Below are 72,089 nucleotides of genomic sequence, written 5' to 3'. Positions count from 1 at the left end.
AGTAACATTCATACAAATAATTCAGGGGCTTTATTTTGTGATCCAGATTTAATTATATTTCAAACCAATGATCAATCCATCCCTAAGCCTGTCATTATGACATTAACATTCTGAACAAAGACAGCAGGTAAAATCCTGTTTAAACACTCTTATTGTGAAGGCCAGATGAGGGTAGCGGAGGTGGTGCTAGTGTTTCCGGGTCTCGGCTAACACAGTTAGCTTGTGTGGATGAAGCTGCTCTCCTGCTGCTTAAACTCTGGTTCTCTGTGGAAATGTCCAGGTTTCAGGAGCTCAAAAGCTCCGGGTCTGAAGCGGAGCTGGAGCAACAGGAGGTGCTTTCAATACCGGAGATGAAGCTGCAGAGAGCGGGTAGGTTTGTGGCTACTAGCCATGCTAACACCCACACTAAACCACGTAGCCTATTTCTAGCCTCTCTTACACAGCTAATGAAAAGTTTAATGATGCATTTAGCTAAACTACTCTTACAAATAAATGTGTCTGAAAAGGCCACGCTGCAACACGGACAAACCTCGTTATGTTTACGTGTTGTTTGGTCGCGAAGTGCTTTGATTTTTGTTTCAGTGTGTAGGTTTAATCAATTCAATCACAACAGGGCGCTCGTCCACGCATGTGTATGTATGTATCCCCATGTAGATCTTTACTGCAACAGATTTAGGTCAGCATGCAATTTCCACAAAGCACCAACAGGCGTCACCAAACAACAGGCATTAAACAGATGCCTGTATTTGTAACATCTCATTTAATTAATAACATCAGCATGATTCTTTTAACGCTCGTTGACACGAGAGACTCCAGTTCTTTATAACTACAAGCCTACAACTACTACATCGTTTTTTTGTATAGGGGCGAACGGGGTAATGTGAGGCACTTTTTACATTTGTTTCCCTCTAAAGGTGAGAACACACCGGGCGCGTTGGGTGTGGTGGCCGCGTTGAAAAATCCTATTTTTGCATAGGGAACCATTGGTTTAGGCGCGAGGATCCGTTGGCCATGGCAAAGCGGCGCTTTGGGCGCTTTGGAAGCGTTACCAAAGCGTCAACGCGCCAGCAAAGCGTCAACGTGCCATGAAATAAGATGAAAAAATTGAACTTTCAACGCTCCGTTGCGTGACGTTTAGCCGCGTTGGCCAATCAGCGGTGAGCTTGACCCGACGTCACTAGCAGAGAGCCGGAGGACAGAAAAATCTGAGACAAAATGGAGAAGCAAATAATCACCGCTGTGTGTGCGAGACCGTGACAACACAGAGGCAAACACCGAGTAGGAAATGTATTTACGGCTGGCTGCCTGGTGCTGTATGAAGCCGCTCGGGGTTACAAGACGTGGGGAAAGTGAACCAGGAGAATGGGCTTCCTGGTTAATTCAGTGAATATGTGCGGCTGTGCATTAGCCGATAAACCAAGTTAGCGCCGGTCGGATAGCATTAGTTAACTCACCCGGTTGTGTGCGGTCACCACCTCCATATAATGAAGCCAAACATAACGGCTTATTCCGGGGAACTTTCACAACGAGTACAGCGAAGCACCGGTGTTTGTATCTACGCCAGCCACGGTCCCCTGTCACAGCCAGGTAGGGTAATGTAGGCTAGTTGCCTTTATTTTCTACTGCCCTGCACACAATGCTGCTGTAAATGTGTTTGGTATGGTGCTGCCTTGCTGTTTGTGTTCATTTCCGAGTGGCGTGAATCTGTTTTAAGGCTATTTGTTCCGTTCAGTTGCTGTTTATTTGTCTTTTGGCACAATTGTTGGCCGCGTTGTTGTGGTTTTTGTGCGGACATGATCGCTGTTGTGTCGGGTCGGTTCTGATCGCAGCCATGGTTGATTAGGGGAATAAATATATGGGGGGGAGACTAGCTGCGAAGCGTTGGAGGGACGCGTTGAACCACTTTTTGACACAAAATGACCAAGCGCCAGATCGGGCGCGTTGGTCGCTTTGGCCCAAAGCGCCAACGCGCCCGGTGTGTTCTCAGCTTAAGGGAGCTAAAATGATTTATCTGTCAAATTTACACATTTCCCATTAATTCAGGATGTTTCCTAGAAAAGGGCATTAGCAGAATGTATTCATGACAAAGGGCAGTGAAAATATGATTGTTTTAAAAAAAGTTGTCTTGTGTCTCAGGCCCTGTTCTCACGGCAACACGAAACGGTGCAAACGTGGAAAAATTCCTGCGGTTGCACTATATCATGTCCATGAAAACAGCAAACGCAGGCATGAAACCGCAAGTTTTTGAGATCTACTCCCAGGGAGGATTTTTTGGAAAACACAACGGTTTTGGTTTCATGTGAACACCGAAAACATTTCCCCTGGTAACGCTGACGTCACGGCTCCACTTCACGTATGCATAGTCTATAACATTTGCTGTCAAATTCGAGTTATAAAGTTAGAAGACATCATAACGTGCAGGGCTTAAATAGGCTTAGAACACTCGCCAATTTAGTCTGTAGTCTATTAGTAAGTTATTGATACCATGCACCCGCCACTTTGTCTGGGGAAAGATTTGTGCTCTGCCGCTATTTCTAGCAAAATAAACTCTCTACATTAAAAAACACTATCCATAGTTCGCAGCGGTTAAGTTACTGTTCAACAAAAGGAGCATTAAGGCTACGGCTTCACAGTAAAAGCATTTCACTGGCTAAACATTAACAGCATTTCACCGGACAAACGTGAGTTGACTTTTATTTTGAAGTACGCCTAACAGGAAAAGTAGCCGCTCACAAAGCCCCTTCACTATCAGCATGTCTTCTGTTTTCACGAGTTCAATGCGGTGAAATAAGAGGACAGAAAGCTTGTCATTTACAATACTTGTAACCCCAAGCTTACACCAACCGCTTTATGAACGTTAGTGGCATTAATTTTCGGTTTCAGTAAGGTTTTATGCATCAAATTGTACCGGAAATGCTATTTACTACTACCTTGTACCGCCCACTGCTGGCCTGGCATGGCTTACTACATCGATTTCGTCCCGTTTCCTCTGAAAACATGTGCACGGGTGAAGATGTCAGATAAATTGTGTTTGAACGGGGGTTTTTTTTAAACCAAAAACGGGAAAACTGTCACGTTTTCACCGTGAGAACAGGCCCTCAGTTTACCCCAGCTGTGGGGTAAACTGAGACAGACCAGAGAAATCAAGGGGGTAAACTGATCCACTTACTACTCTAAAACAACCATAACAACAACACATTTCGTAATAGTTAGAATCCTCACAGCTAGCTTGAAAACCAAATATTCCAAAAATAATGTCGGACAAGTAACAGAATCGTGGGGTTTGGTCAATTAAGAAAAAAAAATTCTAAACACTTGAAAGGAACTCTGATCAAATACACCATATCATTCATATTCAATCATTAACATTCAAATGACAGATGGAACCAGTTAGATTAAAACACAGTCTGGGGGTCAGAACACAGGACCCTTAGAGCCAGCTAGTGTGGGGGTCAGAGCAAAGAAAAATCAGAACCAGCTAGAACAGCCTGGGACTCAGAACACAGGACTAGACCCAGCTGTCATTTTCCATCTTTTGAGTCTTTGACTAATATTTTTCTGTATTTGTTTAATTGGGATCATTCATTGAATAAAGTCATATTACTAATGCCTCGTTTCCACCGAGTAGAGCGGGTCGGATCGGAGCGGTTCGGTCCGGGTTGTTTGGCTTTTCATTTGCAAAAAGTTGGGTAGGGTACGGTTTAAGCGCTCCTAACCGCTCTGAGCCGCTCCTAATCTCAGTACTCCTCCGTAGGGGTACTAGCCGCCTGAAAGGGTGCCTAAAAGGCGGAGCGACACACTGCCGTCATTTGATTGGTCGAAAGAATCATTTCCGCCATGTGTAGTCATCTCGGCAAGAGTGAAGAGAGTCTTGTGTTTTGGCGAAAATTTGAGCACAGCACTGTTTATTGTGTGGTGTTTTTCCTCATCAATAAATCAATCAGTTGGTTATACTGTGTCCCACTGCTAGTCACGTAGCTGCCGCAGCCAGCACTGTTCGCTCACTGTCTCTATGAGTTGCACCGAGCCGTCTCTGTGCTCACAACAACACAGGGGGAATAAATGAAGAAGCGGCTGGTTTGACCAAGCAAAAACGAGAGACCGCTGGCTTGACCCACATTCTGGCGGCGGCTATCGCAGTCCAGCCTAAACCCCGCCCTACCAGTAAGGGTAGGGTCGGCGGTGGAAACGCCACCTAGATTCTTAAAAGTGAGCTGTCCCGCTCTGAGCCGCTCCGACCCAACCCGCTCTACTCGGTGGAAACGAGGCATTAGTGTTAAAGGTCACTCTCCTGTCCCCCACATACATACGTGCCAAACCATGTCCTTGCTGACACCCCTTCAACCATCAACCCCCACCTCCAGCCCACATTGTCTTTTGTCTTATTCAAACTAGTCTCCTTGCTACCTCAAATATAATGGATTCATTAAAAGAGGGCACAGACACTGTCTCACTTTACCCCACAGCATTTGTCTCACTTTACCCCACTGACACAATTTGAGAAAAAACTACCTCTCTCATGCAAATCAGGCTAATCTTCAGTTATCATCATCACATGGTTTCATATGTTGGTAGTTCATCAACATGTATGATAGAAGTTTTTCTACCTGAATCAATTTGCTTTGGCACAACAATCGATTAAGTTGAAAGCAAGAAAAAATTAACTTTTACATGCAAAAAATAAATTTTTGTGAAAAAAACATGCTTACAACATCACCATGAGGTCCTATCTTTCATGGCCAAGGGGAAATGAGAGGGGCTTGAAAACATATCTCACATGACCAAAAATGTGTTCCATTGCCAGAGACCTCAGGTTACTGGGAGGATCCAGAGACCTCATGGTTACTGGGCAGACCCTTTCCTAGAGTGAGGGGACCTTCACTTCCCTTTTTCAGATTTCTTCTGCTCCCAAACTATCGTCATTCTACCAGCCTTTAAAAATCTACTATGGTCCACCTCTAATATCTTCTAAGTCTTGTCTACACAGCACATTTTATTTTATTTTGTTTTCATTTAAAATGTATTCATAATGGGGAGATCAATTGAGGGGTGACCCTCATTCACAATGATGTTGAGTCAAACAAATGTAAAGCAAAAACCACAATACATAACACAATATACAATTCAAATACATCAAATACACAACAACTGACAATGAAACAAAACAATTGAAACGTTTTGACAGTGATGTAGAATGGCTGCAATTAAAATGAAATGGGTGAAAGTACAATATAGCCTAATTAAAACAGTTACCGGTAGATTTCGGCAGATTTAAGATAATATGTTTACATTTTTTAAAGGATATGGAGGTATTTATTTTAATTTGTTTGGGGCAGAGTTTATAGAGATTTTAGAGTTTATATAAGTACAACTGAGAAATTGATATCTGTTCATTTACCAGTTAGGCAAACGACTGCACCTGGAGGAAAAAATATCAAATATAAATACAGCATCTCCATGTTAAGTTTGAATTCATCATGAACTCCACTAATCAGCTGTTTGTCTGTTTCAGTTTTACCTTCAGATGTCCGTAAAGTGATCGTTGGGGAAGAAGGGCAGCAGGAGTGGAGCCCCAGTCTGGACCAGGAGGACCCACCAGAGCCCCCACACATTAAAGAGGAACAGGAGGAACTCTGGACCAGTCAGGAGGGAGAGCAGCTTCAAGGGCTGGAGGAGGCTAATGTCACCAAGTTCCTATTCACTCCTGTCCCTGTGAAGAGTGAAGATGATGAAGAGAAACCTCAGTCCTCACAGTTTCATCAAAGACAAACTGAACAGATGGAAACAGGAGCTGATGGAGAGGACTGTGGAGGACCAGAACCAGCCAGGAACTCACATCCAGATACTTACTTTATTTGTGTCGGCCCTCAGTCCTCACAGCTTCATCAACAAGACAAGACTGAAGACTCTTCTGACACTGAAGACAGTGATGATTGGTCTGAGGATATCAGAGAACCTCCATCAGGTTCAAAGTCTCTGAAAATGAATGAAGTCTCTAAAAGTGGTGCCAGGTGTAATACAGAAAAAAATCCAATCAGCTGCTCACTTTGTGGTAAAGTATTTAGAGAGAAGGGAACATTGAAACGACACATGGCTGTCCACACAGGAGAGAAACTATTCAGCTGCTCTGTATGTAAGAAACTTTTTAAACGCAAAGCAGACATGAAAGGACACATGGCTGTGCATACCGGGGACAAACCTTTTCAGTGCTCAGTTTGTGAAAAAGCATTTACAGAGAAGAAAACTTTGACACAACACATGTTCATCCATTCAGCTGAGAAAACGTTCAAGTGCTCAGTTTGTGAAAAAGGATTTACACAGAAGCCAGGTTTGACACGACATATGACTGTCCACACAGGGGGGGGAAGATTCAGCTGCTCTGTATGTGAGAGAAGTTTTAAACAAAAACGAGTTCTGAAGGTACACATGGCTGTGCATACCGGGGAGAAGCCTTTCAAGTGCTCAGTTTGTGGTAAAACATTTACACAGAAGACACAATTGACACGACACATGGGCATCCACTCAGCTGAGAAACTTTTCCAGTGCTCAGTTTGTGAAAAAGGATTTACACAGAAGCCGGGTTTGACGCAACATATGACTGTCCACACAGGGGGGGGAAGATTCAGCTGCTCTGTATGTGAGAAAAGTTTTAAGCGCAAAGGACACATGAAAGAACACATGGCTCTGCATACAGGGGGCAAACCTTTCCAGTGCTCAGTTTGTGGTAAAACATTTACACGGAAGGAACAATTGACACGACACATAGGCATCCACTCAGCTGAGAAACTTTTCCAGTGCTCAGTTTGTGGTATAGGATTTACACAGAAGGCAGGTTTGACACAACACATGGCTGTGCATACAGGGGACAGACCTTTCCAGTGCTCGGTTTGTGAAAAAGCATTTGCACAGAATGGCCATTTGATACAACACATGTTCCTCCATTCAGCTGAGAAAACTTTCAAGTGCTCAGTTTGTGGTAAAGGATTTACACAGAAGGCAGGTTTGACACAACACATGGCCTTCCACACAGGGGAGAAAACATTCAGCTGCAGCGATTGTGACCAAAGATTCACTTGGGATAAACAACTGAGAAGACACAAGCTTGTCTGTCCTCAGTTCTCACAGCTTCATCCGACTGAGCAGAACAGAGAGGCAGAGCCTGGAGCCAGCAGCTCAACTGAACAGATGGAAACAGGAGCTGATGGAGAGGACTGTGGAGGACCAGAACCAGCCAGGAACTCACATCCAGATACACATTTACAACATGAAACTTAAGACTCCTCTGAGACTGAAGACAGTGATGATTATAAGTCACATATGAAAGAACACATGTCCACCCACACGGGACAGACCATTCATCTGCTCACTATGTGGCAAGGGTTTTATCACAGGTGTCATTTAACAGTACATATGCTTGTCCACACAGGGGAGAAAGCATTCGGCAGTTTGTGAAAAAAGATTTAAACGTAAATGTCACTTGACAGACGACATGCTCATCCACAGAGGGGTGAAACCATTCTGCTGCTCATTTTGTGGTAAAAGATTTTATCTGAAGAGACAATGGAGAGCTCACGTGGCCGGACACATGGGAGAAACGATTCTGCTGCAGAGTTTGTGACCATAGATTTGATTGGTTCAAGTCTGCGCTGTTACGCTAGATCTGGGATGCGTTTCCACAGTATACCGCATCCTAACTTGGTAGGCGGAGTTTATGCCGGACAGACGGCAGCTACATAACTGGTAACATCATAACAGTGGGACACAATGTGGCCCTCTGGTTCACTCAGGCTGTGTTCGGAAAGCCATACTAACGTCCTACTCATACTAATTTTGACTTCAATTTGAGTATGTGACGGTTGGGTATGCGAGTTTGGGTATGTGAGAAATTCCCGGATGAGTACTAACTTCCGGGAAGATTTTGGGTATGGATCGATTGTATACTTTTCCTACTCAACCGCCCCACAATGCATCGCGTCTTTTCAAACGACAAGGAAGGTTTTTTTTAAATTCTTTATTTACAATTCTGCAATTCCTGCACAACACAGGACTGTATGTAAAAATCTAGTTCTATATCTAACCTGTGGAGGGCGGCAATACGCTAAACAGCGTCTAAACGGCCTGAATCTTAGAAGAAGAAGAAGAAGAAGTTCTTTATCGCTTGAGTATACTTCAACTGAAAACGTTTCGACGCACCTCGCATACACAATCGATCTTTGAGCAGAGGTCCGTATGTAGTATATAGATGGTGAGTATGTAGGATGTAGGACGCTAGTATGGCTTTCCGAACACAGCCTCAATGAAGAAGAAAAGCAGAAAACGATAAACAAAGAGCTGTGCACCCACATTTTTCAATAACACAAGACTCCTCACTCTTGCTGTGGCATTTACAACAAGTCGGTTTAACACAGATATGATTCTCTAGAGTCTAGACCAATCAAAGAATGTTTACCTTTTAATGATATATTTAAGAGTAATCTCATTTAAGACATATAAGTACAGTAGCTGTCACAGTCAGATTTAAAAAGAGTGTTTGCACATTGTGTAGCCTTTGCTGTGTATAAAAAATGCTTCATAAATATACTTTTTGATTTATTGATTAAAATCCCCAGCAATGATGAGAAATCCATCTGCGTGGGCGGTTTGCTCACTGATGGCTTTATAAAGTTCCGAACGTGCATGATTTCTATTTGTGTTGTAGTAACTGTCCAAAAATGATAAATTACATGTGTGTGTGTGGTAAATGATAAATGTTGATGGAAATGATAATATCAACATGGCTCTAAATCACATCATAACTGTTTTAATTAAATATTAAATCAACCTTCAATTAATCAGAAAACATTATTTATCAAGCGATTTTTCATTTCACTTCAACTTGACTCATTATATCAATTCACATCCATTTTATCGCTTAATTTCCACCCTCATAAACTTCCGCCTGTATCACATCTTCCTAAATCTATTATATATATAAATATTCACCAGAGATCCCCTGGTCACTGCGTTTTCTTTGTCATTTATTGGTTTAAAATGTTTTACACGTCTTCGAGGCTTTTATTTTGAAGTCCAGATATCTCCACGTGCTGGAAGTGATTGCCCTTACTCTGACTAACTTGGAACAAAATGGCGCTGTAAGAGTCACGCATTTTAGTTGTTCATCTTTCTCTAAAACTGAAGTAATAATCTATCATAGCCTCTGTATGTCTGGGTAAACCTTTCTGGTTAAAATGTCTAAAGTCCAAATGGTGAGAGCGTTGGTGAATCAGCACCTAGCTGCGGCTGCTGAAGAGATATTTGGGCTGTTTGAAAGAACCATAGCAGAGTACGAGGAGGAACTCTGTCGTTCAAAAGAGAAGAACGAGCGACAACAGAAACTACTGGACGCTGTTTTGAAGCCTGAAGTCCGGTTACACAGAGCAGGTTTGTTCCACCAACATTACAAGATAAAAATGTATCAGATACATTAATTTAAAAGTATTTCAATAGCGTCACGAAGCGTCTCTTTCAGCCAACATTATCCAAACACGTAGCTCCTTCAAAATAATCCTCAATCAGAATCGGCTAATGTGAACATACAACTAACGCTTTTTTGTTGCTCTCAGTTACGTTCACAGAAATACGAATAGACAATATGGACAACGAAGGTAAAACATAACAAAATTATAATTCTTTAGAATTAGAAATAGTTGAAAACGTTTTATATATGAAAGTTTGTGTTTTGTATGAAGTGTGTGTGTGTGTGTGTGCAGGGCCGTCGTATAGGGGGTAAAGGTTATGACGATTATAAGGGCCCACAGCCAGCTAGGGCTTACACAGCCCCCAGTAGAACCCTCAAGTTGAGAAGGAGGCCAGGAGTAGGATATAAGCAGCAGAGCAGGGGCCCAGGACTTCAAAAACTTTTTTTCTAAGAATGGTGAGAGTAAAACTACAGAGGGAGGCTGAAACAATTAGCCTACTACTTGTTCATTGATAACATTACCTTTGACGGGGCGCAGACTGAATCCTACGTTAGCTGTCATCTGGCCGCGCTACACTCTGATCAAGTCGCCAGTTCATTAAAAAAAAAAGAAAAAAAAAGTCGCCAGTTCATTGTAGACCAACGGTTCCTACAGTAACTATAACTGAACGTTACTACTACAGTGACTATGTGTTTCACACATATTACTGTCTGACAGTGCTTCAGTAGCCTATGCGCCCATTCAGAGGCTGCATTGAATTGTATTATGACGCATTCAACTTCTACTCGGTAATTATGAGCATCTGACGATGGTCAGTTACGTTCAGGGCCGTCTGACTGCGGACAGGCTTGGGGGGCCCAAGGCAGAGGGGGGCTGCACCAAAAAAAATTAAAACGTATTTTTTGTATTTTTTATTTTTTTAACTGGCTCAATATAGGCCCCTGATCTTTGAAGGCCCAGAAAAATGTTATTTAGGAAGAAAAAAACGGATATCAGGGGCCTTTCATTCGTCAGTACATTTTTGTTATTTTTTAAATAACATTGTTCGGGGCTACGAAGATCAGGGGCCTATATTGGGCCATTAAAAAATACAAACAAAGGGAAAAAATTCCCGAGGCTGACTGGATTTTTTAAACATGTACATTTCTTCTTTCTGCTTTTCGGTCATTCTGTGTCTATTAATTATTCCAGAAAATAGTACTAAATAGCTTACATAGGAAACAGTTGATTTAGCCTTAGTTTTCTTCTCAAAGTGCACCAGATTGATGAATTTTACTTTAACATTTAAAAAAAATTCTTCCGGGGGAGCATTCCCCCGGACACCCCTTGAAGGTCCAGGGTCCACGACACAGTCTCCCAAATTCCTGTGAGAAACACTGTGTGTGTGCATGGTTATTAAGAGTCATTAGACCAGGGGTTGTGTTCAAGTACGTGTAATGATTTGGTCATTCATCAATAGAAACATTTGTGTTGTTATCTGGCTCAGAGAGGGACCAGTCACTCATACGTTTTGGACTATAGAGAAACATAGCTTTTACATGTTTGTATTGTAAGACCGCCTCTCAGAGGGCCCATCAGGACTTCCTGTATAGGGGCCCAGAATTTGGTGCAACGCCCCTGGTGTGTGTGTGTAAAGTGACGTACAAAAGTCTGAGGTCATATTGACAGTCATATCTTTACGTGACCCTTGGAATAGATTTAAGTTTCAATATTAAGCAGCCTGTTTGGTTGTAACATCACATTGTGATACTGCCTTTACTTACACATATCGTGTCTTTACATAGATATCTGTTCAGCTGAGAGGACAGTCTGAAACTGTTCACGTGTTTACTTCTTTTCATGTTCAGTGATCTGTAGAAGTTAATAAGGAATAAGGATTAGAAATGCAATTTCTGAAGTTATTGCCGTGTGAATGCTGATGCTGAAAAGCCAACGAAAGTTATATTTGCCATTGAAGAGTTGAAAAATGTTGAATTAAAAAAAAATTCTGACTGAAAATATTAAATGTGAAAAAAGGTTCAATCATAAGTGTAGAAAAGCTTACCTTTTGACTGGTTACCTGGAGTTTGGAGAACATTTATAAATGCGATCAAAAACTTGAAAGGTGCATGTAATATGAAAAGTAGTATTTAATTATTATGAATATGAAACTAACGAAGTTGAATGTCATAGAAAATGCTTAAAAGTGTGAAATAGTTTTATGATGGGCAGATTGATAGGCCTTTCACACCGCTGTAAAATCCGAGCTAGTTCCGGGCTAGTTCGGAGCTAGAGCCAGTGTTTTGGTTTCACAAGGCCAGAGAGCCGGCTCCAGCCTGTAAAAACCGGTTCAACTCAAACCCCAGGATTGAGCAGGGTTTGAGGTAAGAACTGCCTGTGCCAGCGGCCGGGGGAGGGATTATCCTGACCAACCAGACCAACTCAAACCTCATGCCCGCCATATTTAAAAACACCGCTACTACGAGACGTAAACATAACATAATTACCGAACGTAGCGATCAAATTGACCGGCGAAAATACGCTGTATGAATCCTGTTTGCAAAGCGAGAGGCAACACGTGTAAAAAAAGACGTATTCGCCGCTGTTGTTTTGCTTAAAGCAGGGGTGTCCAAACTACGGCCCGCGGGCCCGCTTTTTATTGGCCCGCGGCCGATTTTAAAAATATAATGTAATATAGCCCTTTGAAAAAAAATTTTTTTTTTTTTTGCATTTCTTACTTAACCCACTAGCGCAGGGGTCTCAAAACTGATTGATTGGCCCGTGGCACATTTTAAAAATATAATGTAATATGGCCCTTTTAATTTTTAAATAATTGAAATGCACTCATTATATTACAGATACAATTTATTTATTTATTTATTTATTCATTCATTTATTTATTTATTTATTTATTTATTTATTTATTTATTTATTTATTTATTTATTTATTTATTTATTTATTTATTTATTTATTTATTTATTATTCTTTCGGACAATTCCACACAATACACAATTTTCTCTTGCAAATATTCATACATCATACTTTGTGTTGTCCGAAGGGAGACGGAAGAAGCCAAAGGCTTATCAGGTCCCGCCCCCATTTTCATCAAATTCGGATTCAGATACACAGATTACTGTTACAGAAAATAAAAATAAAACAAACAAAAAACATTTTTTTTTATATATTTAGCTATATATATATATTAGTGGTGGGCCGATAACGACGTTAACGTGCTGCGTTAACGCCAGACTCTTATCGGCGATAAAAAAAATATCGCCGTTAATCTCTTGTTCCTCTTATTTTAGCGCGGATGTATACCTGGCCGAATTGCACTGTAGTGCACGAGTCAGAACGAGTCCGACTTCGCACCTGTGTAGCCTACCACATCAAACGTAACGTGCTGACATGGATGCAGCTAGGAAGCCGCCGGGTTTGCTTCTGGGAAAATGTATTTTTAAGAAGCTTCCCAATGGAAACCTCGACAAGACCAAGGTTGTTTGCACCTTGTGCAATGCGGAATTGGTTTACTGTAGGAGTTCTAACAGTCTGTGCTCTCGGAAGCGGCCGGGGCATGCGTGTGTGCAATGGGAGAGCTTTGTGTGGAGAGAAAAAAAAGAGGCAAGGGAAATCGCCAAAGCCAATGCATAGCCTCGACTCATTAAAGGTTGAAAATCACTGAATTACACAACATGTAGGCTAGCCTATGGCTTAAGGCTATGGAAATCATTATGGAAACAATATTTTTTTTTATCAGTGATAGCTCAGCTGATCTCGTTGCTATAGAGACCACGTCCGTCCGCTTTGTTTGACAACTGACAGAGCTGCCAAGTCTCACCCTTTTGGCCGTGAGACACACTCATATCAACCAGCTCACACTCTCACACGCTAGCCTACAACTCAAATTTCTCACGCGGAGAAGTTAATCCCCAAAATAACGATTGTTTTGCGGGACTTTTATTTTGACAGTCTTATATTGAAAAGCTAACGGACATGAGTTCCGTGACATCCTCTTTCTGCACGCAAGTTAACTTGATGCATTAGGTGTGCACCTGCACAGGAGATGAGCCCCTGGTCTGATGGCCACCTGGCTTGAGAAACACGTTCTCAAAGACTTACTTTGAGTCATTATTTAGGGAGCACACACATATTATGAATGAATTCAAATGAGCCATTTTAATCTAGATTAATCTAGATTAATTCCAAAATTAATCTAGATTAATCTAGATTAAAAAAAATAATCTATGCCCACCTCTAATATATATATATATATATACATATACACACACACATACATATACACATATATATATATATATATATATATATATATATATATATATATATATATATACATACACACACATATACACACACACACATACACATACATGTATGTGTATGTATTTTTTTTTAAGAATCTGCAGTCCAATACACAGTCAATTTTAATCTAATTGCTTCAGCTTTTAAGATCAGTTCAGCACAGTTCAGTTTTTCTGTGACAATGCCAAGTGTATAAAGTGTGAAGTGGCCTTGTATTTGGCCTGTTCCATTACTAAACTGGTAGTCTAAACAGTTCTGCAAAAGTATTCAAAAACAAGTCTGTCTGCTGGCCTGTATTATTTGTTACAATATTGATTATGAAAGTGACATTGACATTGTGCTCAGGTTATTAGTCTGTAATTTTCAATAATTTTTGAAACATAATTTGCTTTGAAATTGCGCAAACTGCTACTCCCTGTGACAACTTCATCAAGTCCATTCCACAGCTTAATACCATTTACAGAAATCGAAAAGGCTTTAAGTGTGGTCCGTATATTTTTCTCAGTGAATTTACCTTTTCTTCTTAAATCATGCGAAACTTCTCTGTCTTCAAACATTGCTTGTAAACTGTTAGGAAGGCTTTTTTTTGAAGCCTTGTAAATAATTTGTACTGTGTGGTAATTTACCACATCACGTAATTTGAGAATTCTGCCTTCAATAAAAAAGTTATTAGTGTGTGCCCTGTAATTGGCTTGGTAAATAATTCGTATTGCTTTCTTTTGAAGAATCTCCAACGGGTGCAATGTACCTTTGTAAGTGTTTCCCCATATTTCAGCACAGTAATGCAGATGTGGGGAAACTAAACTCCAGTATAATACAAGCAAGGCCTTTTGATTGAAACAATGTTGTGCTTTCCAAAGTATAGAAATACTCCTGGCTATTTTGCCCCTGAGATGGCTAACTTGTGGTTTCCAGCTTAATTTATCGTCAATTATTACCCCTAGGACTTTGTGTTGCTTGACCCTTTGAATTTCAATCCCATTTACCTTGATTTTTACAGCGACATCTGATGCTCTCCTGCCAAACATCATGAATTTTGTTTTTTCTAAATTTAGTGATAACTTATTTCGGTTTAACCACCCATGTAACTTAGTCAATTCAATGTTTACAATCTCAACCATATTATTCAGATCTTTCCCCGAATAGAAGATGTTTGTGTCGTCCGCAAATAAAATCAACCTTAAGACTTTCGACACTTTATATATGTCATTTATATAAAGCAGGAATAATTTCGGCCCCAAGATTGACCCCTGAGGGACCCCACAAACAATATCTAAGCATGTCGATGTGAACTCCCCTAATTTCACAAATTGTTTCCTGTCATGTAAATAACTTCTGACCCAGTCATGTGCCAAACCTCGAATGCCATAATTCTCCAGTTTATTAAGAAGGATGTCATGATTAATAGTGTCGAATGCTTTTTTGAGGTCTAAGAAAATTCCTTTAGAGTACAATTTGTGATCAATAGCATTACTAATAATTTCTACCGATTCAGCCAAGGCCAGTGCGGTGGAATGATTCTTTCTAAAGCCGAATTGACTGTCATACAGAAGTTGATGTTTAGTAATGAATTCATCAAGTCTATTGCTGAATAACTTTTCCAGAATTTTAGAAAATTGTGTTAAAAGTGAGACTGGTCTATAATTAGTAAATGAATGTTCATCACCATTCTTATGTAATGGTATAACCTTAGCTACTTTCATGTTAGAAGGAAACATTTCTGTTTGAAAAGATAGGTTAAAGAGGTGTGTTAGGGGTTTAATAATACTTTCTTGCACTGATTTGATTACTTTCATGTGAAACCCAAGCGCGTCTCTAGAGGTCTTTGTTTTCATTCCGAGCAATATCTCCCTTATCTCGTTGGCCTCGACTGGCTTCAAAAACATGGAGTGTTGAAGAGACGCTTCATTTTCGCTAGACTCCCCTAAACTCTTCCCACAGATCCCTTTTGCTAAATTAGGTCCAATATTAACAAAAAATTAATTTAGTTTATTTACCGCAGTGTTCATGCATTCAAACTTAACGTTATTTTCATGGAAATACTGAGGATAATTATGTATTCTGCTGTCATTTCTTAACACGGAATTTACTATGTCCCACAATTTTTTGGGTTGATTTGCATTTGTTTCTAACAACTTAACATAATATTTCTTTTTACAGTCTCTGAGAATGCTATTTAGCTTGTTACGATAGATTTTATATTTTAACTCCGCCTTTGGTGTCCTTGCTTTTATGAATCTTTTGTACAATGTATTTTTCTTTTTGCAAGCATTTATCAAGGATTTAGTTAGCCACTGTTTATCATGTCTTTGCTTTAAGGCCCTTTTTTTTAGTGGACAATTTTTTTCATACAGCCTTTGAAATATCTGCAGGAATAAATCGAAACTTGCATTAACATCCTTCCCCTTGTATACAGAGTCCCAATTTTGCGTCAATAAGTCATTTTTCAGTGCTTCTATCCTCTCATCAGTTTCCAACCTTACAAATATATCTTTGTTTGTTCTCTGCTGCAACTTTTGTTTCCAATCGTATATAGCAAATACAGGTAAATGGTCGCTTATGTCATTAATCAGGAGTCCACTTTCTATTTCATCCCCCATAACATTCGTAAATATGTTGTCTATTAACGTGGCACTATTTACTGTAATCCTGCTTGGCCTTGTAATTAAGGGCTGAATACCTATAACATGCAATGTATTTACAAATTCTTCAGTCAGTGAATTAGTAGTATTTAGTAAATCAATGTTTGTATCCCCACAGATAAATATCTTCTTTTGATTTGACTTAGAAAATAATTCTCCCACGTATTCTATAAAGTCTTCCATTTTTGAATCGGGTGTTCTGTACACACAGCTGATAATTAAACATTTATCCTTCATTAGAATTTCAATAGTCACACATTCCAATAGGTTATCAATTGCAGTACACATGCTATTTACGATTTCAAACCTTATATTTTCATCCACAAAAAGGGCCACTCCTCCCCCTCTCTTGTTCATTCTGTTGACACAAACCAGTTTATATCCCTTTAATTGGAAGTCCATGCCTTTGCCATCATTAATCCATGTTTCTGATATGGCAATGATGTTAAACGGGTTGGAGAATTTCTGTAGATATTCCTTAATCTGTGAAAAATTTGTGTAGAGACTTCTGCTATTAAAATGAATGATGGACAATTTCCCATTTGAATGAAAGTGGAAATATGTCCCATAAAAGAAAAAGAGCATCAAGCTCATCCCAGAGGACCCTGCATAATATTTTATTTTAAATTAATATTATTATGGAAAATCCATGTTTCCTTCTCCAATAGCTTCTAATTCATCTGACACAGTGTCTCAATTTTTTATCATACACAATTCTTCAGATTTAGCCTCTTAATTTCTCTCTCAAAGTGCACCAGATTCATGCATTTCACTTTAAAAACTTAAAAAAATCTCCCGGGGGGGCATACCCGCGGACCCCTCTAGGAGGGTCGGGATCTCGGCTGGCTACTATTTTCACCCAGCTGGACATTGGAAGCAAAAGCAGAAAACACTGGGTGTATCAATGGTATTTAACAAGAGGGGGAATGTATCTATTTAATGTGCAAGGAAAGTGTTGCCGTGAAGAAGGATTACAATTTACGAAGACACTATGAAACTAAACATCAGAGCAGCTACATGTCCTGATAAATGTGTTATTTTTGCAAAGTGGCCCGGCCCTTCGTAGATTTTTCTGTATGTGGCCCTCAGTGAAAAAAGTTTGGACACCCCTGGCTTAAAGCTAGCGGTAGGGGAGAACGGGGTAATTTGTCACACGGGTTGGTTGTCACAATCGTTATATCTCAGAACCAGAAGGCGCTGTCTGTGAATTTTTGGTATGTAAATATCCAGAATTGGGATCAGAGGTCACCTACATAGTCTTCCTTGGAGTTAGACAGCTGAATTTGAGGTGAGATGACTGTTTGTGTTTTTCATGTCAAATTCAAAATATTTAGCTCCTCAGTATTTTTCTTCTAGGCTTTTACACAATGGGTTTATAACAAAACCCTTGTTACCCATACAAAGTGTGAAGGGTAAACTATAGTTTAGATTGTGGTTAGCAAGCTAATTAGTTGTCAGATGGTTGTTGGCCCTGATGCTAGCAAGAAATTCAAGTTGGGGTTGGTCGTCACATTTTTTGGGGGGTTGGTTGTCAAATGTTATCTCAAGGCTGCAGCCAGAAAAGGAACCCAATAATGAAATAAATTGTCAAGCTGTATCCTCACTGACACCCCAGAGAAGGAAAGAATAGAGCAGGATAAGGCAGCTAGCATGCAAAAGAAAAAAGGGCAACAAAATCAAAACAACCCAGTGCATCCCAAACTAGACCAGCTGCCAAGGCTACAGTAAGTTATGTAGGCCTATTTGTCAACTTGACAATGCAATTAAACTTTCAAATTTAGTTCTACTTGCTTGCCTTCTTTTTAAGATTATTCCCATTAAGATAACTTTGTGACAAACAACCCCATAGTGTGTGACAACCGACCCCTTGATGGGGTTGGTTGTCACAATGTTTGAGGGTGTCTTTGATGATTAATTTCTTCTTTATTACAATAAGATAGAAAAAGTGAGGGGTACACATTTCAAGCCAACACCTTAAGCTTCAATTCAATGTAGGAATGACTATTGAAAGATGTTTAGGTGATAAGCAATTCTCTCTAGAGTAAAAAGTGTGCCTACTTACCCCGTTTTCCCCTACCTTTAGCGTTAGCCACAGGAGCCGCGGCGTCGGGCAACATACACACACGTTTACAGTGACGTCATGATGTTGCTCTCTTGCCTGCTCCATGGCTGGCTCTGGTCGTTGTGAAACCAACCGGTTCATAACTGGGATAAGGCTGTAACCAGTTTTGAACTGGCCCCAGCACCAGCCCGGAACTGGCTCATGGTTCTTTTTGGTGTGAAAGGTCACTCAGCTGAGTGTGTGTCTTAATGAGGGCCTGTGATCAGTCAGAACTTCCACCTGTTAGGGGGCCCAGATAGGTAATTTCATCCAACATTTCCCCTCAAACTGCAGCCTCTAACTACCAAACTGTCAGTCTAGCGGACAAAATAAATTTTCCGTTTCCTGCACCATAATAAACTAAAGAAGATACAGTGTAAACATTGTCTCCTATTGTGAACAATGTTAAAAGTGTGGTACAGTCTGCCTTTCTCCGGAAATGTTAGGTCTCTTATTGTAATCTATGCTGCTTCGTGTGGCTCATGCCTCACCTGCATCTTAAACCTAGGTTTCACTCACACAAATACACTACGTCTGGGACAGGTCTACTTACAGTCCCCAGAGTTAGGACTAAACAAGGAGAAGCAGCGTTTAGTTTTTATGCACCAAATCTCTGGAACAGACTCCCGAGAACTTGAGGTCTGCTGCAACTCTCAGCTCTTTTAAATCAAGTCTGAATACTTTTCTGTTTCCATTTTAACCTGTAATTTTTAAATGTTATTCTTTCACTTTTACATGTTTTATTCATTCGCTTTTTAATGTGTATTGTGTATTTTAATCTTGCCCCTGTAAAACACTTTGAATGGCCTTGTGTCTGAATTGTGCTATATAAATAAACTTGCCTTGCCTTGCCTTGCCTTGCCTACAAGAAAACAGTTTTTTAAGAACTCTACTTTCATTTATTAAAATGGGCCACTTTCCACAGTTTTCCGTTAGACCAAATATAATAATAATAATAGTAATAATGGATTGTATTTATATAGCGCTTTTAATCACACTCAAAGTGCTGTGCAGGGTTCCAGGTTCCATTCATTCAGACAGACACAATCATACCGGTGGTGGTAAACTACGTTGGTAGCCACAGCTGCTCTGGGGCAGACTGACGGAAGCGTGGCTGCCATTCAGCGCCTACGGCCCCTCTGACCACCACCTCAACAAACAGCAGTCATACATATTCACACGAGGCAAGGTGGGTGAAGTGTCCTGCCCAAGGACACAACAGCCATGACACAAGTGGCAGGGTGGGAATCGAACCGCCAACCCTTCGATCATTGGCCGACCCGCTCTACCACCTGGGCCACGGTCGCTAAACTAATGCATTTCTCTGATTGTCAGCTACAGACAGATGTAGTTTGACTGTTTAAAAAATTTTAGTCCGGAACAGCACTACAAAAGAATGAAAGATATCAAATATTTGAATGATAGCAGAAATGTCCTAATTGAGCTGAACGTTCCACGTTAAAGTACATGGGTTCAGGTTTCACTTTCAGCATTCACACCAATAACATTTCTCTGTTATGTTTCCTGCAGACATCCAGCAGCTGGTGGTGGTTAAAGAAGAGGTTCCCCCTGAGCAGCAGGAGTGGAGCCCCAGTCTGGACCAGGAGGACCCACCAGAGCCCCCACACATTAAAGAGGAACAGGAGGAACTCTGGACCAGTCAGGAGGGAGAGCAGCTTCAAGGGCTGGAGGAGGCTGATATCACCAAGTTCCTATCCCCTCCTGTCACTGTGAAGAGTGAAGATGATGAAGAGAAACCTCAGTCCTCACAGCTTCATCAAAGACAAACTGAACAGATGGAAACAAGAGCTGATGGAGATGACTGTGGAGGACCAGAACCAGCCAGGAACTCACAGCCAGATCCAGAATTACAACCTGAGACTGAAGACAGTGAGGACTGGAATTACACCACTGAACATGAGTCAAGTGTACATTTAGGCAAGATTGGTTCTACTCAAGCAGAAAGTCACAAGTGTGTCGGTCCTCAGGCCTCACAGCTTCATCAACAAGACAAGCCTGAAGACTCTTCTGACACTGAAGACAGTGATGATTGGTCTAAGGATAACAGAGAACCTCTGTCAGATTCAAAGTCTATGAACAATAATGAAGTCTCTAAAAGTAGTGTCCGATGTAATTCCAAAGAAAATCCACTCGGCTGCTCACTTTGTGGTAAAGCATTTAGACAGAAGAGAAGTTTGAGACGACACATGGCTGTCCACACAGGGGAGAAAAGGTTCAGCTGCTCTGTATGTGAGAGACGTTTTAAACAGAAATACACTTTGACACGACATATGGCCATTCACACAGGAGACAAACCTTTCAAGTGCTCAGTTTGTGAAAAAGCATTTACACAGAGGGGCAATTTGACAGAACACATGTTCGTCCATTCAGCTGAGAAAACTTTCAAGTGCTCTGTTTGTGAAAAAACATATTCACGGAAGCCAGGTTTGACAAAACACATGACTGTGCATACAGGGGACAGACCTTTCCGGTGCTCAGTTTGTGAAAAAGGATTTACACAGAAGGGCCTTTTGACACACCACATGACCATCCACACAGGGGAGAAAATATTCAGCTGCAGCGATTGTGACCAAAGATTCACTTGGGATAAACAACTGAGAAGACACAAGCTTGTCTGTCCTCAGTCCTCACAGCTTCAACTAACTGAGCAGAACAGAGAGGCAGAGCCTGGAGCCAGCAGCTCAACTGAACAGATGGAAACAGGAGCTGATGGAGAGGACTGTGGAGGACCAGAACCAGCCAGGAACTCACATCCAGATACACATTTACCTGAGACTGAAGACAGTGAGGACTGGAATGATACCACTGAACATGAGTCAAGTGTAAATTTAGGCAAGAAACCATTCAGCTACTCTAAGGGTGGTAAAATGATTTTGCTGCAGATTAATTCTGAAGAGACATATGAGAACTCACACAGAAGGGCAACAGATTAGTTGCTCAGTTTGTGGTAAAAGTTCTACACAAACAGAAAGTCTGACTCGACAAACGTCAACACAGGTCCCACCAGAGCCCCCACACATTAAAGAGGAACAGGAGGAACTCTGGACCAGTCAGGAGGGAGAGCAGCTTCAAGGGCTGGAGGAGGCTGATATCACCAAGTTCCTATTCACTCCTGTCCCTGTGAAGAGTGAAGATGATGAAGAGAAATTTCAGTCCTCACAGCTTCATCAAAGACAAACTGAACAGATGGAAACAGGAGCTGATGGAGAGGACTGTGGAGGACCAGAACCAGCCAGGAACTCACATCCAGATCCACATTTACAACCTGAGACTTAAGACTCCTCTGAGACTGAAGACAGTGATGATTATTCTAAGGAGACCAGAGAGAATCAATCAGGTTTAAATCAGGTTTCTGAATGTGTTTGTAGTGTGGTGCCTTAAAACCCACTCAGTCACACTCAAATTGATGCGAAAGGTTCGTTTTCACTTCTAAATTGAAGGTGAGTGTCTATAGAACAAGTTTGAGTGTCAAGAAAGCAGACCAACCCCGAGGTGCAGAGCCAGCGTGCAGAATACCGGGACGTCATGGCAGAGCTCTACAAACTGGGACCGAGACCTGCGCTTCTATACCTAGCGCGACTCCATGTCCGATGGAGCCAGAAGGTGGATAAACTCACCCCAGGAGGCGCAGAAATACACCGACAAGCCCCCTAAACCCCCATAAAGACACTGTTTGAGGACGTTTAATCCACTGGATGAGAGGTAACGATGTGGCTATAGAGGGCCGAAGTGTAGCTGCTAGTTAGCGTCTGTGTTGTGCTACACAGCTGATTGTGCAGGTGTTTGCCTATTTGATACAGGCTGTATACAATGGCGACACTCAAAGTTACGTGCATTTCAAATGATAAGCTATGTCCAGATGGTGTTCATTTTGTTTTGTGGGGGTGTGTGCCGTTACCACATACTATCTGCCCCTATATTCGTTCTGTGACGTTCTAACGGCTCCTCTATAATGTTTACAGCCATACATTTAAAGCTACAGTCATATTTTCAAATATTTGTTAATTCATGTGAGTTTTCCGTTTCATACAACTCTTCTGTTCACTGTTTACACAGTTGAGTTATTCCAAAGTTGATATTCGTTCTCCATAGCCATATTTCTTTGGTACTATTTGAATAAGCCAAAAGACTATTATAGATGTGCTCAATTTCTTATTTTTTCTTCTTTTTTTTTGTATAGTTTACCGGAGCAATAGCTAAGCTTTAATGCTCTGCAGAGTTCTACTTGTTAGCTCTAGCATTAAAGTCGAAAGTTTCATTTTGAAGACGGCTCCTGTCGGAGTCTGCACTGCTGTTTCTATCGTTTGGGGATGGAGACAATTGATGTGTGGGAGGGGGGTGGGTTTGGGTGGATTGTGGTTGTTTCTGGTGTTAAATCTCTGTATGATTACTGTGTTTTTGTTTTTATTTATTTATTTATTTTTCTCTCCTTTGCCCTGGGGGATCTCCTTTTTTCATCCACTTTCTCCATTCCTGATAAAACGCAACCTTTAGATGAGTAATATAACTTGCCCAGACTCAGACATTGGATCCACTACTAGATTTTTAAGCTGGAATGTGAGGGGTTTGAACAGCCCCATTAAACGATCGAAAGTACTTTCTCATTTGAAAAGATTGAACGCCGATATAGTATTCTTACAGGAAACACATTTACGTGATAGGGATCAAGTTAGTTAGACTTAAGAGTCCATGGGTCAGTGATGTCTTTCACTCAACTTTTGATTCAAAAGCTAGAGGGGTAGCTATTTTGGTTAATAAAAGGGTACATTTAAAAAAAAAAGAAAGCAGACCAATTTTTATTTTTTTGGTCCATCTTCCACTATAGAAAACAGGAATGTTTGAAAGGGCTTAATCTTCACACCGTAAAAAAATTGGTGTGGTTTCTTGACACTCGAACCAAAATGGTTCTATAGACGTTACACTCAATTTAGAAGTTAAAACTAAACTTTTGCATCAAATTGAAATGAAATGTAAACAGACACCACTATAGTAAACTCAGCTGGAAATGAACCTGATTCTCAAAAAAGGAAATAAAAAATAAATAAAAAACTCAACTCGTCGTCGACTGACAGTTTGCGGTTCACTCCATGAATCAAGATAAATAAATATAAGTTGGTAGTTTTTTGTAGTTTTTTTTAATTAATATTCCATCTTAATTTGTATTTTTATTTTAGCTGTTATCAATTAGAATGTAGATTCAACAGGGTCAATGGTCATACACCTGAAAGAAGAATAAGTGTGCTTGTTGAAAAAGTAAGTTTTGATTTAATAGACATTTTACTAAATAATTCCGATAAGTGTCATCAAATTCTGTTTCATTTTCTTATGGTAACTGATTTGTTGGTGAAAATATAGGTTATAAATTATCTGAATATTATTTTATTTATTTATTTATATTATTTTTTTGTAGGGAGGTTGTTATTTATTCCACACACTCCATACCAGTAGATGGCGGTAGATAAGTTGTTAGCCAACCGCCAAAAAACAATACCGAAGAAGAAGTGTGCTCGTTGGTTGTATGCTACTTCCTGTAATAGCTCTAGCAGCTCGTGGATAAAACCATCTGGTAAAAGCCTCATTAATCTGAGGAAGCATCCCCCGTTTCACGTAAGGAGATGGACCGGGACTTGGAAGGACGGGACCGGGACCTAGAACCGGAGACGAAGCCGCGTGGAGACGGTGAGTTTTTCGGGTGTTTGACGCTCTGCTACCGATGCTAAGCTAACGTTAGCTGCTAGCCGCAGCCAATGGTCCAAATGTTTCTAAAAAAGCTGATCCAGGACCAGTGGAGTGGCGTATGTTTTACCTTTAGACATCACCATGGTAACGGATGCTATCCAAATAGTATCACACACAGTCGCTACAAGTAGAGCTGTTTTAAAAGCTGTTTTCTTCGACATGACATGGGAGTTTCGTAAATATACATATTCAGCTGACAGTGGGGCTGCCCCGCTGTGAAGCTGATTGATTGTTTGATTTTTGTGGGAGAATACTGGAATAGGAAGCTGTTCTTCATAGTTTGCTATACGTCCTCTACGTGTTTGCCTCTGTATCATCATTCACACACATAACACACAAAGCTGTGCCAAAGTTAATGTTTTGTTTATGGACCAATCCAGCTTGGAGGGCAAGGCAGGGTAAGTTAGGGAGCTTTTTAAAAAGTAGGTGAGATCGCTTCCGATGGTTAGCTTGCACCCTGCGTGGTAGCTGCTGCTATCTGTCAATGATTGTGTGTTTGAATGTGTGAATGAGACAAACTTTCTTTAGCGCTTTGGATAAAAGCGCTATATAGTTAATTTTTCAACTAGGTCCACTGGTGTTATTATTTTGAGAAATGTATTGATATGTTCCAGTTCTCCATCTTGTGTAAAAACATATCCTGATAGTGGCTGTGCTGAAATCATTTAAATAATATATAATTTTTACAATCTTGTTCGAACAACCAGAGGAAATCGTCATTTCCACCACACTGCAAAAATGTGCGTTTTAAACAAAACAATGAACTTAGCCTGTGTTTTCAAAATATCTAATGTACTTTCACGGACAGATGTGACCGTATGTATAACAATGACTTATTTTCAGGGTTTTAAAAATAATATTTTAAAATTGTAAAGACAAAAATTAGCTTTTAGCTATGCCACTACATTACATTACATTTTATTTAGCTGACGCTTTTATCCAAAGCGGCTTCCATTAAGTGCATTCAACCATGAAGGTACAAACTCAGAACAACAAGAATCCCGCAAGAACTATAGCTTCAAATAAACCAAACTACAAAGTGTCACATGGAGATGTATCAATTTATTATTAGATTTTTTTTTAGTTGAACTGCAGTCTGAAGAGATGTGTTTTAAGACTGCGGTGGAAGATGTGTAAACTATCAGCTGATCTGATGTTAATGGGGAACTCGTTCCACCATTTTGGAGCCAAGACAGCAAAAAATGTTCAATTAATTTCTTACATGGTACAATCAGGATTTTTCTAAATCAGTAGGCTATATAGTTTAATTGTAACTATAGCTTTTTTTTTTAAATCATTAAAAAAATAATGCTTTTTTGTTGTTATGATTTTTTTACTTCAAAATATGTGCTGTAGTGGTAATGACAGAATGTGTGTCTCTGGTGTCATCCAGAAATCCAGAAACTCCATGATAAGTTTGGCCCCAAAATAAAACTGTGGTTTTCCTAATCGTGTCCTTGTGTTTGACCTTTACCTGCAGATGTCCAGCAGCTGGTGGTGGTTAAAGAAGAGGTTCCCCCTGAGCAGCAGGAGTGGAGCCCCAGTCTGGACCAGGAGGACCCAGCAGAGCCCCCACACATTAAAGAGGAACAGGAGGAACTCTGGACCAGTCAGGAGGGAGAGCAGCTTCAAGGGCTGGAGGAGGCTGATATCACCAAGTTCCTATTCACTCCTGTCCCTGTGAAGAGTGAAGATGATGAAGAGAAACCTCAGTCCTCACAGCTTCATCAAAGACAAACTGAAGAGATGGAAACGGGAGCTGATGGAGAGGACTGTGGAGGACCAGAACCAGCCAGGAACTCACATCCAGATACTTACTTTATTTGTGTCGGCCCTCAGTCCTCACAGCTTCATCAACAAGACAAGACTGAAGACTCTTCTGACACTGAAGACAGTGATGATTGGTCTAAAGATATCAGAGAACCTCCATCAGGTTCAAAGTCTCTGAAAATGAATGAAGTCTCTAAAAGTGGTGCCAGATGTAATACAGAAGAAAATCCACTCAGCTGCTCACTTTGTGGTAAAGTATTTAAAGGGAAGGGAACATTGAAACGACACATGGCTGTCCACACAGGAGAGAAACTATTCAGCTGCTCTGTATGTGAGAGAAGTTTTAAACGCAAACCAAACATGAAAAGACACATGGCTGTGCATACCGGAGACAAACCTTTCCAGTGCTCAGTTTGTGGAAAAGCATTTACAGAGAAGGGAACTTTGACACAACACATGTTCGTCCATTCAGCTGAGAAAATGTTCAAGTGCTCAGTTTGCGGTAAAGGATTTACGCAGAAGCCACAATTGACACGACACATGGGCATCCACTCAGCTGAGAAACCTTTCCGGTGCTCAGTTTGTGAAAAAGGATTTACACAGAAGGGCCTTTTGACACACCACATGACCATCCACACAGGGGAGAAAATATTCAGCTGCAGCGATTGTGACCAAAGATTCACTTGGGATAAACAACTGAGAAGACACAAGCTTGTCTGTCCTCAGTCCTCACGGCTTCATCAAACTGAGCAGGACAGAGAGTCAGAGCCTGGAGCCAGCAGCTCAACTGAACAGCTGGAAACAGGAGCTGATGGAGAGGACTGTGGAGGACCAGAACCAGACAGGAACTCACATCCAGATACACATTTACAACCTGAGACTGAAGACAATGAGGACTGGAATTACACCACTAAACATGAGTCAAGTGTACATTTAGGCAAGATTGGTTCTACACAAGCAGAAAGTCACAAGTGTGTCAGTCCTCAGTCCTCACAGCTTCATCAACAAGACGAGACTGAAGACTCTTCTGACACTGAAGACAGTGATGATTGGTCTAAAGATATCAGAGAACCTCCAGCAGGTTCAAAGTCTCTGAACAATAATGAAGTCTCTAAAAGTGGTGTCAGATGTAATACCAAAGGAAATCCACTCAGCTGCTCACTTTGTGGTAAAGCATTTAGACAGAAGAGAAATTTGAGACGACACATGTCTGTCCACACAGGAGAGAAAAGGTTCAGCTGCTCTGTATGTGAGAGAAGTTTTTCACAGAAAGACACTGTGACACGACATATGGCCATCCACACAGGAGACAAACCTTTCAAGTGCTCAGTTTGTGAAAAATCATTTACACGGAGGGGCCATTTGACACAACACATGTTCGTCCACTCAGCTGAGAAAACTTTCAAGTGCTCTGTTTGTGAAAAAGCATTTTCACGGAAGGCACAATTGACACGACACATGGGAATCCACTCAGCTGAGAAACCTTTCCGGTGCTCAGTTTGTGAAAAAGGATTTACACAGAAGGGCCTTTTGACACACCACATGACCATCCACACAGGGGAGAAAATATTCAGCTGCAGCGATTGTGACCAAAGATTCACTTGGGATAAACAACTGAGAAGACACAAGAGTGTCTGTCCTCAGTCCTCACGGCTTCATCAAACTGAGCAGGACAGAGAGTCAGAGCCTGGAGCCAGCAGCTCAACTGAACAGCTGGAAACAGGAGCTGATGGAGAGGACTGTGGAGGACCAGAACCAGACAGGAACTCACATCCAGATACACATTTACATGAGACTGAAGACAGTGAGGACTGGAATGATACCGCTGAACATGAGGCAAGTGTAAATTTAGGCAAGAAACCTATCAGCTACTCTAAGGGTGGTAAAAGATTTTGCCGCAGATTAATTCTGAAGAGACATATGAGAACTCACACAGAAGGGCAACAGATTAGTTGCTCAGTTCGTGGTAAAAGTTCTACACAAACAGAAAGTCTGACTCGACACACAAGCGTCAACACAGGTCCCACCAGAGCCCCCACACATTAAAGAGGAACAGGAGGAACTCTGGACCAGTCAGGAGGGAGAGCAGCTTCAAGGGCTGGAGGAGGCTGATATCACCAAGTTCCTATTCACTCCTGTCCCTGTGGAGAGTGAAGATGATGAAGAGAAACCTCAGTCCTCAGAGCTTCATCAAAGACAAACTGAACAGATGGAAACAGGAGCTGATGGAGAGGACTGTGGAGGACCAGAACCAGCCAGGAACTCACATCCAGATACACATTTACAACCTGAGACTTAAGACTCATCCGAGACTGAAGACAGTGAATATTATTCTAAGGAGACCAGAGAGAATCAATCAGGTTTAAATCAGGTTTCTGAATGTGTTTCTAGTGTGGTGCCTTAAAACTCACTCAGTCACACTCAAATTGATGCGAAAGGTTCGTTTTCACTTCTAAATTGTCTATAGAACAAGTTTGAGTTTGATTGTCAAGAAAGCAGACCAATTTAAAAAATTTTGGTCCATCTTCCACAATAGAAAAGAGGAATTTTTGAAAGGGCTTAATCTTTACACCCTAAAAAAATTGGTGTGGTTTCTTGACACTCGAACCAAAATGGTTCTATAGACGTTACACTCAATTTAGAAGTTAAAACTAAACTTTTGCATCAACTTGAAATGAAAACGTAAACAGACACCACTATAGTAAACTCAGCTGGAAATGAACCTGATTCTCAAAAAAGGAAATAAAATAAAAATAAAAAACTCAACTTTTCGTCGACTGACAGTTTGCGGTTCACTTCTTACATGAATCAAGATTAATAAATATAATGTAAGTTGGTATTTTTTAGTTGTTTTTTTATTAATATTCCATCTTGATTAGTATTTTTATTTTAGTTGTTATCAATTAGAATGTGGATTCAACAGGGTCAAGGGTCATACACCTGAAAGAAGAATAAGTGTGCTTGTTGAAAAAGTAAGGTTGCGTTCCGAATCGCATACTCTTTCTTTTTTCTATTCTACATACTACATCCGACGATAAAAAGAATCTAGTTAGGATGCAGTAGGCATACTATTGGGACATACTTTACGCTCTTATTTCATCATAACATTGCGCCTTGATCTTGCCTTTTGCGTTTATATCCGTCGCATCCCCGTTTGTTTTCATATGGAGGCTTCGTCGATGTGACGTCACTTTACGTGCGCACTGGATTGTGGGTCAGAATCGCCCAAATAGGATGCACTTTTCAACACTAACAATCTTGGCCGCATGAAGTAGGACATCCGGGTACTTCTAACCATCCTAAATCTGGCCACAAGAATCGGGACATCCTAAATCTTTTTTCTACATACTACATAGTAGAAAGTATGCGATTCGGAACGCAACCCATGTTTTGATTTAATAGACATTTTACAAAATAATTCCGATGTCATCAAATTCTGTTTCATTTTCTTATGGTAACTGAGTTGTTGGTGAAAATATAGGTTATAAATGATCTGAATATTATTTTATTTATTTATATATATAATTTTTTTGTAGGGAGGTTGTTATTTATTCCACACACTCCTTACCAGTAGATGGCGGTAATGCATCTATCAGTTGTTTGCCAACCGCCAAAAAACAATACAGAAGAAGAAGTGTGCTCGTTGGTTGCATGCTACTTCCTGTAATAGCACTAGCAGCTCGTGGATAAAACCATCCGGTAAAAGCCTCATTAACGTGAGGAAACATCCCCCGTTTCCCGTTTGGAGATGGACCGGGACTTGGAAGGACGGGACCGGGACCTAGAACCGGAGACGAAGCCGCGTGGAGACGGTGAGTTTTTCGGGTGTTTGACGCTCTGGTACCGATGCTAAGCTAACGTTAGCTGCTAGCCGCAGCCAATGATCCAAATGTTTCTAAAAAAGCTGATCCAGGACCAGAGGGGTGACGTATGTTTTACCTTTAGACATCACCATGGTAACGGATGCTATCCAAATAGTATCACACACATTCGCTACAAGTACAGCTGTTTTAAAAGCTGTTTTCTTCGACATGACATGGGAGTTTCGTAAATATACATATTCAGCTGACAGTGGGGCTGCCCCGCTGTAAAGCTGATTGATTGTTTGATTTTTGTGGGAGAATACTGGAATAGGAACGGGAGCTGTTCTTCATAGTTTGCTATACGTCCTCTACGTGTTTGCCTTTGTATCATCAATCACACACAAAGCTGTGCCAAAGTTAATGTTTTGTTAATGGACTAATCCAGCTTTGAGGGCAAGGCAGGGTAAGTTAGGGAGCTTTTTAAAAAGTAGGTGAGATCGCTTCCGATGGTTAGCTTGCACCCTGCGTGGTAGCTGCTGCTATCTGTGCATGAGTGTGTGTTTGAATGTGTGAATGAGACAAACTTTCTGTAGCACTTTGGATAAAAGCGCTATATAGTTAATTTTTCAACTAGGTCCACTTATGGTGTTGTAAGTTTTAGAAATCTAACACATTATTTTGAGAAATGTATTGATATGTTCCAGTTCTCCATCTTGTGTAAAACATATCCTGATAGTGGCTGTGCTGAAATTATTTAAATAATATATAATTTTTACAATCTTGTTCGAACAACCAGAGGAAATCGTCATTTCCACCACACTGCAAAAATGTGCGTTTTAAACAAAACTGAACTTAGCCTGTGTTTTCAAAATATCTAATGTACTTTCACGGACAGATGTGACCTCATGTATAACAATATCTTATTTTCAGGGTTTTAAAAATAATATTTTAAAATTGTAAAGATAAAAATGTGCTTTTAGCTATGCCACTACATTACATTTTATTTAGCTGACGCTTTTATCCAAAGCGACTTCCATTAAAGCGGCAACGAGTAACATTTAAATATCTTTTAAACAGCCTCATGTTTCCTCTCATAATCATAAATTACCTTTAACAGCAAACGAGACCATCAGTGCAAAGAAAGACGTTTTTATATAGTTTTTATTACTGCATTTGATCTGGTCGTACACCCAGTCCGATTTTCGGTTCACGCGTGCATGCTCTATGGTCACATTTCCGTATTGGTCGCAGATTTCAGTGTGGCGCAGGAACGCGATTTGAGAAGCCTATCACTCCAGGTGAGGGAAGGGGATAGGTTGACCAGATCCCAATTCACCAGATGTGGGACAAAGTGCAGTTTTTTTTTTAGCAAAATAAACTCGTGTCACCACCGGTAATGCCAGAGACACGGCTTTCTATATTAAAAAACACTATCTTTAGATCAGCGCGCAGCAGTTAAGTTAGCTACTGTTAAACACATAGAGCATTAAGGCTGCGGCTTCACATTAAAAGCATTTCACTGGCTTCACATTAGCATGTCACTGGACAAACGTGAGTTGGCTTTTATTTTGAAGTAACAGGAAGGTAAACGCTGAAGCAGCAGGCAGCACCTTCACAGAGCCCATTGAGCCCAGCAGCCCCCGGCAGCGCGATACACACACAGACAAACGGAGAGACGCACACTCACACACACACACAGAAACGGAGACTGCTGTCTCCTCACAGCTATCGGATAAATGCCAGATTATTAAACACGCATTTAAAAAGGGGGGCTCACTTTCAATAATGTAATGGAAATGCGATCTGGTCATCCTAGAAGGGGAGTGGGAGCCTTGTTTGAGACAGTTATTTGTCGTCATAATGACTGATAACGGGGCTGAACCATCAAAGAAAAAAAAGAAAATAATAACTAACTGCCATCTCTCGTTCATTCGCTTTGTGTGCGGACACGGACTCGTTGACAATGCATCAACTCATTGCAATCAGGTGTTTAGGACTGACTAGCATTAGTTGATGCTGTGTCACTAACCACTCTCACCGAGCCGAAAAGAGTCCGGTGCCCTCAAACTTTCAACACACGGACATGCACTATATTGCTTCCTGATTATTTGAATCTTGCGCCGCCGGCACGAGCTAGAAAACAGCTTCACGACAGCTGGCGTCGTAAAAATACTACCGCTTTTGTTCAAAGGTGTCGCCAACGTGCCGACTTACTCGTAGTAGCTTTAAGTGCATTCAACCATGAAGATACAAACTCAGAACAACAGGAATCACATTAGTACTATAGCTTCAAATAAACCAAACTACAAAGTGTCACATGGAGATGTATCAATTTTTTTATATATTTTTTTTTTAGTTGAACTGCAGTCTGAAGTCTTTTAAGGCTGCGGCGGAAGATGTGTAAACTATCAGCTGATCTGATGTTAATGGGGAACCCGTTCCACCATTTTGGAGCCAAGACAGCAAAACATTTTCAGTTAATTTCTTACATGGTACAATCAGGATTTTTCTAAATCAGTAGGCTATAACCGTAACAATAGTTAGTTTTTTTTTTCAAATCATTCAAAAAATAATGCTATTTTGTTGTTATCATGATTTGTTTTACTTCAACATATGTGCTGTAGTGGTAATGACAGAATGTGTGTCTCTGGTGTCATCCAGAAATCCAGAAACTCCATGATAAGTTTGGCCCCAAAATAAAACTGTGGTTTTCCTAATCGTGTCCTTGTGTTTGACCTTTACCTGCAGATGTCCAGCAGCTGGTGGTGGTTAAAGAAGAGGTTCCCCCTGAGCAGCAGGAGTGGAGCCCCAGTCTGGACCAGGAGGACCCAGCAGAGCCCCCACACATTAAAGAGGAACAGGAGGAACTCTGGACCAGTCAGGAGGGAGAGCAGCTTCAAGGGCTGGAGGAGGCTGATATCACCAAGTTCCTATTCACTCCTGTCCCTGTGAAGAGTGAAGATGATGAAGAGAAACCTCAGTCCTCACAGCTTCATCAAAGACAAACTGAAGAGATGGAAACGGGAGCTGATGGAGAGGACTGTGGAGGACCAGAACCAGCCAGGAACTCACAGCCAGATCCAGAATTAGGACTAGTGGAAAATGAGGACTTTTCTGAGACTGAGGACAGTCCTGACAGTTATCTTTGGAAGGAATCCATAGAATGTCCGTCAGGGTCAAAGTCTGAAGCCCCTGAAAACCATAATACTGTACAGAAACTATTCAGCTGCTCTGAGTGTGGAGAACGATTTTGTTTGAATGTGCATCTGAAGCGGCACATGAGAATTCACACAGGAAAGAAACCAATTTGTTGCTCATTTTGTGGCGAGACATTTACAGAAAGGGTAAATTTGTCAAGGCACATGGTCGTCCACACCGGAGAGAAACTATTCAGCTGCTCTGAGTGTGGTAAAATATTTAGACAGAAAGGGAGTTTAACACGACACAAGTGTCTTGGTCCTTGGTCCTCACGGCATAATCGAAGCCAAATGGAGGAGAACAGAGAGCCAGAGCCTGGAGCCAGCAGCTCAACTGAACAGATGGAAACAGGAGCTGATGGAGAGGACTGTGGAGGACCAGAACCAGCCAGGAACTCAAGTCCAGATCCACACGCACACGCATACATTGAATATGAGATAGAAGACTCATATCCAGATCCAGAATTAGGACCCGAGACTCCAGACTTCTCTGAGATGGAAGACAGTGAAGATTTTTCTAACAAGACCACAGAACCTCAGTCACATTTAAAGGTGAAGTAAGCGGCACTCTTTTGTTAATATACTTGTTTAAATCTCTCTATATTCATACAGCAATCACTTAAACAGTAAGCAGAATTCATTAAACAGGTCTCCCAGTTCATTCCATTCAGCTTTGCAGTAATTGCCAAGATAAAATGTTGAGTATCCCGCTTGTCTTTTCTTTATCCAATCAGCAGACAGGGTGCTATAAAGAGGCGGGTCTCTGTGCCCGTGAACGTGCAGAGCTAAGGCGAGCTGAAGCGGCTACTATGGCGAAGCAGGGGAAGTTGCCGATTCCAGCGCTACCAGAGCATTCATACACGGCATACACAAGAAAACACCTCAAGCGGAAAAGAACGGAGGAAGAGAAGAAGGAGGCAAAAGAAGCTGCCACGCAAAACAGAAAGGGTCGGTGTATGACCCGCATTTATATCGGCCCTGCTTTTGACAGGTGGAAGGACCTGAAAGAATCAAAGGGGCTGAAAAGCGATGCACAGCTAGCCTTGTTGCTACTCGACAGGTAAGCTACATTTTAATTAGTAGTAGTAGATATACGTACACATACACTCTGCCAGTGTTCTGTGTTTTTTTTTAACATTATTCCTTGTTGCTAATGTTAGTTCATAAGTGGTAATTTGTCATTTGTGGCCAACTCCAGCTTGATTGGCTGTGTAACTATAGCAGTTTGGTGTTGTAGCATATTAGCTTTGCTGAAATGCGTTTTTTTTATTCATTATTATTTTCTTAATGGAAAAAGTCGAACTCAGTGAAGCTATTCAACTTTCCAAATAAGTTTGTGGCTGAAACATTTGATAATTGGTCATTGCCATTTCCCTAGTTATGAGAGAGACGACGCGACAGTATCAACACCCTTCAAGCACCGAGGAAAGCGTCCCTTGACATCAACACTGCCCAGCGTTACAAGGAGATCACCTGAGAGGTAAACAGCTAACGTAGATTCTTTGAATTGTGTGCTAGCTACGGTCGCTTCCGATATATCGGGATAAATCTGAATTGTTTGTCCCTCACAGGGCTTACGCTTATTTTGCTGATATGATAAAGCACTTTGTATGTTGGAGGCGAGATTTGTGTGTCCAGCTTTTAACCGCCACTCCATAGCTTTTTATTACTGTACTGTACTCTGTACTCTACTTCAGCAAAAATGACCAGATATTATAATCAATGATCTCTTTTCTCCAAATATACCTGCCTTCTGCTTCATTCTGATTTTCGAGTTTTATTGATGTCTTGAGTGGTAGCGTATATTGTGACAACTACACACGTGTTCATAATATGTAGTGACAGTCAGTGCGTTTCCATGGCACAACTAGATTGGATTATCACATATATCGAACAAGACACTCGAACGGACTGTGTCACTTGTCTGAGTATACATGGCCTTTCAGAAATCGGATAAATGTCCGATGCATGGCTGTCTCCACTATGCTAGGTGGCGCTGTAGCCCTTTTAACCATGCTTTCAACAAGTGGTTTTAGAGCCACGTCCGGTTCCCTTCCGTCAATAGCCCATGTAGCCTATCACGCGCAGGCACACAAGCACAGAACGAGAAGTCCGATATGCGATATCCGATCCCTGTATACATGCAGAGAGAAAGCCGACAATGAACGAATTATCTAGGTGTTCTTATCCGACTTCTCTTGTCCGTTATTGTGCCGATTTGTGTCCGAAGTAGATCGGATAAAGGTGTTTACATGCAGTTTAAAAGTCCTGTTGAAGTCTTATTCGTTTAGTTATCCGATTATGAGTCTGCATGTAAACACACTGAGTGACACTCTTTTTGCATTTTCTTTTTCAGTATGTCCTCAGTTGATCTAAATGAGACCTTCCGTGTGGAGGAGTTCAACAGTCTCAATAATGCAACGTAAGTAACTGTACGAGTTTCATGACAAAATGAATTAACAGCCAAATAAATAGTCAGATAAGTCCAAGAAGTGTCTTTTTCTTTCATTAGAATTGACTGGGAAGATGACACCTTGCTTTCTGAAAAGGACGATGGGCCACTCTCATCGTCACAGGAAGATGTGACACGGGAATTCGACATTGATGAAGATTATGTGCCCCGCATTTGTGTTCGGTAAATTGGTGTTAATCCATATCTGGGCTGTTTTTTCTGCATGAGATTTTTTTTAATATATGAATGCTTGTTGTTGTCTTGTGCAATCCAACAAAATACTTTTCTGTTTCCATTTTAACATGTCATTTTAATGTTCTATTGCTATTCAATTGCTTTTAAATGTTTTATTTCTATTAATTCACTTTTTCCAATGTGTATTATGTATTTTAATCTTGCCCCCTGTAAAGAACTTTGAAGGGCCTTGTGTCTGAATTGTGCTTTATAAATAAACTTGCCTTGCCTTGCCTACAGTTCTGGCGGTGTACTGAGCTCAAACGTGAACATTGATAATGTTCCGGAAGTCAGCATTGATCAAAGTGTCCATGACGACGGGGGAGAAGATGGCCCAGACTACATTCCAGATCCGGATTCAGCTCCTGATGTCCACGATGAAGATGACATCGTTGGTCATCCGGCATCAATCGCGTACCACACGTCTTTACAACAACTCGTGGACCACCTCGAGCTACCAGAGCACGTGTGTACAGTCATTGATCCCAGCACTATGGCAAAATGTGGAGCCCCCAAACCTTTTACAGTGCGGATAACATCAAGGGGTACAGCAGCCATCATTGAATGGGTAAGTTTGTATCGCTTATTTGAGATTATAAGAATGCTGTGGTGTTCTTCCCCTTCTGAATATGCCTGTATTTCAATTCGTTGATGTTTTACTGGTATGTATTTGCTATATGTGATTTGCAGATTTGCGCCAGTGGTCACACCGTGTGGAAGTGGGCTTCCCAGCCCTTTCTAAATTTGGGAATGCCGGTAGGAGACTTCCTTTTGTCCTGTAATGTCCTCCTCTCAGGAAACAACTATGCCAAGATCGCTCTCCTGTTCAAGTTCATGAATATGGGCATGGTGCACCAGACAACCTTCCGTAACATCCAAGACATCTACTGCATTGACACAATCAAAGACTTCTGGAACACAAGGAGAAGTGAGATAATAACTCGACTCAAGCAGAAAGACAGTGTTGTGGCCCTGGGTAGGTGTATTTCTTTGTCCCCCATTACTCCTCCTCTACCATTTTTTTAAAGCGTCCTTGGGTTATACAAGTCTTATTCATTAATAATGTAAAGTCAATCAGTGTGATCTAATTCATTTTGATGGGTGTAGTACACATTATCCGAGTGAATATAACTGAATTGAAATATGATGATAGTTTTTAACAGTTCACATTGTTGAAAGAATTGCCTCTGAATAATGTTTTTTTTTTTAAATCAGAAAAAATAAGATTAGCAATTATTTTTTTCTGCCATTCTTTTTTTTTTTAATTACCAGGTGGTGCTCGAATGGACAGTCCAGGTTTCTGTGCACAACACTGCACATACACCACCATTGATAATGACACCAAAGAGATAATCAGCGTGGTCAACATGGACAAAAGAGCGACGGCAAGAAATTCCGTTATCATGCAGAGGGAGGCATTCATCCGCACGTTTGACACGCTGCATGAAGAAGTGAAACTGACAGAGTTCTGCACAGATGCCCATGTCCAAATTTCATCTCTTTTTGGTAAGCCAATTAATGATTGTATTTTGTTATGCTGCTTAAATGTTCCAGATTTAACTAATCAAGCAAGCATCATTTGAATGGTTTGGATTAGAACCTGTAAATAGTGTTCCAAATGTTATCCATTTTTTTTATTTTATTTGTTGTTTTCAGAAAAGGGCAAATACAAAGACAGCGGCGTTCATCATTCACTCGACATGTGGCATGGGGCCAAAATCTTGGGTGAAAAGATACGTGAAGTAAGTGACATTGGTGGCCAACTGGAGAATACATTTATATTTATTATATTCAGGATCGTCAAGATTTTAGAACAAGAAGGTCATCAAACACACTGATATTCACTTACATATTGTTTTGCCCTCAAGTACAACATCTCTCTGGGAATATGTGATATCCAATACAATAATACAAAAATACAAAATAAAATATACTATTTTTAGTAGGTCTCCTTCATACTACGATTTTTTTTGTACTCTACTACCACTGTTTTGCACAGAAATAATGCAAGTTATAGGTTTTTCAATTCGCTAAATTTCATTCTGGTAAACAAACTTCCCACAATAAAACTTTGTGTTCTGTTTGGATTGCAGGCAGCTCAGCAGAAGGACTGCACAATCCTCCATGAGTGGAACAAGGACATTTGCAATCACTTTTGGCACTGCTGCAAGATGACAGACGACTTTCACACATTTTTTGTGAGTATTTTAGACATTAGACTTGTTTTTATTGTCATTCAATAAATGCATTAGTGCACATATTAAAATAAATGGTGTTACCTTGGCTCACGGTGGAGTGGAGACAGAATATAAAAAGATGGCAGGGAGTAAAATACTAAATGTCAACAAAAAACATTCCAACAGATTTTAGTTTTTATAACCGCTGTCAAAACTAAGTGCTGTCACCAAAGCTATTAGTTAGGGACATTCTGCAGACAAAGCAGGCACCTGTACTGTCATTTTTAGGAAAAAGTGATTAGAGAAATACCCTCAATAACGATTGCTGTGGGAGCCAAATGTGAGTTTTTTTGTGTTGTCTGTTTATTGGCTGTGTGGCCATTGGGGGGCGCTCTTGTCTTACCTGTCCACAGGTATAGAACTAGAAAGTAACTGATGATTGAGAGGTGTTAGTTAGGTGTTAGGCAAATAGTTTTTGACCGCCGTTTTTGTATTTTTTTTTTTTTTTTTTTATATAAGAATATTTTTTGGGCATTTTCAAGCTTTATTAGATAGAGTTGAAATGGAGAGAGAGGGGGGATGACCTGCAGTGAGGGTCCACGGGTCGGATTTGAACCCGCGACCACTGCAACGAAGGCCGGAGCCAATATGAGCACCCCCTTTTGTTTGTTTTGACAAGTTCTATTAACAGTTGAAATCACTGATTATTGTAAAACAACAAAGAGGAGCCTGATAACTCTGAACTGCATCACAAAGCTAACATCATGGGGAAGCGATGGCAAAGCGCGTCAGCAAGGTTACTTCAGAGTCAAACCTTTCAGTAGCTCAAAGCGTAAGGCTTAGCTCTTTGTAATAAGTGGTTTGGTTAGTGAATTTTGTAGCTCACGATGCCTTTTGTGTGCTGTTTTGTGATTATAATATTGTGTGTTTTATTTTTTTCTGAATTGTGGTTATTGTTTGTGTGTAGGATAAGTGGACTGGGGTTTTACACCATGTGACAGGGGAACACTCCCCCCTGACAGACAACAGAGACAAACACCTGATACAGAAGGACTCCAAAGCTCATCAGACGCTCACAGAAATTGTCCTGAATGAACAGTGGCTCAAGTCTGTCGGAAAGTATTTGCATTTCAGGTCAGTCTATTGAGTGGTTGCTAATATTTTGCTGTCTGCCTGCCTACTATACCCAGGGCAGCTGTGGTTACTACCATAGTTTACCACCACCAGTATGACTGTGTGTGAATGAATAGAACCTGGAATAGTTTAATACGTTGCTGAAGACTCACTTTTGTTATATTGGCCTTTAACACAAGTTGAGACTTCTTACTTTTTTTTTTTCATGTATCTTATATGTTATTTTGTATTGTATCTTGTACAGTACTTTGGTCAACTTATGTTGTTTTTAAATGTGCTATATAAATAATTTTGACTTTTACTATAACTTAGGCTTTTGTACATCATTGAGACTGAGAATAAGTCTTAGCTGGGCTGCAGAAACAGAAACTGTACTGCCAATATTTGATTTGTTTACTACCTCACATGAAATGCCTGTAGCTCTTTCACAATTACTGGAGGGACAACTTCCAAATCTCGACATTTTCATAAAAAGAGAGTGAAATGATCTAGTTGGAGACATTACGGCACATACCCTGCAATTTCATATTTATATTAGATTATATTTGGTAATTTTGTATAACTGTCAAATTGAAATGTGAGCTCTTGATCACCCATCCATAGTACTTGACTCTCTGCTTTTCATATGTTACAGGTCAACTGCAGAGCTTGAGTCTTTCCACAACCACATACTTATGTATGCTGGAAAGCGCTTTGGATTCTCCCCCCCTGTCTATGGAGCAAGGGTGCTGTTGGCTGCCCTCGACTACAACCATCACCTTAGCAGATCACCCAAGATAAATGCAGCAGGACAATATGAGTAAGTGCAACCTGAAGCCACCTGATGGTTAAGAGATGTAGCCAACATAATTATTGTGGCTTGTTTTTCACTGGGCCAGAAGACTGATCTAAAATGCTTAAAAAGTTTGAGATAGTCCTTGTAAGGGCGGATTGAGGCACCAAGCTGAATGTGGGTCTTCATGAGGGCCTGTGATTAGGCAGATAAGCTGATATAAATACTTGATTTACTATCTAATCTAGGTACCGCAAGCTGTATAACAAGAAGTCGAGGAAGTGGACACTCCGAACACTGAAGGAAACGAAGAGCTACAGCTACATTCCAGCACTGCAAAGAGCTGTTCTCCATAAAAGGCTTTCAGGAGGTGGTATGCCATCAGTGAAGCCAAGGACACCTGATGACCCCAGACATCAGCACTAACATAATTTGTTGTGAATGTGGTCAACACACAATGTATTTATTTAATTTTTTCGCTGGTGCTTTGTGTTCTGTTGTTTTACCTGAGTTAGTTGTTTTAGTTTGATGCCCTGTTTTGTGCTGTGGGGGTCCATACTGTTTATGTTGTTTTTTATATTGTTTATTTGTATTTTCTTTTAAAATCGATGCAGGGGGACTACAGATGAAAAATAGCCTTTTGGCCTATTCTGGCATTTTTAACCTATGTATGATCATGTGTTTTATTAATTTGCACTGTCCCCTTCCTGAATAAACTGAATTGAAAAACATCTGGGTGTTCTCTGTGGTATTCCTAGCCTGGTTCTACCAGACTATCGTACTTCAGTTCATTTTGTACAGAAGGTCTGGAATCGCTCAATTGACAAATGTTAACTCACTTGAAGGCGGGTGTCTGTTGAAAGTTTAAAACTATTGGATCTGTCCAGTGCTACTTTTGATCTGCCAACCAATCGCATAACGTTTGGTCGTGCGCCGGCTTCTGAGCCACTCCCTGTGTTTGCCGTTTGGACCGGCAAAAATCTGTCTGGTGAAAACCTAAGAATATACCGCAGGCCCAGGTAGGCGGACGGTGCCAGGCTATGGTCTTCCTGAAGCTGTCAGGTCAGTCAGGTCAGTAAATGCATCTTCTATTCATTAATTTTGTTGTTATTATTACAAAACTGAATCTGTCGTTGGGAGATGAGATATTTTTACTCTCAGATTCCTTTAGGGCACATGTAGAAATTTAGTAAAGAAAACCAATTAAGTGTTCAAATAGAATCTTTTTTATTTCTACAGCCCCAATATCACACACAGCCTTTTGCTCAAGTGGGTTTTTACAATCTGTACATTATACAAATCCCTATGTCCTCAGGAACAACTTCCAAAAAAAAAATAGAAATGGGAAAAAAAAGTTAGAACGCTCAGGGAGAGGGGTCCCTCTGCAAGACCGACGGAGTCGATGTCGCAACAGAAAAATCCCAAATGAACAGAATTCAATGATAAAATGAGTCCATGCAGAAAAGAGTCAATGCTGGATCTCACTTTGGTGTGTATATCATGGCTATTCAACATGTTAATGATGCAAAAAAGGCAAACAAGATAAAAAGCGAACAAAACTAATAGTATTGAAAGGCAACAAACCAAGTCTATCAACACGAATAGAATGTTGGTAGGAAAGGCATAGGACTAGTCCTACCGGTCTTCATATTATCTTAATCAAAACATCATCTAAGAGAAAAGTCAAACAGAAAGAGTTAAAGGCAATTACATTAGCCCCGTTTCACCATCTAAACCATAGTTCTTGGAATTTTGCCTAGTAACAGCCTTTCGACCGCTACGTTTAAAACTCCGCTTTTGCCACACGCAATGGCCTCATTTTCTGGTTTGGATTTAATACATTTGAGATGTAATAAAGAGCTACGAGCAACAGCACAACCTGAATGTCCTCCGATCTAACACCCTGGCCACACATCATGCATCTGTTGTGCTTTTGTCTGCCTTTTTACTGTGCCTTGTTAACAGATGAGAGCAGCCGCACAGCGTCATCTGCTCAGATTGTCTTTGATGAAACTGTGAGGACTGAGGTTTATCTTCACTCTTCACAGGGACAGGAGTGAATAGGAGCTTGGTGATATCAGCCTCCTCCAGCCCTTACAGCTGCTCTCCCTCCTGACTGGTCCAGAGTTCCTCCTGTTCCTCTTTAATGACTATGTTGAGCTGTTCAGTTGAGCTGCTGGCTTCAGTGTCTGCCTCTCCTTTCTCCTTAGCTTGGTTTTGATGAATCGGTGAAGATTGACGACTGTCACACTTGTGTCTATGCAGATGTTTCTCCAAAGTGAATCCTTGCTCACAAACGCTGCAGCTGTATGCTTTCTCTCCTGTGTGGAGCACCATGTGTCGTGTCAAGTATTGCTTCCGTGTAAATGCTTTCCCACAAGATGAGCAGCTGAACGGTTTTTCTCCTGTGTGGGTACGCATGTGTCTCTTGACATCTGATGGATAGTCAAAGCCTTTATCACAAACTGAGCAACGAAAGGGTTTCTCTCCTGTGTGAGTTACCATGTGTCTCTTCAGATTCCCATATGTACTAAATTGTTTCCCACATTCAGAGCAGCCTAGTGGCTTCTCACCAATGGCAAGAACTTGCTTATTTGGTCTCCTGGTATCCCAGTCACCATCACTGAGCTCAACCTCAGCTTCTGAAGATTCTGGAGAATTGTCATCACTGACTAGTCCTAGATGAGAGACAGGAGATGAGTGTAAACCTGACTGAGGTTCTCTGTTCTCCTCCCAATCATCCACACTAACTTCTATCTCTGCAACTGAAATTTCTGCAGACTTTTTTTTAGTCTCAAGTTGTGAATGTGTATCTGGATGTGAGTTCCTGTCTGGTTCTGGTCCTCCACAGTCCTCTCCATCAGCTCCTGTTTCCATCTGTTCAGTTGAGCTGCTGGCTCCAGGCTCTGCCTCTCTGTTCTGCTCAGTTTGCTGAAGCTGTGAGGACTGAGGACAGACAAGCTTGTGTCGTCTCAGTTGTTTATCCCAAGTGAATCTTTGCTCACAAACGCTGCAGCTGAATCTTTTCTCCCTAACCCCTGTGTGGTTGGTCATATGTTCTGTCAAATGATTCTTCTGTGTAAATTCTTTCCCACAAACTGAGCAGCTGAATGGTTTTTCACCTGTATGAATTCTCATGTGTATCTTCACATTTCTCATGCAGGTAAATTTTTTATTGCAAACTGAGCAGCTGAAAGGCTTCTCCCCGGAGTGGACGGCCATGTGTCTTGTCACATTCCCCTTCCATGGAAATCTTTTCCCACAAACTGAGCAGCCAAATGGTTTCTCACCTGTATGAATTCTCATGTGTATATTCACATCGCCCTTGGACATAAATCTTTTACTGCACACTGAGCAGCTGAAAGGCTTCTCCCCTGTGTGGACGGCCATATGTCGTGTCAACTGTTCCTTCCATGTAAATGTTTTACCACAATCTGAGCAGCTGAATGGTTCCTCTCCTGTATGAATTCTCATGTGTTTATTCACATGTGTCCTGCAGGAAAATGTTTTACCGCAAAATGAACAGCTCAATGCATCTTCATCAGTGTGTCTTTTTTTCTGAATGGTTAAACCTAACTGGGGATCCGTGACCTCTTGACTATCTTTAGTCTCAGAAAAGTCTTCTATCTCAAACTCAATGTTTGCTTCTGGATGTGAGTTCCTGGCTGGTTCTGGTCCTCCACAGTCCTCTCCATCAGCTCCTGTTTCCATCTGTTCAGTTTGTCTTTGATGAAGCTGTGAGGACTGAGGTTTCTCTTCATCATCTTCACTCTTCACAGGGACAGGAGTGAATAGGAACTTAATGATATCAGCCTCCTCCAGCCCTTGAAGCTGCTCTCCCTCCTGACTGGTCCAGAGTTCCTCCTGTTCCTCTTTAATGTGTGGGGGCTCTGGTGGGTCCTCCTGGTCCAGACTGGGGCTCCACTCCTGCTGCTCAGGGGGAACCTCTTCTTCACTCACCACAAGCTGCCTAATATCTGCAGGTGAAGGTCAAACAAAATGAAATGTTTAGGAGTGGACTATAGAGATTTTTTTTAAAGGCTGATATGTCAATAGGGAGGTGGAGCATCCCCCCACCCCTCCCTCTATCATTCTCATCAAATCGACAAAGTGTATCAGATTATTATCACATCATTTATGAATAAATTGGTTTCATATTGGACTAAATTGGATCGAATGTAACAGTTGAAAATGTCCATGTCAGTTGATATATCAATAATGATCAGTATAGATGTCAAAAAAGATTTTTTTAAGATCAAAGGTTTATTTTAAGAATCATATTTTAGGAATCTGCCTCGGTCTTTTGAATAAATCAACAATTGAAGATAAGAAAGTTAGTCAAGTATATAACAAGACAATAGGGGATTTAAAATTGACCTTGGTCATCTCTACTAAAACATTGCATGGGAGTTTTGCTTTTTTGTGAAGTCAGCTGCTGACACATCCTGTATTTGTATCCTTCAAAAGAGTCCTGCTCGAAAACAAGAGCTACTGGGATTATTTACGTTGCTAACAGCGTTGTAGGAGAGTTGATACAGACCATGTCCTCTATTATTCATAATCGTTTTTAATTATTTATTTTTTTAAATATTGTATGCAAAATGTATTTGAAAGAGAAAAAGCTGAAACATAATATTGTTTCAATATAAAATCACCTCGCCCTTTATACTGTGCAGTTTTTCTCAGACGAAACAGGTCAGTGTTTGGCTCAACATAGAATATTCTGTATATTATTCTGTACAGGTAATAGTTATTAGGGCGGCAGTGGCGAAGTGGGTAGGGAGGTCGCCTCTAGAGTGCAGGGTCGGAGGTTCGATCCCCTGCCTACCAACATGTCGAAGTGTCCCTGAGCAAGACACTGAACCCCACATTGCTCCCGATGGTTCAGAGAGCGCCTTGCATGGCAGCTACTGCCATCGGTGTATGTGTGTGAATGGGTGAATGTGGTAAGATATGTAAAGCGCTTTGGGGCTGAGAAAATCGGCTAAAAAGCGCTATATAAGTCCAGTCCATTTACCATTTACTAGTAACACTTACTGCATCTAGATGATGCAGCTTGGACACACCCTCAGTGATGGTCTCCCTCCCCCAACACATCCGTGACTCCGAGTCCCTCACCATCTTCCAGTCCCATCTCATCTCCTCTGCCTACTCGTAGACCACCCCGCACAAACTTTGCATTTCTTTCTTTTTGTTTGTTTTTTTATTTGTCGTTTGTTATTTCCTCTGTAAAGTGCTTTGAGTATGAGAAAAGCGCTCAAAAAATCCCATGTTTTATTATTATTATTATTATTATTATTATGGTCATCCAGTGTTTCGAGTCCTAGATCATCAGACACCCTCCCCTGGGCGACCCAGCTGCTTGTGTCCAAGTGGCCACACCATGGATCACTACCTTTTGATCCACATCCACCCCAAAGCTTTCTCTAAAGCTTCACTGATGTTCCTCATGTTCCCTCTCTCTCGCCTCTCCTGCAACCCGCTAATACCAAGGAGCCTGAGTGCTCGGTGTGGGGACTGGCCTGGAAGTCCCCTGCAGTCATCAACCCGTTCCCTCTACAGGTTTCCACCAGCTCAAGGTATTTGGTCTTATTTTGCTCGTGGGAAACAGAAAACACAACTTGTACATAGACGTCAGATGTTTAAACCAGAGGGGTATACTACGAAGCAAACTCAACAGAGCCTGGCTCTCTTTTCTTGATCTGGTTCAACATGACACATACCCTCGCTCAGAGCTAACCGGTATCACGAAGGCAGTTATCAACCTCTTATGTTGAACAAGGGTTTCAGCTTCAGGCTCTGTGCGCGTCCCCATGAAAGGGGGCGTTTGACCCGTCGTTTGATCTTGTGCCGCTAACTTTACACAAACGGACTGATTGCGAGCAGCTGTGTAAAAAGAAAGAAAAAAAGTGCGTCGCTGACTTCACTCAAGAGTAAGAGGTTGTCAGTCTGAATGATCACAGAACAGCAGAAAAAAAAACTCTTACTGCAAATGAGAGAGTGGAATGCTGTCAGAAAATTGGGCTAGTGAATTGATTCATTTATTTTACAGATCGTTCTCGCAGTGCTTAACGTGACATTATAAAGCAATTAAAGGTTTAACTTGGATTTAAACAATTTAGCCTAATTGATAGTCCTACACTTAAGAATGTGATTTAATTATGTCCCCTAATTAATAGCATATGTGGAAAATCACTTTAGTTTTGGGCCACATCTAAATTAATACAATTTTGATTGATTTCGATTTAGGCTAATAGCCCTTTATTTGCATCTTATAAATACCAATAAAATAAATAACCTAGATACAAAACCTGTAGGCTAGTCTGTATTTTCCGGACAAATATTAATCTACTGTGAGAAGCTTAACCTGCGAGTCTGCAGCGATGTCCGAACTGTGACAGCTGTCACCTGTCGCATCCCAACTGTAATCGCTACTGATGAAAAGAAAGATGCCCACAGCTAAATAATGTTGCAACCTGTGATTTTATAGAACGCTTCATTAAGAGCCAGTGTGTGTAGATCGCCAGGTAAAATCATTTGATGTGAGAACATAGAGTGGCGCTGCATACAGTAGGTCTAGGCTATTTTACATTTTCTGCATCAATAACTGTATGTGGCAAAAACACGCAGCGCGATGTGGCTAGTTCACTCTGCTTTAAGCCAGGTCACGGCTTTGTTTCGTTCATTAACTTACTGATCAATAGTTTTACTTTAAGAAGTTTCCTCAGTGAGAAGTATCGCTCAGACAATATAGTCAGGTCCGCGGGATTTCAAAAGGTGTAGTTTCCTTAAAGGGCAGCGCTCTAAGAGCCGAATTTAAACTCAAACTCTGGAACAAAAACTGGTCTGAGCAGGTTAGCCGTGCAGCCTCTGTTACCACGGTGATCTAGCCAGGTAGAAAGAGAGCCACCTTTCGTGATACTGAAAACTCTGGCTTTAGACTCAACAGACCTCGCTCAGCCCTTAATCTCGCTTCGTAGTATACCCCTCTGATTAGAGTGCCATTCAGGCTAAATCCTTGTTGCAGCAGACCGGGGTTCTGCTCCGGCCCGGGCCTTTTACTGCATGTTCTTGTTCTGCATGCTCGTCCAGCTGTCCCACAGTTAGGCACACATTTTATTTTATTATTTTTTATAAGATAATTTTTTTATAAAGATTTCATAATTTAAAAAAAAAAGTACAGCACACATGAATCCATCATGTACATGTGCCAGATTTAGTCATTCAGTTTTATTTTAATCTGTCCCTGGCAGGTTGAAAGTTTATAAATTACATTGAACATTAAAAAACTACAAAAGGACAGACATGTAAATTGACACAACCACTATTCCAGACTATGACAGGATGGTGGCTAGTGAAACATATACAACAAGGAGCATGAACACTTCACAGACAAAGCACTACCAGTAAAGACAAACACATTACCCCCGGATTATAGAAGCATACTTGGTATGTATTGCAGGAATGCTGTAAATATTGAAAAATAACATTGTTGATGCTGAAATAGAGTAAACACGTTTTGTATTCATACCATGCATTTATAAAACTAAACCATATTTTTATTTTAAATGGAAGCAGAGTCTACTTTAAAACAGTATCTACCTTATGTAATATAAAAACTGTAAAAAAACCTTGTTGGTCTCCAAATTCAATGTGTTTGTATAACTGTCAGGCTGTATTATGTATTTTTGCGCTATTTTCATTTACATGTTTGTTCCTTATTACTATCTTTATTAGTCAACTTTTAGACATTATGTATTATATATAATATTATAATATAGTACATATTTAGTGTGCGCAAAAATGCAATGTGAAACCAGCCCTAACAGGATCAAATCTATACAATGGAACAGAAACATGGCGCTTGATTCAGACTTTTAGCGGTGGTCCTGAAGACACCGCATGGAGACGTAAAAGAAAATCATAGCACTCGCCGACCAAACAACACGTAAACATGACGAGGTTTGTCCGTGTAGCAGCGTGGCCTTTTCAGCCACGTTTATTTGTAAAATTAGTTCAGCTAAATGCAACATTAATCTGCTTATTAGATGTATACGAGAGGCTAGAAATAGGCTACGTGGTTTAGTGTGTGTGTTAGCACGGCTAGTAGCCACAAACCTACCCGCTCTCTGCAACTTCATCTCCGGTATTGAAAACACCTTCTGTCGGTCCAGCTCCGCTTCAGACCCGGAGCTTTTGAGCTCCTGTAACCTGGACATTTCCACAGAGAACCAGAGTTTAAGCAGCAGGAGAGCAGCTTCATCCACACAAGCTAACTGTGTTAGCCGAGACCCAGAAACACTAGCACCACCTCCGCTAGCCTCTTCTGGCCTTCACAATAAGAGTGTTTTAAACAGGATTTTACCGGCTGTCTTTGTTCGGATCAAGTGTCATAATGATGAGTTCAAGAATGAATTGATCATTGGTTTGACATTTTGAAATAAAATTAAAACTGGATCACAAAATAAAGCCCCTGAATTATTTGTATGAATGTTACTACAGTGGAGTAGTCCTTGGTAATGAGATCCTTTGACTCTCACTCCCGATCAGAAATGTAGAAAACAAAATATTATTCTGGTGTTTATAAAGATATTTTAATGATAAAATAATCTAGGAAAAAAAACAAGGCCCCAGGAAGATTCAAATCTAAGTTAAATATTAAAGACACAAACGGCAAACACACCCAGCCAGGTCCACCAAACACTTCTAACAAAGTCAAAGATAATCATATATAAATTACTATAATATACATAATCTGTGATTTGGCACTGTCAAGAGTTAATAAATCCAAAACAACCAGACTAAAGAACTCTTTCTTCCCCACTGCCCTCAGACTCCTAGACAACAGAAAGGAGTCTGTTGTTATTGTTATTTTTCTACCTCAGAGGGGTATACTACAAAGCAAACTCAACAGAGCCCGGCTCTTTTTTTGATCTGGTTCAACATAACACATACCCTCGCTCAGAGCTAACCGGTTTCACGAAGGCAGTTATCAACCTCTTATGTTGAACGAGGGTTTCAGCTTCAGGCTTTGTGCGCGTCCCCATAAGAGGGGCGTTTGGCCGTCATTTGCCTCTGCTTCCGCACAGACTGGACCGATCTTGTGCCGCTAACTTTACACTAACGGACTGATTGCGAGCAGCTGACTTCACAAGAGTTTGTCAGTCTGAATGATCACAGAACAGCAGAAAACAGAGAGCCGAAAAAAACTCATACTGAAAATAAGGAGAGAGTGGAATGTTGTCAGAAAATTGGGCTACTGAATTGATTAATTTATTTTACAGATCGTTCTCGCAGTGAGAACGATCTGTAAAATAAATGACATTAAATGACATTATAAAGCAGTTAAAGGTTGAACTCGGATTTAAACAGTACACCATTTAGCCTAGTTGATAATCCTACACTTAAGAATCTGACACTGTCCCCTAATGAATAGCATAGCCTATGTCGAAAATCACGTTAGTTTTGGGCCACATCAAAATTAATATAATTTTGATTTTGATTTAGGCTAATAGCCCTTATAAATACCATCAAAATAAATAGCCTAGATACAAAACCTGTAGGCTAGTGTAGTGTATTAACTTCTTAAAGCACATTTCTGTAGACTGGCTGAAAGGCCTAACAGTTTACCAACCCCCATTTCATAGGAATGTGTAAGTTGGCGATGAGGTCTGAGCTTCTTTAAATCACCTTATCTGTGTTTAAGTTAAGACAGACACTTGCATGACTGTTTTATAGATTTGAGTTAGCACAAGCCGGATTCGGGCTTTTCCCACCCATCAGGAAAGGGTATAATATATGACAACTGTCCAAAATTGTTGGTATTACTGGTCAAGGACCAGACCTGGAGACGCCAGCCTAGGCATCGCCTCTGTCAATCTATTCCACAGATGTTTAGAAGTGGTGATTGCGCAATAATTAAAACTGACCAATCACCACAAAGAAGGTCGTCTTTGACGACCAATCAACTTACTGAACCCCTGAATAAGATAACGAGCAAACAGCATTTCGGGGGGCTTTTTACGTTTGACCAGGATCAGTCTTGTATCTTCCTCTGTTTCAATTTGGCTAAACTACTCTGACTTTTATTTGGCTTCGTTTACTGCAGTATGAGATTTGTTGTGTTAAATAAATTAAGCTGTTCCTGAAAGCCTCCTCAAACCTGCGTCAGCTGTCAACTTCTTTCATCCAGCCTTGCCATCAGAAGTAAGACAGGAAACTACACTAGTCTGTAATCGCTACTGATGAAAAGAAAGAAGCCCACAGTGAAATAATGTTGCAACCTGTGATTTTATAGAACGCTTCATTAAGAGCCAGTGTGTGTAGATCGCCAGGTAAAATCATTTGAGGTGAGAGCATGGCACTGCATACATAGGTCTAGGCTATTTTAAATTTTCTGCATCAATAACTATGCATGTGGCAAAAAGCTGCAGCGCGATGTTACAGTTCACTCTAAAGTAAGCCTTATGTCACGGCTTCGTTTCGTTCATTAACTTACCGATCAATAAGTTTACTGATTTAACTAGTTTACTCAGTGAGAAGTATCGCTCAGACAATATAGTCAGGTCCGCGCCTCCGCGGGATTTCAAAAGGTGTAGTTTCCTTAAAGGGCAGCGCTCCAAGAGCCAAATTTAAGCTCAAACTCTGGAACAAAAACTGGTCTGAGCAGGTTAGCCGTGCAGCCTCTGTTACCACGGTGATCTAGCCAGGTAGAAAGAGAGCCACCTTTCGTGATACTGAAAACACTGGCTTTAGACCGCTTTAGACTCAACAGACCTCGCTCAGCCCTTAATCTCGCTTGGTAGTATACCCCCCAGGACTGCCACCACTGTTTATATTTTAACATTTTGCTCATGCACATTTTCTTGGATTTGCACCATTCCCTTTTATTTTATTATAACTTAAATGTGTTGTTTTACCTAGTTGCTGCTCTTCTATTTGCCTTGTACATTGTTTGTTCTGTATTGTTGCTGCTTTTTTTCTATTGTACTTGTATATTGCATATTTTCATGTTTGACTGAGAACATGTGTCTTATTGTGCACATGACAATAATCATTTTTCGTCAGAATAATTTTTCATGTTGCGAACGAGGATTTCATTATTTTTCAGATAATTACAACGGAAACAGTCTCATTAAAATCATAATCAATGTCAAGGGAGTTCCTGGCTAGTTCTGGTCCATCTGCTGAGTTGAGCTGCTGGCTCCCGGCTCTGCCTCTGTTCTCCTCAGTTTGTTGAAGCTGTGAGGACTGAGGACAGACACGCTTGTGGCTTGTGAGTTGCTGAGTCCAAGCAAATCTTTGGTCACAAACTCTGCAGCAGAATCTTTTCTCCTGTGTGTGTCCGGCCACGTGTGCTGTATAATGTCTCTTCAGATGAAATCTTCTACCACAAAATGAGCAGCAGAATGGTTTCACCCCTCTGTGGATGAGCATGTGGTCTCTCAAGTGTGATCTATGTTTAAATCTTTTATCACAAACCGTGCAGCCGAATGCTCTCTCACCTGTGTGGACAAGCATATGTACTTTTAAATTACTCTTCGCAATAAAACCCTTGCCACAAAGTGAGCAGATGAATGTTCTGTCCCCTGTGTGGGTGTTCATGTGTTCTTTCATATTTGACTTTTGACTAAATACTTTACCACATTCAGAGCAGCTGAATGGTTTGTCTCCAGTATTACATGTCACATCAGCTCCTGTTTCCATCTGTTCAGTTTGTCTTTGATGAAGCTGTGAGGACTGAGGTTTCTCTTCATCATCTTCACTCTTCACAGGGACAGGAGTGGATAGGAACTTGGTGATATCAGCCTCCTCCAGCCCTTGAAGCTGCTCTCCCTCCTGACTGGTCCAGAGTTCCTCCTGTTCCTCTTTAATCTGTGGGGGCTCTGGTGGGTCCTCCTGGTCCAGACTGGGGCTCCACTCCTGCTGCTCAGGGGGAACCTCTTCTTTAACCACCACCAGCTGCTGGAAGTCTGCAGGAAACATAACAGAGAAATGTTATTGGTGTGAATGCTGAAAGTGAAACCTGAACCCATGTACTTTAATGTGGAACGTTCAGCTCAATTAGGACATTTCTGCTATCATTCAAATATTTGATATCTTTCATTCTTTTGTAGTGCTGTTCCGGACTAACATTTTTTAAACAGTCAAATTACATCTGCCTGTAGCTGACAATCAGAGAAATGCATTAGTTTAGCGACCGTGGCCCAGGTGGTAGAGCGGGTCGGCCAATGATCGAAGGGTTGGCGGTTCGATTCCCACCCTGCCACTTGTGTCATGGCTGTTGTGTCCTTGGGCAGGAAACTTCACCCACCTTGCCTCGTGTGAATGTGTATGACTGCTGTTTGTTGAAGTGGTGGTCAGAGGGGCCGTAGGCGCTGAATGGCAGCCACGCTTCCGTCAGTCTGCCCCAGGGCAGCTGTGGCTACCAACGTAGTTCACCACCACCGGTATGATTGTGTCTGAATGAATGGAACCCTGTACAGCGCTTTGAGTGTGATTAAAAGAGCTATATAAATACAATCCATTATTACTATTATTATTATTATTATTATTATTATTATTATTATTATATTTGGTCTAAATAAAACTGTGGAAAGTGGCCCATTTTAATAAATGAAAGTAGAGTTCTTAAAAAACTGTTTTCTTGTAGGCAAGGCAAGTTTATTTATATAGCACAATTCAGACACAAGGCCATTCAAAGTGTTTTACAGGGGCAAGATTAAAATACACAATACACATTAGAAAAGCGAATGAATAAAACATTTAAAAGCGAAAGAACAACATTTAAAAATTACAGGTTGAAATGGAAACAGAAAAGTATTCAGACTTGATTTAAAAGAGCTGAGAGTTGCAGCAGACCTCAAGTTCTCTGGGAGTCTGTTCCAGAGATTTGGTGCATAAAAACTAAACGCTGCTTCTCCTTGTTTAGTCCTAACTCTGGGGACTGTAAGTAGACCTGTCCCAGACGTAGTGTATTTGTGTGGGTGAAATCTAGGTTTAAGATGCAGGTGAGGCATGAGCTACACGAAGCAGCATAGATTACAATAAGAGACCTAACATTTCCAGAGAAAGGCAGACTGTACCACACTTTTACATTGTTCACAATAGGAGACAATGTTTACACTGTATCTTCTTTAGTTTATTATGGTGCAGGAAACGGAAAATTGATTTTGTCCGCAAGACTGACAGTTTGGTAGTTAGAGGCTGCAGTTTGAGGGGAAATGTTGGATGAAATTACCTATCTGGGCCCCCTAACAGGTGGAAGTTCTGACTGATCACATGCCCTCATTAAGACACACTCAGCTGAGTGACTTAATCTGCCCATCATAAGACTATTTCACACTTTTAAGCATTTTCTATGACATTCAACTTCAAATGCTCTCCAAACTCCAGGTAACCAGTCAAAAAAGGTAAGCTTTTCTACACTTATGATTGAACCTTTTTTCACATTTAATATTTTCAGTCAGAAACATTTTTAAAATTCAACATTTTTCAACTCTTCAATGGCAAATATAACTTTCGTTGGCTTTTCAGCATCAGCATTCACACGGCAATAACTTCAGAAATTGCATTTCTAATCCTTATTCCTTATTAACTTCTACAGATCACTGGACATGAAAATAAGTAAACACATGAACAGTTTCAGACTGTCCTCTCAGCTGAACAGATATCTATGTAAATACACGATATGTGTAAGTAAAGGCAGTAACACAATGTGATGTTACAACCAAACAGGCTGCTTAATCTTGAAACTTCAATCTATTCCAAGGGTCACGTAAAGATGACTGTCAATATGACCTCAGACTTGTGTACGTCACTTTACACACACACACACACACTTCATACAAAACACAAACTTTCATATATAAAACGTTTTCAACTATTTCTAATTCTAAAGAATTATAATTTTGTTATGTTTTACCTTCGTTGTCCAAATTGTCTATTCGTATTTCTGTGAACGTACGAACGAAGGAGCTACGTGTTTGGATAATGTTGGCTGAAAGAGACGCTTCGTGACGCTATTGAAATACTTTTAAATTAATGTATCTGATAAATTTTGATCTTGTAATGTTGGAGGAACAAACCTGCTCTGTGTAACCGGACTTCAGGCTTCAAAACAGTGTCCAGTAGTTTCTGTTGTCGCTCGTTCTTCTCTTTTGAACGACAGAGTTCCTCCTCGTACTCTGCTATGGTTCTTTCAAACAGCCCAAATATCTCTTCAGCAGCCGCAGTTAGTCGCTGATTCACCAACACTCTCACCATTTGGACTTTAGACATTTTAACCAGAAAGGTTTATCCAGACATACAGAGGCTATGATAGATTCTAACTTCAGTTTTAGAGAAAGCTGAACAACTGAAATGCGTGACTCTTAAAGCGCCATTTTGTTTCAAGTTAGTCAGAGTAAGGGCAATCACTTCCGGCACGTGGGGGTTTCTGGACTTCAAAATAAAAGCCTCACAGACGTAACATATTTTAAACCAATACATTACAAAGAAAAGGCAGCGACCAGGGGATCTCTGGTGAATATTTTGCTGTATAGATTTAGGAAGATGTGATACAGGCGGAAGTTTATGACGGTGGAAATTAAGTGATAAAATGTATTTGGATTGATATAATGAGTGGAAGTGAAAATAAAGTGAAATGAAAAATCGCTTGATAAATAATTACGTTTTCTGATGAATTTAAGGTTGATTTAATTAAAACAGTCATGATGTGATTTAGAGCCATGTTGATATTATCATTTCCATCAACATTTACCACACACACACACACACACACACACACACACACACACACACACACACACACACACACACACACACACACACACACACACACACACACACACACACACACACACACACACACACACACACACACACACACACACACACACACACACACACACACACACACACACACACACACACACACACACACACACACACACACACACACACACACACACACACACACACACACACACACACACACACACACACACACACACACACACACACACACACACACACACACACTATAATTTTTGGACAGTAACTACAACACAAATAGAAATCATGCACTTTCGGAACTTTATAAAGCCATCAGTGAGCAAACCGCCCACGCAGATGGATTTCTCATCATTGCTGGGGATTTTAATCAATAAATCAAAAAGTATATTTATGAAGCATTTTTTATACACAGCAAAGGCTACACAATGTGCAAACACTCTTTTTAAATCTGACTGTGACAGCTACTGTACTTATTATATGTCTTAAATGAGATTACTCTTAAATATATCGTTAAAAGGTAAACATTCTTTGATTGGTCTAGACTCTAGAAAATCATATCCGTGTTAAACCGACTTGATGTAAACGCCACGGCAAGAGTGAGGAGTCTTGTATTATTGAAAAATGTGGGTGCACAGCTCTTTGTTTATCGTTTTCTGCTTTTCTTCTTCATTGAGGCTGTGTTCGGAAAGCCATACTAGCGTCCTACATCCTACATACTCACCATCTACAGGTGAAACTCGAAAAATTAGAATATCGTGCAAAAGTTAATTTATTTCAGTAATTCAACCTAAATGGTGAAACTAATATATTATATAGACTCATTACATTCAAAGTGAGATATTTCAAGCCTTTATTTGTTATAATTGTGATTATTATGGCTTACAGTTTATGAAAACCCCAAATTCAAAATCTCAGAAAATTAGAATATTACATAAAATCAATAAAAAAAGGATTTTAAATACAGAAATGTCGGCCCTCTAGAAAGCATAATCATGCATATGTACTAAGTACTTGGTTTGGGCCCCTTTTGCACAAATGATTGCCTAAATGCGGTGTGGCATGGATGCTATCAGTCTGTGGCACTGCTGAGTTGTTATGGAAGCCCAGGTTGCTTTGATAGTGGCCTTCAGCTCGTCTGTATTGTTGGGTCTGGTGTGTATGATCTTCCTCTTGACAATAGTCCATAGTTTCTCTATTGGGTTCAGGTCAGGAGAGTTGTCTGGCCAATCAACACAGTAATACCATGGGCAGTCAACCAGTTACTTGTGGTTTTGGCACTGTGGACAGGTGTCAAGTCTTGCTGGAAAAAGTAATTCAGCATCTCCATAAAGCTTGTCAACAGACAGAAGCATGAAGTGCTCTAAAATCTCCTGGTAGACAGCTGTGGTGACTTTGGACTTGATAACACAGTGGACCAACACCATCAGATGACATGGTGCCTCAAATCATCACTGACTGTTGAAACTTGACAGTGGTCTTCAAGCCCCTTGGATTTTGTGCCCCTCCACTCTTCCTCTAGACTGTGGAACCTTGATTTCCAAATGAAACGCAACATTTAATTTGGATCAGTGATGATTTGAGGTATCATGTCATCTGCTGCTGTTGGTCCACTGTGTTATCAAGTCCAAAGTCACCACAGCCATCTACCAGAAGATTTTAGAGCACTTCATGCTTCTGTCTGTTGACAAGCTTTATGGAGATGCTGAATTACTTTTTCCAGCAAGACTTGACACCTGTCCACAGTGCCAAAACCACAAGTAACTGGTTGACTGCCCATGGTATTACTGTGTTGATTGGCCAGACAACTCTCCTGACCTGAACTCCATAGAGATACTATGGACTATTGTCAAGAAGAAGATGATACACACCAGACCCAACAATACAGACGAGCTGAAGGCCACATCAAAGCAACCTGGGCTTCCATAACACCTCAGCAGTGCCACAGGCTGATAGCATCCATGCCACGCCGCATTTAGGCAATAATTCATGCAAAAGGGGCCCAAACCAAGTACTTAGTACATATGCATGATTATACTTTCTAGAGGGCCGACATTTCTGTATTTAAAATCCTTTTTTTAATGATTTTATGTAATATTCTAATTTTCTGAGATTTTGAATTTGGGGTTTTTATAAACTGTAAGCCATAATAATCACAATTATAAAAAAGAAAGGCTTCACATATCTCACTTTGTATGTAATGAGTCTGTATAAGATATTATTTTCACCTATAAAGTTGAATTACTGAAATAAATGAACTTTTGCACGATATTCTAATTTTTCGAGTTTCACCTGTATATACTACATACGGACCTCTACTCAAAGATCGATTGTGTATGCGAGGTGCGTCGAAACATTTTCAGTTGACGTATACTCAAGCTGTTTAGCGTATTGCCGCCCTCCACAGGTTAGATATAGAACTAGATTTTTACATACAGTCCTGTGTTGTGCAGGAAATGCAGAATTGTAAATAAAGAATTTAAAAAAAAACCTTCCTTGTCGTTTGAAAAGACGCGATGCATTGTGGGGCGGTTGAGTAGGAAAAGTATACAATCGATCCATACCCAAAATCTTCCCCGAAGTTAGTACTCATCCGGGAATTTCTCACATACCCAAACTCGCATACCCAACCGTCACATACTCAAATTTAAGTCAAAATGAGTATGAGTAGGACGTTAGTATGGCTTTCCGAACACAGCCTGAGTGAACCAGAGGGCCACATTGTGTCCCACTGTTGTGATGTCACCAGTTATGTAGCTGCCGTCTGTCCGGCATAAACTCCGCCTACCAAGTTAGGATGCAGTATACTGTGGAAACGCAACCCAGATCTAGCGTAACAGCGCAGACTTGAACCAATCAAATCTATGGTCACAAACTCTGCAGCAGAATCGTTTCTCCCGTGTGTCCGGCCACGTGAGCTCTCCATGGTCTCTTCAGATAAAATCTTTTACCACAAAATGAGCAGCAGAATGGTTTCTCCCCTCTGTGGATGAGCATGTCGTCTGTCAAGTGACATTTACGTTTAAATCTTTTTTCACAAACTGCCGAATGTTTTCTCCCCTGTGTGAACAAGCATATGTACTGTTAAATGACACCTGTGATAAAACCCTTGCCACAAAGTGAGCAGATGAATGGTCTGTCCCCTGTGTGGGTGGACATGTGTTCTTTCATATGTGACTTATAATCATCACTGTCTTCAGTCTCAGAGGAGTCTTAAGTCTCATGTTGTAAATGTGTATCTGGATGTGAGTTCCTGGCTGGTTCTGGTCCTCCACAATACTCTCCATCAGCTCATGTTTCCATCTGTTCAGTTGAGCTGCTGGCTCCAGGCTCTGCCTCTCTGTTCTGCTCAGTTTGATGAAGCTGTGAGAACTGAGGACAGACAAGCTTGTGTCTTCTCAGTTGTTTATCCCAAGTGAATCTTTGGTCACAATCGCTGCAGCTGAATGTTTTCTCCCCTGTGTGGAAGGCCATGTGTTGTGTCAAACCTGGCTTCTGTGTAAATCCTTTACCACAAACCGAGCACTTGAAAGGTTTCTCAGCTGAATGGAGGAACATGTGTTGTATCAAATGGCCATTCTGTGCAAATGCTTTTTCACAAACCGAGCACTGGAAAGGTTTGCCCCCTGTATGCAGAGCCATGTGTTCTTTCATGTGTGCTTTGCGTTTAAAACTTTTCTCACATACAGAGCAGCTGAATCTTCCCCCCCCTGTGTGGACAGTCATATGTTGTGTCAAACCTGGCTTCTGTGTAAATCCTTTTTCACAAACTGAGCACTGGAAAAGTTTCTCAGCTGAGTGGATGCCCATGTGTCGTGTCAATAGTGTCTTCTGTGTAAATGTTTTACCACAAACTGAGCACTTGAAAGGTTTGTCCCCGGTATGCACAGCCATGTGTCCTTTCATGTCTGCTTTGCGTTTAAAACATTTCTTACATACAGAGCAGCTGAATAGTTTCTCTCCTGTGTGGACAGCCATGTGTCGTTTCAATGTTCCCTTCTCTCTAAATACTTTACCACAAAGTGAGCAGCTGATTGGATTTTTTTCTGTATTACACCTGGCACCACTTTTAGAGACTTCATTCATTTTCAGAGACTTTGAACCTGATGGAGATTCTCTGATATCCTCAGACCAATCATCACTGTCTTCAGTGTCAGAAGAGTCTTCAGTCTTGTCTTGTTGATGAAGCTGTGAGGACTGAGGGCCGACACAAATAAAGTAAGTATCTGGATGTGAGTTCCTGGCTGGTTCTGGTCCTCCACAGTCCTCTCCATCAGCTCCTGTTTCCATCTCTTCAGTTTGTCTTTGATGAAGCTGTGAGGACTGAGGTTTCTCTTCATCATCTTCACTCTTCACAAGGACAGAAGTGAATAGGAACTTGGTGATATCAGCCTCCTCCAGCCCTTGAAGCTGCTCTCCCTTCTGACTGGTCCAGAGTTCCTCCTGTTCCTCTTTAATGTGTGGGGGCTCTGGTGGGTCCTCCTGGTCCAGACTGGGGCTCCACTCCTGCTGCCCTTCTTCCCCAACGATCACTTTACGGACATCTGAAGGTAAAACTGAAACAGACAAACAGCTGATTAGTGGAGTTCATGATAAATTCAAACTTAACATGGAGATGCTGGATTTCTATTTGATATTTTTTCCTCCAGGTGCGGTCGTTTGCCTAACTGGTAAATGAACAGATATCAATTTCTCAGTTGTACTTATATAAACTCTAAAATCTCTATAAACTCTGCCCCAAACAAATTAAAATAAATACCTCCATATCCTTTAAAAAATGTAAACATATTATCTTAAATCTGCCGAACTCTACCGGTAACTGTTTTAATTAGGCTATATTGTACTTTCACCTATTTCATTTTAATTGTAGCCATTCTACATCACTGTCAAAATGTTTCAATTGTTTTGTTTCATTGTCAGTTGTTGTGTATTTGATGTATTTTAATTGTATATTGTGTCATGTATTGTTGTTTTTGCTTTACATTTGTTTGACTCAACATCATTGTGAATGAGGGTCACCCCTCAATTGATCTCCCCATTATGAATACATTTTAAATGAAAACAAAATAAGATAAAATGTGCTGTGTAGACAAGACCTAGAAGATATTAGAGGTGGACTATAGTAGATTTTTAAAGGCTGGTAGAATGACGATAGTTTGGGAGCAGAAGAAATCTGAAAAAGGGAAGTGAAGGTCCCCTCACTCTAGGAAAGGGTCTGCCCAGTAACCATGAGGTCTCTGGATCCTCCCAGTAACCTGAGGTCTCTGGCAATGGAACACATTTTTGGTCATGTGAGATATATGTTTTCAAGCCCCTCTCATTTCCCCTTGGCCATGAAAGATAGGACCTCATGGTGATGTTGTAAGCATGTTTTTTTCACAAAAATGTATTTTTTGCATGTAAAAGTACATTTTTTCTTGCTGTCAACTTAATCGATTGTTGTGCCAAAGCAAATTGATTCAGGTAGAAGAACTTCTATCATACATGTTGATGAACTACCAACATATGAAACCATTTGATGATGATAACTGAAGATTAGCCTGATTTGCATGAGAGAGGTAGTTTTTTCTCAAATTGTGTCAGTGGGGTAAAGTGAGACAAATGCTGTGGGGTAAAGTGAGACAGTGTCTGTGCCCTCTTTTAATGAATCCATTATATTTGAGGTAGCAAGGAGACTAGTTTGAATAAGACAAAAGACAATGTGGGCTGGAGGTGGGGGTTGATGGTTGAAGGGGTGTCAGCAAGGGCATGGTTTGGCACGTATGTATGTGGGGGACAGGAGAGTGACCTTTAACACTAATGCCTCGTTTCCACCGAGTAGAGCAGGTCGGGTCGGAGCGGCTCAGAGCGGGACAGCTCACTTTTAAGAATCTAAGTGGCGTTTCCACCGCCGACCCTACCCTTACTGGTAGGGCGGGGTTTAGGCTGGACTGCGATAGCCGCCGCCAGAATGTGGGTCAAGCCAGCAGTCTCTCGTTTTTGCTTGGTCAAACCAGCTGCTTCTTTATTTATTCCCCCTGTGTTGTTGTGAGCACAGAGACGGCTCGGTGCAACTCATAGAGACAGTGAGCGAACAGTGCTGGCTGCGGCAGCTACGTGACTAGCAGTGGGACACAGTATAACCAACTGATTGATTTATTGACGAGGAAAAACACCACACAATAAACAGTGCTGTGCTCAAATTTTCGCCAAAACACAAGACTCTCTTCACTCGTGCCGAGATGACTACACATGGCGGAAATTATTCTTTCGACCAATCAAATGACGGCAGTGTGTCGCTCCGCCTTTTAGGCACCCTTTCAGGCGGCTAGTACCCCTACGGAGGAGTACTGAGATTAGGAGCGGCTCAGAGCGGTTAGGTGCGCTTAAACCGTACCCTACCCAACTTTTTGCAAATGAAAAGCCAAACTACCCGGACCGAACCGCTCCGATCCGACCCGCTCTACTCGGTGGAAACGAGGCATTAGTAATATGTCTTTATTCAATGAATGATCCCAATTAAACAAATACAGAAAAATATTAATCAAAGACTCAAAAGATGGAAAATGACAGCTGGGTCTAGTCCTGTGTTCTGAGTCCCAGGCTGTTCTAGCTGGTTCTGATTTTTCTTTGCTCTGGCCCCCACACTAGCTGGCTCTAAGGGTCCTGTCTTCTGACCCCCAGACTGTGTTTTAATCTAACTGGTTCCATCTGTCATTTGAATGTTAATGATTGAATATGAATGATATGGTGTATTTGATCAGAGTTCCTTTCAAGTGTTTAGAAAAAAAAAATCTTAATTGACCAAACCCCACGATTCTGTTACTTGTCCGACATTATTTTTGGAATATTTGGTTTTCTTTCAAAGGTTTTTTTATTAAATGTTCGTAACAAAGAAATTGTAGCACAATTAGTACAAATTTTTTCCCCTTTTTTTCCCGAACATACCCCACCCACATCCCACCCTCATACCCAACAACACGAAATATACACTACAAGAAACAAAAACAAACAATCAATATGAAAAAAAAAAAAAAAAAAAAAAACACATAAAGAAATAAAATTAGATCAAATAAAAATGGAATATTTGGTTTTCAAGCTAGCTGTGAGGATTCTAACTATTACGAAATGTGTTGTTATTATGGTTGTTTTAGAGTAGTAAGTGGATCAGTTTACCCCCTTGATTTCTCTGGTCTGTCTCAGTTTACCCCACAACTGGGGTAAACTGAGACACAAGACAACTTTTTTTTTTTTAAATCATATTTTCACTGCCCTTTGTCATGAATAAATTCTGCTAATGCCCTTTTCTAGGAAACATCCTGAATTAATGGGAAATGTGTAAATTTGACAGATAAATCATTTTAGCTCCCTTAGAGGGAAGCAAATGTAAAAAGTGCCTCACAGTACCCCGTTCTCCCCTATACAAAAAAACGATGTAGTAGTTGTATGCTTGTAGTTATAAAGAACTGGAGTCTCTCGTGTCAACGAGCGTTAAAAGAATCATGCTGCTGTTACTAATTAAATGAGATGTTAAGGTGAGAACACACCGGGCGCGTTGGGTGTGGTGGGCGCGTTGAAAAATCCTATTTTTGCATAGGGAACCATTGGTTTAGGCGCGAGGATCCGTTGGCCGCGGCAAAGCGTCGCTTTGGGCGCGTTACCAAAGCGTCAACGCGCCAGCAAAGCGTCAAAAAAAGATGAAAAAATTGAACTTTCAACGCTCCAGCGCGTGACGTTTAGCCGCGTTGGCCAATCAGCGGTGAGCTTGACCCGACGTCACTGGCAGAGAGCCGGAGGACAGAAAAATCTCAGACAAAATGGAGGAGCAAATAATCACCGCTGTGTTTGCGAGACCGTGACAACACAGAGGCAAATGTATTTATTGAGTAGGAAATGTATTTACGGCTGGCTGCCTGGTGCTGTATGAAGCCGCTCGGGGTTACAAGACGTGGGGAAAGTGAACCAGGAGAATGGGCTTCCTGGTTAATTCAGTGAATATGTGCGGCTGTGCATTAGCCGATAAACCAAGTTAGCGCCGGTCGGATAGCATTAGTTAACTCACCCGGTTGTGTGCGGCCACCACCTCCATATAATGAAGCCAAACATAACGGCTTAGTCCGGGGAACTTTCACAACGAGTACAGCGAAGCACCGGTGTTTATGCCTATATCTACGCCAACCACGGTCCCCTGTCACAGCCAGGTAGGGTAATGTAGGCTAGTTGCCTTTATTTTCTACTGCCCTGCACACAATGCTGCTGTAAATGTGTTTGGTATGGTGCTGCCTTGCTGTTTGTGTTCATTTCCGAGTGGCGTGAATCTGTTTTAAGGCTATTTGTTCCGTTCAGTTGCTGTTTATTTGTCTTTTGGCACAATTGTTGGCCGTGTTGTTGTTGTTTTTGTGCGGACATGATCGCTGTTGTGTCGGGTAGGTTCTGATCGCAGCCATGGTTGATTAGGGGAATAAATATATGGGGGGGGAGACTAGCTGCGAAGCGTTGGAGGGACGCGTTGAACCACTTTTTGACACAAAATGACCAAGCGCCAGATCGGGCGCGTTGGTCGCTTTGGCCCAAAGCGCCAATGCGCCCGGTGTGTTCTCAGCTTTACAAATACAGGCATCTGTTTAATGCCTGTTGTTTGGTGACGCCTGTTGGTGCTTTGTGGAAATTGCATGCTGACCTAAACCTGTTGCAGTAAAGATCTACATGGGGATACATATACGCATGCGTGGACGAGCGCCCTGTTGTGATTGTATTGATTAAACCTACACACTGAAACAAAAATCAAAGCACTTCGCGACCAAACAACACGTAAACATGACGAGGTTTGTCCGTGTAGCAGCGTGGCCTTTTCAGACACATTTATTTGTAAGATTGTTTAGCTAAATGCACCATTAAACTTTTCATTAGCTGTGTAAGAGAGGCTAGAAATAGGCTACGTGGCTTAGTGTGGGTGTTAGCACGGCTAGTAGCCACAAACCTACCCGCTCTCTGCAGCTTCATCTCCGGTATTGAAAGCACCTCCTGTCGCTCCAGCTCCGCTTCAGACCCGGAGCTTTTGAGCTCCTGAAACCTGGACATTTCCACAGAGAACCAGAGTTTCAGCAGCAGGAGAGCAGCTTCATCCACACAAGCTAACTAAGTTAGCCGAGACCCGGAAACACTAGCACCACCTCTGCTAGCCTCATCTGGCCTTCACAATAAGAGTGTTTTAAACAGGATTTTACCGGCTGTCTTTGTTCGGAATGTTAATGTCATAATGATAGGCTTAGGAATGGATTGATCATTGGTTTGAAATATAATTAAATCTGGATCACAAAATAAAGCCCCTGAATAATTTGTATGAATGTTACTATGGTGAAGTAGTCGTTGGTAATGAGATCCTTTGACTCTCACTCCTGATCAGAAATGTACAAAACAAAATCTTATTCTGGTGTTTCAATCAAATCACTTTTATTTTTAAAGTCCAATAATAGGATTTTTGCCTTAAAAAATCACAAATAAAAATCTTTTAATTATAAAATAATCCAATGTAGACAGTAAAACATGTCGAAAAAACAAGGCCCCAGGAAGACTCAAAGCAAGGTAAATATTAAAGACAAAAACGGCAAACACATCTAGGTCCTCCAAACACTTCGAACAAAGTCAAAGATGACCATATAGATAATCATCATAATATACATAATCTGTGATGTGGCACTGTCAAGAAGAAGAACTCTTTCTTCCCCACTGCCCTCAGACTCCTAAACAACAGATAGGAGTCTGTTGTTATTGTAATTATTCTACCTCATGGTTTTAACATTTTGCTCATGCACACTTTCTTTCAAAGGTTTTTTTATTAAATCACAGAGTAGCAAAGCAACTGCAGTACAATGGATTATCATGCACACTTTCTTGGATTTGCACCATTCCCTTTTATTTTATTATAACTTAAATGTGTTGTTTTACCTAGCTGCTGCTCTTCTATTTGCCTTGTACATTTGTTCTGTATTGTTGCTGCTTTTTTCTATTTTACTTGTATATTGCATATTTGCATGTTTGACTGAGAACATGTGTCTTATTGTGCACATGACAATAATAATTTTTCGTCAGAATAATTTTTCATGTTGCTAACGAGGATTTCATTATTTTTCAGATAATTACAACGGAAACAGTCTCATTAAAATCATAATCAATGTCAAGGGAGTTCCTGGCTGGTTCTGGTCCATCTGCTGAGTTGAGCTGCTGGCTCCCGGCTCTACCTCTGTTCCCCTCAGTTTGTTGAAGCTGTGAGGACTGAGGACAGACACGCTTGTGGCTTGTGAGTTGCTGAGTCCAAGCAAATCTCTGGTCACAAATTCTGCAGCAGAATCTTTTCTCCTGTGTGTGTCCGGCCACGTGTGCTGTATAATGTCTCTTCAGATGAAATCTTTTACCACAAAATGAGCAGCAGAATGGTTTCACCCCTATGTGGATGAGCATGTGGTCTGTCAAGTGTGATTTATATTTAAATCTTTTATCACAAACCATGCAGCCGAATGCTCTCTCACCCGTGTGAACAAGCATATGTACTTGTAAATTACTCTTCGCAATAAAACCCTTGCCACAAAGTGAGCAGATGAATGGTCTGTCCCCTATATGTACAGCCATGTGTCGTCTCAAATGGTGCTTCCGTGTAAATCCTTTACCACAAACTGAGCACTTGAACGTTTTCTCAGCTGAATGGACGAGCATGTGTTGTGTCAAATGGCGCTTCTGTGTAAATGCTTTTTCACAAACTGAGCACTTGAAAGGTCTGTCTCCTGTATGCACAGCCATGTGTTGTGTCAAATGGTGCTTCCGTGTAAAACTTCTCTCACATACAGAACAGCTGAATCTTTTTTCCCCTGTGTGGACAGCCATGCGTCTTTTCAAATATTTCCTTCCTTTAAGTGCTTTACCAGAAAGAGAGCAGCTGAGTGGGTTCTCATGGGTTTTACATCTGACACCACTTTTAGAGAATTCATTCATTTTCAGAGACCTTGGACCTGCCGGAGGTTCTCTGATATCTTTAGACCAATCATCACTGTCTTCAGTGTCAGAAGAGTCTTCAGTCTTGTCTTGTTGATGAAGCTGTGAGGACTGAGGGCCGACACAAATAAAGTAAGTATCTGGACGTGAGTTCCTGGCTGGTTCTGGTCCTCCACAGTCCTCTCCATCAGCTCCTGTTTCCATCTGTTCAGTTTGTCTTTGATGAAGCTGTGAGGACTGAGGTTTCTCTTCATCATCTTCACTCTTCACAGGGACAGGAGTGAATAGGAACTTGGTGATATCAGCCTCCTCCAGCCCTTGAAGCTGCTCTTCCTCCTGACTGGTCCAGAGTTCCTCCTGTTCCTCTTTAATGTGTGGGGGCTCTGGTGGGTCCTCCTGGTCCAGACTGGGGCTCCACTCCTGCTGCTCAGGGGGAACCTCTTCTTTAACCACCACCAGCTGCTGGACGTCTGCAGGTAAAGTTCAAACACAAGGACACGATTAGGAAAACCAAACCACAGTTTTATTTTGGGGCCAAACTTATCATGGAGTTTCTGGATTTCTGGATGACACCAGAGACACACATTCTGTCATTACCACTACAGCACATATTTTGAAGTAAAAAAATCATGATAACAACAAAAAAGTCCTGATTGTACCATGTAAGAAATTAATTGAAAATGTTTTGCTCTCTTGGCTCCAAAATGGTGGAACGAGTTCCCCATTAACATCAGATCAGCTGATAGTTTACACATCTTCTGCCGCAGTCTTAAAACACATCTCTTCAGACTGCTGTTCAACTAAAAAAAATAAAATAATTGAAGTTTGTAAATAATTGTTTATTTGAAGCTATAGTTCTTGCGGGATTCTTGTTGTTCTGAGTTTGTACCTTCATTGTTGAATGCACTTAATGGAAGTCGCTTTGGATAAAAGCGTCAGCTAAATAAAATGTTATCTAATGTAGTGGCATAGCTAAAAGCACATTTTCATATTTACAATTTTAAAATATTATTTTTAAAACCCTGAAAATAAATTATTGTTATACATATGGTCACATCTGTCCGTGAAAGTACATTAGATATTTTGAAAACACATGCTAAGTTCATAGTTTTGTTTAAAACGCACATTTTTGCAGTGTGGTGGAAATGACGATTTCCTCTGGTTGTTCGAACAAGATTGTAAAAATTATATATTATTTAAATAATTTCAGCACAGCCACTATCAGGATATGTTTTTACACAAGATGGAGAACTGGAACATATCAATACATTTCTCAAAATAATAACACCAGTGGACCTAGTTGAAAAATAGCGCTTTTATCCAAAGCGCTAAAGAAAGTTTGTCTCATTCACACATTCAAACACACACTCATGCACAGATAGCAGCAGCTACCACGCAGGGTGCAAGCTAACCATCGGAAGCGATCTCACCTACTTTTTAAAAAGCTCCCTAACTTACCCTGCCTTGCCCTCAAAGCTGGATTGGTCCATTAACAAAACATTAACTTTGGCACAGCTTTGTGTGTTATGTGTGTGATTGATGATACAGAGGCAAACACGTAGAGGACGTATAGCAAACTATGAAGAACAGCTCCCGTTCCTATTCCAGTATTCTCCCACAAAAATCAAACAATCAATCAGCTTCACAGCGGGGCAGCCCCACTGTCAGCTGAATATGTAGATTTACGAAACTCCCATGTCATGTCGAAGAAAACAGCTTTTAAAATAGCTATACTTGTAGCGACTGTGTGTGTGATACTATTTGGATAGCATCCGTTACCATGGTGATGTCTAAAGGTAAAACATACGTCACTCCTCTGGTCTGGATCAGCTTTTTTAGAAACATTTGGATCATTGGCTGCGGCTAGCAGCTAACGTTAGCTTAGCATCGGTAGCAGAGCGTCAAACACCCGAAAAACTCACCGTCTCCACGCGGCTTCGTCTCCGGTTCTAGGTCCCGGTCCCGTCCTTCCAAGTCCCGGTCCATCTCCTAACGGGAAACGGGGGATGCTTCTTCGGGTTAATGAGGCTTTTACCGGATGGTTTTATCCACGAGCTGCTAGAGCTATTACAAGAAGTAGCATGCAACCAACAAGCACACTTCTTCTTCTTCTGTATTGTTTTTTGGCGGTTGGCTAACAACTTATCTACCGCCATCTATTGGTATGGAGTGTGTGGAATAAATAACAACCTCCATACAAAAAAATAATATAAATAAATAAATAAAATAATATTCAGATAATTTATAACCTATATTTTCACCAACAAATTAGTTACCATAAGAAAATGAAACAGAATTTGATGACACTTATCGGAATTATTTTGTAAAATGTCTATTAAATCAAAACTTACTTTTTCAACAAGCACACTTATTCTTCTTTCAGGTGTATGACCCTTGACCCTGTTGAATCTACATTCTAATTGGTAACAGCTAAAATAAAAATACAAATTAAGATTGAATATTAATTAAAAAAAAACTACAAAAAACTACCAACTTATTATATTTACTAATCTTGATTCATGGAGTGAACCGCAAACTGTCAGTCGACGACGAGTTGAGTTTTTTATTTATTTTTTATTTCCTTTTTTGAGAATCAGGTTCATTTCCAGCTAAGTTTACTATAGTGGTGTCTGTTTACATTTCATTTCAATTTGATGCAAAAGTTTAGTTTTAACTTCTAAATTGAGTGTAACGTCTATAGAACCATTTTGGTTCGAGTGTCAAGAAACCACACCAATTTTTTTTTACGGTGTGAAGATTAAGCCCTTTCAAACATTCCTGTTTTCTATAGTGGAAGATGGACCAAAAAAATAAAAATTGGTCTGCTTTCTTTTTTTTCTTTAAATGTACCCTTATATTAACCAAAATAGCTACCCCTCTAGCTTTTGAATCAAAAGTTGAGTGAAAGACATCACTGACCCATGGACTCTTAAGTCTAACTAACTTGATCCCTATCACGTAAATGTGTTTCCTGTAAGAATACTATATCGGCGTTCAATCTTTTCAAATGAGAAAGTACTTTCGATCGTTTATTGGGGCTGTTCAAACCCCTCACATTCCAGCTTAAAAATCTAGTAGTGGATCCAATGTCTGAGTCTGGGCAAGTTGTATTACTCATCTAAAGGTTGCGTTTTATCAGGAATGGAGAAAGTGGATGAAAAAAGGAGATCCCCCAGGGCAAAGGAGAGAAAAAAACTAAAAACAAAAACACAGTAATCATACAGAGATTTAACACCAGAAACAACCACAATCCACCCAAACCCACCCCAACTCACCCCCCTCCCACACATCAATTGTCTCCATCCTCAAACGATGGAAACAGCAGTGCAGACTCCGACAGGAGCCGTCTTCAAAATGAAACTTTCGACTTTAATGCTAGAGCTAACAAGTAGAACTCTGCAGAGCATTAAAGCTTAGCTATTGCTCCGGTAAACTATACAAAAAAATTAAAATAAAATTGAGCACATCTATAATAGCTTATTCAAATGGTCCCAAAGAAATATGGCTATGGAGAACAAATATCAACTTTGGAATAACTGAACTGTGTAAACAGTGAACAGAAGAGTTGTATGAAACGGAAAACTCACATGAATTAACAAATATTTGAAAATATGACTGTAACTTTAAATGTATGGCTGTAAACATTATAGAGGAGCCGTTAGAACGCCACAGCACGAATATAGGGGCAGATAGTATGTGGTAACGGCACACACCCCCACAAAACAAAATGAACACCATCTGGACATAGCTTATCATTTGAAATGCACGTAACTTTGAGTGTCGTCATTGTATACAGCCTGTATCAAATAGGCAAACACCTGCACAATCAGCTGTGTAGCACAAAACAGACGCTAACTAGCAGCTAAACTTCGGCCCTCTATAGCCACAGCGTTACCTCTCATCCAGTGGATTAAACGTCCTCAAACAGTGTCTTTATGGGGGTTTAGGGGGCTTGTCGATGTATTTCTGCGCCTCCTGAGGTGAGTTTATCCACCTTCTGGCTCCATCGGACATGGAGTCGCGCTAGGTATAGAAGCGCAGGTCTCAGTCCCAGTTTGTAGAGCTCTGCCATGACGTCCCGGTATTCTGCACGCTGGCTCTGCACCTCGGGGTTGGTCTGCTTTCTTGACACTCAAACTTGTTCTATAGACACTCACCTTCAATTTAGAAGTGAAAACGAACCTTTCGCATCAATTTGAGTGTGACTGAGTGAGTTTTAAGGCACCACACTACAAACACATTCAGAAACCTGATTTAAACCTGATTGATTCTCTCTGGTCTGAGAAGTGAATAATCATCACTGTCTTCAGTCTCAGAAGAGTCTTAAGTCTCAGGTTGTAAATGTGTATCAGGATGTGAGTTCCTGGCTGGTTCTGGTCCTTCACAGTCCTCTCCATCAGCTCCTGTTTCCATCTGTTCAGTTTGTCTTTGATGAAGCTGTGAGGACTGAGGTTTCTCTTCATCATCTTCACTCTTCACAGGGACAGGAGTGAATAGGAACTTGGTGATATCAGCCTCCTCCAGCCCTTGAAGCTGCTCTCCCTCCTGACTGGTCCAGAGTTCCTCCTGTTCCTCTTTAATGTGTGGGGGCTCTGGTGGGACCTGTGTTGACGCTTGTGTGTCGAGTCAGGCTTTCTGTTTGTGTAGAACTTTTACCACGAACTGACCAACTAATCTGTTGCCCTTCTGTGTGAGTTCTCATATGTCTCTTCAGAATTAATCTGCGGCAAAATCTTTTACCACCCTTAGAGTAGCTGAATGGTTTCTTGCCTAAATTTACACTTGACTCATGTTCAGTGGTATCATTCCAGTCCTCACTGTCTTCAGTCTCATGTAAATGTGTATCTGGATGTGAGTTCCTGGCTAGTTCTGGTCCTCCACAGTCCTCTCCATCAGCTCCTGTTTCCATCTGTTCAGTTGAGCTGCTGGCTCCAGGCTCTGCCTCTCTGTTCTGCTCAGTTAGTTGAAGCTGTGAGGACTGAGGACAGACACGCTTGTGTCTTCTCAGTTGTTTATCCCAAGTGAATCTTTGGTCACAATCGCTGCAGCTGAATATTTTCTCCCCTGTGTGGAAGGTCATGTGTTGTGTCAAACCTGCCTTCTGTGTAAATCCTTTTTCACAAACTGAGCACCGGAAAGGTTTCTCAGCTGAGTGGATGGTCATGTGTTCTGTCAAATTGCCCTTCCATGTAAATGCTTTTTCACAAACTGAGCACTGAAAAGGTCTGTCCCCTGTATGCACAGCCATGTGTTGCGTCAAACCTGGCTTCCGTGAAAATCCTATACCACAAACAGAGCACTTGAAAGTTTTCTCAGCTGAATGGACGAACATGTGTTCTGTCAAATGGCCCCTCCGTGTAAATGCTTTTTCACAAACTGAGCACTGGAAAGGTTTGTCCCGGGTATGCACAGCCATGTGTCTTTTCATGTCTGCTTTGCGTGTAAAACTTCTCTCACATACAGAGCAGCTGAACCTTTTCTCCCCTGTGTGGACAGCCATGTGTCGTCTCAAATTTCTCTTCTGTCTAAATGCTTTACCACAAAGTGAGCAGCCGAGTGGATTTTCTTTGGAATTACATCGGACACCACTTTTAGAGACTTCATTATTGTTCAGAGACTTTGAATCTGACAGAGGTTCTCTGTTATCCTTAGACCAATCATCACTGTCTTCAGTGTCAGAAGAGTCTTCAGTCTCGTCTTGTTGATGAAGCTGTGAGGCCTGAGGACCGACACACTTGTGACTTTCTGCTTGAGTAGAACCAATCTTGCCTAAATGTACACTTGACTCATGTTCAGTGGTGTAATTCCAGTCCTCACTGTCTACAGTCTCAGGTTGTAATTCTGGATCTGGATGTGAGTTCCTGGCTGGTTCTGGTCCTCCACAGTCCTCTCCATCAGCTCCTGTTTCCATCTGTTCAGTTTGTCTTTGATGAAGCTGTGAGGACTGAGGTTTCTCTTCATCATCTTCACTCTTCACAGGGACAGGAGTGGATAGGAACTTTGTGATATCAGCCTCCTCCAGCCTTTGAAGCTGCTCTCCCTCCTGACTGGTCCAGAGTTCCTCCTGTTCCTCTTTAATGTGTGGGGGCTCTGGTGGGTCCTCCTGGTCCAGACTGGGGCTCCACTCCTGCTGCTCAGGGGGAACCTCTTCTTTAACCACCACCAGCTGCTGGATGTCTGCAAGAAATATAACAGAGAAATGTTATTGGTGTGAATGCTGAAAGTGAAACCTGAACCCATGTACTTTAACGTGGAACATTCAGCTCAATTAGGACATTTCTGCTATCATTCAAATATTTGATATCTTTCATTCTTTTGTAGTGCTGTTCCGGACTCAAATTTTTTAAACAGTCAAACTACATCTGTCTGTAGCTGACAATCAGAGAAATGCATTAGTTTAGCGACCATGGCCCAGGTGGTAGAGCGGGTCGGCCAATGATCGAAGGGTTGGCGGTTCGATTCCCACTCTGCCACTTGTGTCATGGCTGTTGTGTCCTTGGGCAGGACACTTCACCCACCTTGCCTCGT

General features: G+C 41.0%; 2 protein-coding genes across 2 annotated transcripts; both read left to right on the top strand.

Moving 5' to 3' along the window:
- Window positions 1–29,779: 29,779 nt before the first annotated feature.
- On the top strand, window positions 29,780–33,592 carry LOC307264075 (uncharacterized protein; the record flags this gene model as incomplete). Its single annotated transcript, XM_080045387.1, has 2 exons — window positions 29,780–29,843; window positions 32,583–33,592. The coding sequence occupies 2 exons, from the start codon at window positions 29,780–29,782 to the stop codon at window positions 33,590–33,592; spliced, it is 1,074 nt and encodes a 357-aa protein (XP_079901513.1).
- A 365-nt stretch (window positions 33,593–33,957) lies between these two features.
- LOC307263917 (uncharacterized protein) lies at window positions 33,958–40,349 on the top strand. The gene is made up of 12 exons (XM_080045215.1): window positions 33,958–34,091; window positions 34,410–34,511; window positions 35,388–35,453; window positions 35,544–35,666; window positions 35,958–36,285; window positions 36,408–36,693; window positions 36,990–37,223; window positions 37,374–37,459; window positions 37,811–37,915; window positions 38,862–39,028; window positions 39,663–39,827; window positions 40,049–40,349. The coding sequence occupies exons 1-12, from the start codon at window positions 33,988–33,990 to the stop codon at window positions 40,224–40,226; spliced, it is 1,944 nt and encodes a 647-aa protein (XP_079901341.1). The 5' UTR covers window positions 33,958–33,987; the 3' UTR covers window positions 40,227–40,349.
- The last annotated feature ends 31,740 nt before the right edge of the window (window positions 40,350–72,089 follow it).

The sequence above is a fragment of the Ammodytes marinus genome, assembly GCF_949987685.1.
Source record: "Ammodytes marinus genome assembly, chromosome: 17".
Lineage (NCBI taxonomy): Eukaryota > Metazoa > Chordata > Actinopteri > Uranoscopiformes > Ammodytidae > Ammodytes > Ammodytes marinus.
Note: the sequence above shows the minus strand (reverse complement) of the source record. Positions and strands in the feature narration are given on the sequence as shown.

Excerpts from the sequence above, each read along its gene's own strand:
- LOC307263917 (XM_080045215.1), top strand. The coding sequence starts at position 33,988 with ATGACCCGCATTTATATCGGCCCTGCTTTTGACAGGTGGAAGGACCTG. Across the intron at positions 36,286-36,407 it reads CAGCAGCCATCATTGAATGG|ATTTGCGCCAGTGGTCACAC; the intron begins GTAAGTTTGTAT and ends TGTGATTTGCAG. Across the intron at positions 39,828-40,048 it reads AATGCAGCAGGACAATATGA|GTACCGCAAGCTGTATAACA; the intron begins GTAAGTGCAACC and ends TATCTAATCTAG.